At 39.7% G+C, this 72,089-nt stretch overlaps 1 protein-coding gene across 3 annotated transcripts; it reads left to right on the top strand.

Annotated features, from left to right (window-relative positions):
* Positions 1-2,580: 2,580 nt before the first annotated feature.
* ajap1 (adherens junctions associated protein 1) lies at positions 2,581-47,841 on the top strand. 3 transcript variants are annotated; one of them, XM_047608924.1, is made up of 7 exons: positions 2,581-3,581; positions 25,382-26,121; positions 38,510-38,597; positions 38,737-38,979; positions 39,512-39,589; positions 40,476-40,608; positions 41,502-47,841. In XM_047608924.1, the coding sequence occupies exons 1-6, from the start codon at positions 3,553-3,555 to the stop codon at positions 40,546-40,548; spliced, it is 1,251 nt and encodes a 416-aa protein (XP_047464880.1). In that variant the 5' UTR covers positions 2,581-3,552; the 3' UTR covers positions 40,549-40,608; positions 41,502-47,841. The 3 variants fall into 3 exon arrangements, with proteins under 3 accessions (XP_047464880.1, XP_047464869.1, XP_047464890.1); XM_047608913.1 differs by having other exon boundaries at positions 2,584-3,581; positions 25,379-26,121; XM_047608934.1 differs by lacking the exon at positions 39,512-39,589 and having other exon boundaries at positions 2,588-3,581; positions 25,379-26,121.
* Positions 47,842-72,089: the final 24,248 nt, after the last annotated feature.

The raw sequence follows: 72,089 nt of genomic DNA on the forward strand, positions 1-72,089 counted from the left end.
AGAGCTGTTCTTGTCATAGAGAATATTTTCACCCATCTCGCTGTGCGGTCACATCAACGCAATGATTCTAATGTAACAGGATTTTTGCCTACCACTGACATCTTGTAGTACAGGTGTGCAAAAAGCCTCCAGGATGACAGTTTAATGCTGCAGTCATGTCATACTCACTAGACAGAGCCTTTCACTTCAGCATTCAGCTGGAAAATATTGTATTAAAGAAAAACATATTTAACATCGCCTCAGCAAGGTGACGCAATCGATTGTGATGTGCTAAAGACTTTCTGAATTCTGACATCATATCCATCTAGTATATACTCATACGTATTGCACAGTAGCACCTTTTTTTTTAAATGAGGCTCATACATTTTAAAGGGGGGAACAAAATTGGTACTTAAAGAGTTCTACAGTCACAGACACATCCACCCATTCACTCACACAAGTACACACACATTCACACGCGTCAAACACTGGAAGCCGCTAGGGGGTTCAGTGACTTGCTCAAGGACACCTTGGCACATTGCATTCTTTGGGCATTAAACGACTAACCTTCATGGACAACCTGCTCTACCTGCTCTACCTACTGAGCCAGAACATTATAACTTGTGGCAGAAAAATCATTCTATATTCAGTTCTCCGTTCTACTTCTACTTCCTTGAACAAAACAGTTAAATGAAGGCTTACATTGTTTGGCAGAGGGCAGTACAGTGGCTCTGTGGTTAGCACTGATCCCAGTGAGAAGGTCCAGGTTGGTTCCAGGGTCCAGGTTGTACCCCGCCTCTCTGACAGCTGGGATAGGCTCCAGCAACCCCTGTGACCCTAGTGAGGATTAAGTGGTAGAAGATGAGATGAGAAGACATTCTTCGGCGGTACTGTTGTGTTTTCTCATTGCATTATTACAGGTAATTCTCTTACTATAATAACATGTCATAAAGTATCAGGCTTATAAGAAATAATTAAGTTTGCTTTTGGGGGGGTTTAAAGACTTAGTGTTTAAGTGTGTCCAGGAGCTCAGACATAAGAACAGAGAGAACAACATTTATTTAACATTTCACCACTTTGGAACTGTGAGGCATAATTCCCGCCCAAGTTCTGACTTAGCCAAACACATTTGGCAGCACTTTCTGGGCTGGTGAGGGTTCATGTCTTGGTTGCAGAACTGGAAGTGTCTGCTATTGGGACCTACAGATAGTACCAATCATCCTTTACTGGAAAAGAAGTAGTGTAATACTCATTGCAATAAGATGTTACATTAACAATAATAATAAAAGCTTAATTCAGCAAGTAATTACACTTCTTGGTTAGTTAGACAAGGGTCAAATCATTGGCATGCATCAAGCAGTGAAACCATTCAAGGAGATTGAAGCAGAAAGACCTCAAATTGTGTTAAGAACTGTCCAACACATTATAAAAAAACCGGAAGGATAGTGAGGAACCATCATCCTCCAGGAAGAAATGTGGTCAGAAAACAATCCTGATTGCTGGTGATCGCCACTCAATTAAGCGTTTGGTGAAATAAAATCGAAGAAAAACAACAGTAGAACTCAGGACTCTGATTAAGAGGTTAGTGGATGAAAAATAACAACATCAGTACATTCACAGTGACATATTCCAAGATGACAATGGATGGGGATCAAATAGTGAAAGAGTGGTTCAGGGAGCATGAGACATCATTTTCACCACCAGAGTCCAGACCTGAACCCCACTAAGAATGTTTGGGATGTGCTGGAGAAGGCTTTGAGCAGTGGTCAGACTCTCCCATCATCAATATGAGATCTTGGTGAAGAATTAATGGAACGCTGGATTGAAATAAATCTTGTGACGTTGCAGAAGCTTATTATTGAAACAATGCCACAGAGAATCACTAGGAATTGATATGAGATTTTTCTCAGTATCTCCAATAAGCTAACATATTTGCTGTTCCATAAAAAAAATGAACACACCATATGATAAACAGTTTTTTTATTACACTATATTTTGTTATATTATAACATAAAATAATATAATCTCTGTGTTAATCCTGTGACAGACTGGCGACCTGGTGAGGGTGCACCTCTCATCTAATGTCAGCTGGGATAAGGGGTTATCACATGGCATCGCATCATATCATATCCTGTGTGTAATGCAGTATGTTTTTCAAATATATTTCCACATTTATTTTACTATTTTTAGGTAGAGCTCGACACGTGCCTGATTAGTATGAGTGCGATTCTTTTCTTATTTAAAGCCAATAGGCAGACATTTCTGCAACAACAGACACCCTTAAATACATATAAATATATAATTATAAACGAATTATTATGTTATTTGTACGAAGCAAATTGTGCATTTTGATATATTATATTATATTATATTATATTATATTATATTATATTATATTATATTATATATGGTGTATGCCGTTCAAATACATAGTATTTCCAAATGTCTTTTCACTCATTTGGTCATGCAGCCCGTAGCTACAGAGTCTTTTACAGTTCCTGCTGTCCCTTGTCACACTCGGTCTGACAGTCATGAGTGTGTGCACCCACATGACGTGAGACTCCAGCACATGACATATTTGGCTTTAAAATGACGTCACGGCAGCGTGGGACTCAGCGGGCAGGTCGTTCGTCAGTCTGAGAGAAGAGGAGCAGCAGGAGGAGACGGACCAGTCTCCTCTCCTCTCTGATGACAAGCTCTCATCCCCCCCACCCTCCTCTCTCTCTCTAACTCCTCCGAAACAACCCTCAGCCTCCAGGATTTCTCCTCCGCCGCTTCCCCCCTCTTCCTTTTTCAGTTGCACCTATTTATTTCTTTTTTCTTTTTTTTTGTTTTTATTTTTGTTTTGTTTTTACTTTGTATACAACCACTCCGCTACCCCCAGCACCTCCACAGATGTAAGCAGATGAAGAGGACCCCCTTGGCAGTGGCGACTTGAATCCTCCGTGCTTCAGAGTGTCGAACATCCTCATCTTCCGCCCACATTTTCTTTTCTTTCTTTTTCTTTTCTTTTTTTTTTTTCCTGGTCGTTCATCTGCCTTTCAACAATGTAGGAGACGGTGCGCTGTCATTTCAGCGATCAGGATGCCAAGTACATGCCCTGTTTTTGCCCATCTTACCATCTTTGTCTCTCCAGCAGGGTGGGGGGTGGAAATAAGAGATTTGCGTGAAGGCAAAGTTTGAGGGTATCTCCTCTGGTTTCGCTCACCTGTCCGCCTGCAAGCGCCTACCCCCTCCTTTTAACTGATAACGAGGACGGCTTCGGCAACAGAACATCAGACAACAACTTCAAACAGACCTCATATTGTTCTGGTGGTTTTTTTTTGTTTTGTTATTTTGTGGGATTTGGCAGCGTTGTTGGAGGAATTTGATGTGCGCAACGTTGAAGGATATGGCTTAAATAATGTTTGCGTTGACAGCTGGAGGAAGGTCCGTAACTTGAGTGTTTATTTTCTATTATATTTTTAAAAAGAAAAAAGAAAAAAAAAACATCAGCAGTTGTCGACTTTGGTGGAAACCCATCTAAATGGGAGGATACCTGGAGGACTGAGTCGGATTCGGCAGTCGAGAAAAATGTGGATAAAACGGAGTGTTGCGCGCAGGTAAGCCACGAAGAATTTTATTTCGTGCCATACTCATTTGCGATATAATTAGGAAACGCTTGCGGTGGGCGACGTGAAATACTTGTGACGTTTTATGTAGTTTCACATTTGACGCTGCATTTCGACAACATGTCTCAGTTTTTAAATCTACGCCACTGCAAGTTATGAGAGGAGTCTGCTGGAATTGATGAGCGGATTCCATGTATCGATAGGTCTGCAAAAAGACAAATACAGCAGCCGTTGTGCCAAAGTTCTTTACGCACGTCGGCTGATGTCTGCTGTGGTGTTGACAGTATGAAACGATAAAGCGCAGCCTTTGTGGAGATTTTAGTTTTTGTTTTGGGTTTTTTAAATTTTTTATTTTTTTATTTTTTTAGGAAATGATATGATGGAAAATTTCTCACCCTGTACGCTGGGGGTCGCCAACAGAACGGCGCACGCCACACACATACACTCGCAGACACGCGCGCGTGCCTATAACGCGCGTGCACAGACACGTGCGCGCACAGTCTCAAGGTTAGGTCTGTCAGCTCCTCCTCACGCGCGAGGGGAAAATATCACGCACGCGCGCTCCACACGCAGTTAATAAGGAAATTATGGGGGGAAGTGAGAGCTGAAAATAAGATATCAAGACGTCTGAGCGTGGGTTGTAATTGCATTATATTTCCAGAGTGCTTTTAGCTTCAACCGCCTAAAATGTGGATAATGTTAAGTGTTATCACAGATGGAGATGGATGACTATCTGGGTGGAAAGAAAAGCTTGACCTCATCTGTTATTATGTTAAGAACGAAAACTCAATAAATAGCAAGAATTTATATTATTCTATAGCTCTAAATTGATGGAGTGTAGCGAACCATCCACTCACTACAACTTAGTTTCCAAGTCTCCAAACAAAAGCTAAAATTGAGCTCATTCATTTGGCGTGAAATAGGTTTAGAGGTAATGACACGCTGCGAAATGAGACCGAAACCTGCCAGCGGTGAGAATCTCTTGCCACCTGCTGGATCTCATTCCCACCGGTAAGCTCTAATTCCTGCCCATTTGCAGCCGTGCGTTTATTATGCATGACACCCACTGTACATCTTAGGGCTGACCTCGCGGGGTAATGGCAGTGCACACCATAGACAGAGCAGCAAGATGATGAAATGAAATGCTTTTAGGTCCCATGTCTCCAGATTGATCAGTCAGAGGCACTGAAACCAATTTTCATCTTCAGGAATTTCCTTGTCACTTGCTGGTGAGATGTGGAATGTCAAAATTGGAAGCTGGATGTTATCAGTTGTTGTGGCTGAACCTGCTTCTTCTTAGTCACGTGTTTCTCTCGGGAGGTTGTGAGTGTGTACTTTGCTGTCACAAACTAAAAGTTTGTGTTTGTTTTTTGTCACTTATCATCGGACACTGAATATGGATGTCTTAACTGGGATACATTACTTCTTCAGTGTGACTGATTAGTTTTATTTCCATGTTTAGAATAAAAAGAAGGAGAAATGAGCTGCGCGTGTGTGCAGAGAAAGCCACTGCACCTGTTGGAACAGACAAAGAACAAACCACCTACAGGAACTAGAGATGTGGGCGTAAATTCAGCAACACTGACTCCAGCAAACCAGGAGAGAAGGACAGCTGGATAGCATTTATAACATTATAAAGCTTGTGGACTGGGGCTGAGTGATAATTCCTTATTATCATCATTTATGGACTTTAGACTGCAAGCGATGTGATGCTAACAAGCTGTGATCTTGTTATTCACAAAATGTTCCCATCGAAACTAATAATTCTAAGCAAATTCCGCTAAAAAGACTTAATTAGGAATGATCTTTAACAATAAAACATAGTTGATAAGAAAAATATTAATATTTTATGTGTTTATGAAATATGGAAATACTGTATAATTTTTAACTTTCGACCATACTGCCCTACAAGAGAATAAATGTAGGAAATGTGTCTGGTGCTTTGCACATATTTCAGTATTTCTGGATAAATCCAAAATGGTGATGTATTGATTCACTGACACAATTATATTTTCAGCCTTGTGGTACTGACATAAATGTGAAATATGGTGACATGGAACACAGTTGCTTGGTGAAAACTGAAAACTTTGCGTTGAATAGTCCTCATTCAATATTAAAAATAATTTATTATTCAGTATGCAGACAGGTTCAAATCTAGTTAGACGACGATGAGTACCATCAAATAAATAGCCCACGCTGCATTTCCTCTTGTGAAAATTTTCAAAGAAATGAGCTCTTCAAATTCCATTCGCATGTATTTCAAAGGGGATACATTTAGTTGCGATTCCATATGCGAGTGCCTGTAATGGTAGAGAATTCTAACAAGCTCGAACCAGAGAGGGTTAAACAGCAGGGATTCATCTCTCCCTAGCTCGACATCTCTGAGCTCAATCTTTTATGGACGTCACACAGTTTTAGATTCCCCACGGTGAGCTCTCGTACTGCCTCGGCACTGGAGATGCTATCAGGCCTCGGCACACTGCACCTGTAAAATATGACTGGCAGAGGCACCAGTTGCCTTTCACGAGAGCTTCGTTTTTCAGCTTCCTCTTGCCTACATTAGGACTGTTGAGCGCAGGTGACTGTTCCTTCACGTGTCTAGCTTTCTAGGCCTGAATTTTATTCTTGTGAAATTAGGGATGGTGTGTGACATGACACGAGTGAACGAAGTGTTAGTTCAAAGATGACAGTTAGAAAACACAGTGGCGGTTTTAATGAAATGTAAGCCGCAAGAGCACAGGAGTTATGTTCTCGTATTGATATTCTTGGAGCTCATGTGCTTAGTATTCTGTGTATTATCCCTGCCCAAGGAGCTGCTTTGTATCTGACTGGTTGTTTAATTCTGATTAATATCGTTGCTTTAATGAACAAGGGTTCCCTATATATTATACTCTGTGCTGAGGTGTTTTTTTTTTCAGTGAGAAACAATTGCACATCATCAGTCAAGAGCTGCTTAAGGTGTATATGACCAGCCATCGTCCTCACTGATAACTCTACCAAAAACTCCAGGTCTGAATGTGACATTACTGTGTTAGGGCCATCAGATATCCCAATATTCCTATGATTTAGTTGCCATCTTAATAGCCTCTATGAGGGTTATTAACTGGGCCTCTCTGGAGCGTGATTAACCTAATTTGCAGTGAAATAGGCTGTGTTGCTTCTCTGAGATCCTATCCTCGGGAGGTGTGTGTACGTGTGTGTGTTTGTGAGTGTGTCTGTGTGTGTGTCGTTAACACCCTGTCCTCAGCAGTCTGTTAAGTCCAGGAGGACCAGAACAGGTTGTCCCTGTGTAGTAACGTGAGACACAGACAGGCATGGATGCTCGGTCATCTGTCCATTTTTGAAATACCACAAAGAGAGAAACGAGTTGTTGTTCCGGGCAGCGGTGAACTATAAATGACCCACCACTGACTGGTGTAGTAATTAACAGAGGAGAGACAGGCAGTTTCCAGAACTGGATCGTAATTGCCATTGTGGTTTACATTCCTGCTCACACATAACTGCATGGAGAACAAGAGTTTTGCTGAGGTTGATTTTGGAAAAGTAAAATCAGGAAATAAATATTCATTACAATGAATTATAAGTATAAAGTATAACATTGTGGCTTTACACCATTATGAGACAGTAAACTTTCCTAAATTTAAATCCCCATATTTGAATGTCATGAATATTAAGTGGAACGTTCCCACTGAAGTGATCACAGTCTTCAGCTTGATTGGGTTTAATGACCGGACCATCTAATTTGGGTTACACGAGGAAGGAATGGGAGTACATCCATCCCATAGAGTAAAGGAACTAACAGCACAGAGCTCATACTTGATTCATGTAGTGAGCTTTTGCTGGATCAATACTGCCTCTACAAAGGATCAGATTTATCCGCCATGGCTGTTCCCACTAACTGACCCTCTGCAGACACAGGGGTGTATCTCAGTGGGCTACTTTCCTCTAAAATACATGATAAATGAACAAAAGAATGCGTGTCTCCACCCCCCTCAAACCACCAACCGCTTTATCTTCCTCCATGCTACTCAGAGTTAATTGATGTGGATTTTGGCACAATAAAAACTTTGACAACAAGGACTGATATGATTGGAGCATTGTCCAGATTCTCTTTTCACCCTGTTTCTTTGCACGGCTGCTTAACTTTATGAACACGTGGGTCAAGCACACTATACTAGAAGGGTTTGTGCAGAGGGCATAATTAATGGGATGATGCATCACCCCCCCACCCCCCACCACAAACCTATATACAGTATACCGCTTTCCTGTTTGTTTTCCTCGATGAATTATGTTCCGACCTCAGCAACACAGCAATGTTTCTTACACTACAGCCACTGTAGCAGCTGCTGCAGCGTGGCCTTACAGCCATAACTGTGTGTGTGTGTGTGTGTTGCGCTCTACCAAAACATTTGGAAGATTTCATCCAATATTTGCCTCCCAGAGGCCTGCTGCACAGAGGCGATCCATAAATCTCTGGAACTCTTTGGAAAGCCAACTGTGGTATTTATCTCCCTAATACTGGAAATCTACCGAGGAGAGCTTAACTCCTACACCTCAGAGCCTGAGTTTTTTCAGAGCAGCACAACCACATGCTGCTGATATTCTTAAGAAACACACACACACACACTCAACCAACGAGACGAGATAAGTCCAAATGGTGCATTTTGATTTATGATGAGAAGATGATACTGTAACTTCAACATGGCAGCATCCTCCCAAGTTAAAGGTCAAAACATGTTCAAAATTTTGTTAATAGACAACTACGACACTCAGCCTTTGAATGTGATCATGTGCCGCTGTCCACGAGACATATTTTAAGAGTTAGACCACTGAAAATGGGTAATTGTGTAAGGGGAATTCTTTATTGAGAAATTCACATGATTTGTCTGTTGTGTTTTGTTGATAATCAGTGGGAGATGTCAAGAGGAACTGTGAACACTTGGTTAGTCTCAGTGCTTACCACACTCATTTGATATCAGGGGCATGCCACTTAGCTGGAGCAGTATCCAGGAGGATTTAGTCACCATAATCAACAAATCAGAAACACAACATAGTGGGAATAAGAGATTTGGTTCCTGTGTATCTTGGCAATTGGGCTTGCCAACTCCGAGTCATTTGCATGTGTGTGCGTGTGTATGTGTGTACATGCTGGGTTATATTTGCCCTGTCACTTAGTCTGAGAGCTTGAGCACACAGCCCTCTGCAGCTACGACAAAGGAATGATTACATATTCAACAGGTTGCAGATGGAGACTCAGAGGTATTACAGTTCTTCCTTTTAGGGGGCGGAGGATGAACCCTCCTCAACTGTACTGCAAGGAACGCAAATACTTATGCAATGCAAACACAGCTGACAACTGCACAGAACTCTCATTAGCTTGAGCATGATTTGATACATGCATGTGCAAGGCTGAACTGATCATATTCAGCACTTAAATACTGACCATAAAGCAATAAATCATCATAATAACAGGATAATATACTATTAGAATTACAATGGAAAATGGAGTTAGAGTGACACTAGTGAAATTTATTTGCTTTGGGTCCCTCCTCATATGATGTTTAAATGTATTATGAGCTCATACATGCTCTGTATTAAGTGTCCTATAAAACCTGTGTTGTATCAGGAATATAATATATTAAGATAAAATGTTACATTTGTAGTCCTCTTAACTAAATAACAACTGTACTGCGTTTCAACTGTAAGGCATTGTAAAGTAAAAGATATTTTTTCTTACTCTCAACACATGTAAAAGCAACCACTAACATTTGTACTGCGTGAATCCAAAGCCCAATAGATTTTTCTACACAGCATTTCAGTAATATTGAGGTTGGACCATTTGGGATTTGATTCCCTGTTGGCAGAATACTTGGATTTATTTTCCTTTAACCTGTACTTAACAAAAATATCTCCCCATTCTACCTACATATCTATTTTTTTTTTTTTTTTCATTTATAAAGTAATAACAGAGAATTGAACGTCTTTGTGTGGTTCAATTGTTATTTTAGCCCTAAGCTACTAGCAAATGTTGAAATAAGATTGAATGTATCAGTACAGTACCCTGTACCCTGGACATCTCACATACAGTTTAACTCACTGTATTAATCTGCAGCTGAAAATAGCCCCGTAACTACAACTCCCAGCTAATCATGGTGTCATTTTAAAAGAATATATATTCTTAATTAGATTTATGGTAAATACCGTACATGATGAAGATGTTGTGAAGTCAGTGGATTGTGTAGAGTAATAGTCATGTAAAACATTTTGGCCTATTTTCAAAGTGGTGCCATCTGCTTCTGAAAATTAGAAACAAAAATATATCAAGATGCTTCCATAATGTGCCTGAAATATATATGAACACAGCTCGTGCTGTCCCTGAACAGCGTTCCACGCAATTGGAGAGAGCGGGAAAGAGATGCAACGCAAAGGAAAAAATGAACAGAAGTGGATTAAAACAACAATCGAACATTTTGTTCATGGGCCATTTTGAGCTGCTGCAATATGATACCGTCTGTGCTGATGCTTTGCGTGTTTTACTATGTTAGTTTCTATCGTTCTTATTCTCAGATGTATTTCTTTGTCTGCATGTATCAAGGCCAACACACCACTGTGGTGAATTAAACTTAAGGAGTTACTTCCTCATAAAAAGTGAAGCTCCACTGCAACAATGTGCTATAATTTGTTTTTTAGTGTCAAAGCAGATTCTGTTGTTGTGACTGTGCTTGACATGTGCCATTTAAAATGACTTTTAAATGGAAGAATGGAACAAACATTGTCACCTCATAATTCATAAATATCCAATGTGCTGCACCATTCATCAAGAGAATTCCTTTCAGCGTTTTGTTTACCTACTGACATTTTCAATTTGCTTCATCATTAACAGTATTGAGCTTATTGACCTGGGAAGGCAGACCTGCCATATTTTTCACATGAATAACACATTTCTCTGAGAAGTTCAGTCTTTTCAATGGACATATAGTTTGCTAAATGACAGTTGGGTGTTTTTTTTTTGTTTGTTTGTTTTGTTTTGTTTTATTTTTTTCACACTGGACACATAATTGCTCTCCTTGGTGTAAATTTCTGTTGCTGTGTAAAAGAGGAGATGATTCCAGTCAGTTTAGGGGAATAATCAAGATTCAAGGTCACTTTTCTTTATTGATCCCCACAGGGAAATTAGTCTGTCTAAGGAGTCATGATATAAACAAAACAAATATGAACTAGGCATTTATATAAGAATAAAAACAAAAATAACAATAGTGATTAGGTAGAAGTAAAATTTACAAAAAAATTATGGTATAATTTACATTATATATATGTATATATATATATTTATATATACACACACAGTAAATAAAACATTTAGCTAAAGTGCGACAGACAGTGTCTTCCAGGCCACCGGTTTAACCAGTTAAGAGTTGTGTAGTTGTGAGATGACGCTAGATTGTAGCTCTGATCTCCCTGCCAGGTTAAAATAATCAATGAATTCCATCATGAAAGGGTGATGAGGTAAAATTAATAGGTCAAGTTAATAGGATTCATTCTATGGGAATGTCCAGATGTAACAAATGATAATCCGTCAAATAATTATCAAGGGACAACAGATCGCGATTCAGACTTAGCGACTAGTTTGAGTCTGTGTGATGGAATATTGAAAATGTTTTCATACAGTAGAAGGATTAGAGATTGTGCAAATTAACCTATAATTGTCTGGTTATTTGAAATGTAAATAAAGACCTTCAACATTTTTTTTTCTTTAAACCGACACAAAATTGATATTTTCCATCATTCAGTAAGCGACCGAGTAACAGCTTACTATGGCTGCTCCAACAGAGATGTATTTAATTGAAAGATCTTAAGATTGCTGCTTTAAATCATGCAAGGACACTTTGGTTCCGCTTAGCGTTTAATTTGTTTGTTGTCGTCAGCATGTGTAGAAAACAAGTGTAAAAGGGGACAAACACCTGAGAGAAAGGGGAAAGTTATGTGCAGCAGAATAGTTGGAGAACGTATTTGAGTCGGTAGGTTTCTGGAGCTTGTTGAACTGAAGCTTCCACGTACTCCCTCACTACCCTAGAGAGCTTTGCACTGTGCAAGCACTGCGCAAAATAAGAACCTCATTTTTGTTTTATAATCTGAATGTCCCAAAGGTCTGCAGCCCTATCATCAGCCTTACCCCACACATATACACAGAAGATGGAGCTGCAGGGAAAAGAAGGGCAAGGCGAGGAAGTCTTTTTCCCTATGAGTCGTAGTCAAGGACACTACAGCTTTAGTCTGTTTAAATTGAACATTTTCTAACCGTTTGATATTTACTGAGCCTCCCAAACAGGGCGTCATTCCATATTTATAACCACAACATTGATTTGTTGTTAGATATTTCCATGCCAAGTACATTTTATTTATATAGCTGTAGGTAGTGACAGCTACAAGCTGGCAAGTGTGTTAAAATACTGTTGATTCTAAGTTGGTTCTAACAGGTGATCTTTTTCTCTGCTCTTTGAGTCAGACCCACAAACAGCAGAGAAGGTTTTGCCCCATATGTTGAGTAAAAAAAAAGAAAATCTGCCAAGGATGGACAGACACCTGTTGAACCAGCAGAACAACAACTTCTGGATCTTTTCTTCTTTCCATCCTTTACTTTGCTCCTACTGAATTATTGTGATTAAACTAAAATCAGACTTTAATGTGTGCAAGAATAGGTTTAATTACATCTACAGTATGCACCGTAAGATTTCTCAAGAATTTTCATGGAATTTTAAAGCGGACACTGCCACAGTCCCTCTATGCTATAGACTAATGAAACGCAATGATAATCATATTTAAATGTTTCTGGAAAACAAGAAGAAACTCAGTTTTCAGCAGCACGTTAGTATTTTTTTTTTATTCATATTGTAACAAGTCATGTTGTGTCATATTGTGTCATATTGTGCCTAAGCCAAAAATGACTTGGGCAATTACGTTTTCAGGCTAACAATTTGTAAAGCAGATTCTTTTGGCCTTACATTTCATATTTATACTTACTTACCTTACTTATCGTGGCTTAGTGCCATGAAAATAACAAATAAAATGCAACCTCTGTTCTGCTGTCCAGATGTGTGTTTACTCATGTTGTGATGTGTGTGACAGAGAGAGATCTCAGCAAACAGGTGAAAAAGCACCACTGAATGGTTTTAAGTGGCATTTTAGTCATTTAGTGCATTATACTGCACCGCTCTGTTTCACAATCTTATCTCATCACCTTCTCTGTGTTTGTTTTTAATTTTTCTGCAGAGGATGTTATAACTATGTGACAGTGTTATCCCATTAAGGCTAGTAGCAGGGGTTCACCTTGTACAGGCCTAGTATTAACATTCATCCTGAGTGATCTGATGGCAGCTGCAGAGCTTTAAGTACATGCTCACGCCTATTATTAAAATGCATCTCCATATTTGTGTCAAGGCACCACGCGATGTATGCAAATAAACACTGACATCATTTAGGGTGCAGCAGACTTATGTGCATACAGTGGTGCTTTCACCTTTCCAGACCACCCTTGATAATAGCAGTTCCCTGCTTTCTTTTCTGAATGAATGAGGCAAAACATTCATGTGTGTCCACGTGACTGATGGAACATGGTCACCAGTGATGTTTTTACACCTGTACTTCAAGTTGTCTGTTTGTGATCGGATCACTCAGGTTGCTGAGGATGCAGAAAGCACAGAAAATAATATAATAATCTAAATAATAGTAAAATGACCCTGTCTGACAACCACTGGTCAAACGTGTAATTCCTGACCAATACATTTGTCAGCAACTGTTTGCAATCTCAAAAAAGTGAGGTGTTTGTAAGAAAAAGAGAATTCTCCTATGGACATAACAGACATAATTTGATATTTTGCATGTCGTATTACTTCTCTTCTTTACTCTCCCTTATTTTTCATTGTGACATTTTCGGCTCTCCATAAAATGTGAAATTTAAACGAGCAAGAAATGTCTAGTAAAATTCAGTGTAAAACATCTTTACTGGTTTCACAGAATCAGTTCTTGACTGAATGACCTGCTTTATTTCTTTAAACTAAAGACACTTTAATGTGATAATACATAAGTCATAAATAATGTAGCGTGTTGTACCTTTGTTTACGAAGAGTGCAGCAGTTAAGTTTTATTGTTTAGTGCTTCCATTCTTGAGGTTGTTTCATCTTCACAGACTGCTGACCTCCTCTTGAAGCCTTGATTATTCTGGGTCAGACTCTCTTAAAGATACATGCTGGAAGAAATGGAATAAGGAAGGGCAAAGAAGGACTGTTATCACGCCCTCATTTTCTCAGTGTGCTGCAGCAAAAAAAAAAAAAAAAGAAGTTTTCCTCACTTATCCCAGAGGGGTCAGTGTAATTGTTATATGGTGTGACTGTTACTTTTATAACAAAGCAAGCTATTACTAGTATTAGTAAGTGTTAGAAAGAAGTAATGAATTATTGACTGTGCATCAGCAAGGTCAGAGTTCAGTCTATGGGGAGATTACGCCACACTCTAGCTCCCTAAGGCTTCATGTCCTTGTGATTTTACTGTAATGCTTATATGGCTTTAACCCTCCATCTATTTTACAAAGCTTAGTTCTGTCCTCATGGTTTGACAGTGCGTGATGTAAATTTAGTACCTGAAACTGGTGACCGACCAGTTTTAGCCGACCAAGCAGTGATCTGTGCGTAAGATTTACCGATACTGCAGAGATGGAGAGTTAACTTTGACACTGATATTATTTTCTGAGCTCAGCAATAACATCCTGTCAAGTTGGGTAACTGAACTGTTCATGCACCGTCCCATTATCAGAATCACATAGAGGATGTAGGTGGACTGTGTGAGACTAAAATGTTATTGTGGCACAAATATAAGTATACAGGCATATAATTGCTGCATTGTCGTTTTTTAAAGGTTTTAGGTTTGAAAGAATAAAGCATTTGTGTCCAGTGCAGTGGACGACAACTCATTGCACTGGACATTACAATTACCTTTACAAAAGGGATAATGCCCCACAAGGTATCCATTATCAGGAATTCATGTCCGCCATCAAGGACAGAACTATTGGACACACAGCAGAGCAGAGGCAATCAAACATTTTTCATTAGTTAGTGCAGAGCATTAGTCCCACAAGGTCCTAATGCACTGGAAACACTGTTAAATACTCCAGTCAAAGGGAATAATCTTAGATATAACTGGCAACAGGAGATTTGTCTTTTTGTACTCAGTGGAATTATATAATGTTTAACAGCAAAACTACCTAGCTTTAGAATTATGTTAATATCCCGAAAGAAATATCAAGACTTTCATGAACAAATGGTAGCTAGGCACTTGAACGGGCTGTTTCTCTCAAACTACTAGATAGATAGATAGATAGATAGATAGATAGATAGATAGATAGATAGATAGATAGATAGATAGATAGATAGATAGATAGATAGATTAGTCAAATGTTTCTTGTTTTACGAGTAGGGTCTGTACTCCTGCGTGCGCTGCCCTCAGAGTGAGTCATGTGAGAGGAGAAGTGTCCTTGTTCAGTGCTATCAGAAAGATTTTACACCCCAGAGGGGTAAGACTGCCACACAGCTCCTTCGCTGTTCTTTCTCCATCTCTGTCACTCTCTTAGGGTAATGCAAATGCATATTCCATATACTCCAGTCTCTATTTTAAGAATCTTCTCCCCAGTGTGGATGGGATGCGCTTGGGGCTGGCAGAGTCGGGGAAAGTGGAATGAATTGAAACACATTGTTTGAGCTCCCACCAGCGTTCCCCTGTCTTCGGTGTATTCTCTATACATAATCCTTTTAAGTTGTTCAATCTAGCAACATAGCTCCGGGAGCTCCTTAACAGTTTCCACAAAGTGTATGATTTTAAAAGGACACATAACAAATCCACAAATCCCCTGGAGGATTTTGAAGAAAGCCATGACAATACTATGCCTTTCAGACAATAAATAACATCTATAAATAACATCAATTACAGTGAAGCACTGAATACCAGACTGAATGTTTCCAACTGGAATGATATCTGTGATTGAGCAAACACACAAAAAAAGACATCATAGTCTTACAGATCTTCACTCAGAATTTTTATATGTTTATATGTTCTATGATGCTCAGAAAAGATGATGGATAAACATAAAATATTAATACATTCACTGATACTAGGCAGATAACAAGTGGGAAAACGATGTAATTAACATATTACTTCTGTAATTAGCCATAAATCATTAATGCAAGATCAAGAATCTTCTTTTAATTTGTTATATTAATGTTAAAAAAGTAGGAACTATTTATTGTGCTGAAACCTTTTGACACAATTCAACACAACCAACTGTGAATCACGGGTGGAGAGGATCGTGTTAAAAAAGTGTAGACAAGAAAAGCTTACGTTTTACCTTTTACAAAGAAAAAGTTGAGCAAAGCCACTGGCAAAATGTGTATCTTAATATTTGTTTAACATGTCTGGAATGACAGTTACAACTAAATGGTAAAGTAGAATTGTACAACAGCACTCGTTAAACAGATATCAAAATGCCCGGGGAATGCTGGTCATGGACATGACGAGGGGCACAGCAGCCACTGTAACAGAGTGGAGTCACTGTTTAGAAGTCCTCTGCAGAGATGGGACAAACGACTGAAAGCCATACGGAATAAGTCACGTGACAGCCAGCTGTATTAAAAGGACTGTGAGAGCATGAGAGAAGAAATCTCTTGTTTGATGAATGTTTGATGGGTTGATGGGAAACTGAATTTTCTGGGCAAGACTCATGGGACTATATTTGGCAAACTCCAGCCACTGCTTATAATCCGGTAATATCATTCCTAAAGTCAAACATGATGGTGGGAGCCTTGTGCCACCATCCAGCTAGTGGAGACTCTTCTAATCTGCAACCAAAAGCATCATAAGACAATGCCCAAGCGTCTTCTGGATAAATGTCAGACTAAAGCCCAAACTCTCAGAATGTGTAAAAAGGCCTAAAAATAACAGTTCACTGGTGCTTACCATAGTATCTGACGAAACTTGGCAGGATCTGACTGAAGACTGGCCAAATTTATTGATTTACTCAAATAGACTTGAGGCTGCATTAGTTGCCAAAGGTGCTTCTCCAACTTATTGAATGAAGGGTTTGAATAATTTCATTTCATTTCATTTCCATTTTCCTTTTTCAGTTATTCAGTCTAGATTGGTATGAAAAATGGCAATATTCAAAAGTCAATCCAGGCATCTCTAAAATGAAGTTAGTCAGACAGCAATTTTTAAAATGTGCAATGTGATTGTTCAGTAAGGTGGTAGTTGTAATTGTCATTCAGTACTACTTGATTCACGCAGGAGCCACAGTACAAACTCTCCTCGCTACATTAGCTTCATTGGGCTGATTCACTGTACTTAATACAGTCGCAGTGGGGAATAAGAAAGATAAGAAAAGCCTTTATGAATCTCCTGGGCAGGACATTTTGTTTATTTATGAACTTATTAGGACTCAGATGAGGCTGAACATTAAAAGAGCGATATCTGATTGGGGCAACAAAACTTGGGACATACTTATTTGAAGTTCTTGGCGAAAAGTGAGGGGTCTGAACACTTTCAGAAGCAACTGTTTCAATGGATCAATTGAAATAGTGGATTATATTTAATGTACTTGTATTTGTCACTTCCTGTACTTAATTCAATCCAAAAAATGTGAGCTGTGCTGAGGCAGTGCCTTTAGTACGTTTGGAACAAGTGTACTTACAAATACATTGTTGGGATACAGTCCAGCATATTCTCACAAAGTGTCATTTTAACCTCTTGTTGTGCTGGTTTGGACCCACCAGAGAAAACCTCCCACTTCAGCTTGAAACTTGGTGAACTGTAGCTGGTAAAGCTTTTCCCCAGTGGATCTATCTTTTTTTCCTTCTGTTTTTAGAAGTGTGTGGGTAGAGACATGGATACCACAGTTCAGCGAGTAAATACTGTGTCAATTGCAAGTGCTACCCTGAATAAAAACACTGGTTATATTTGGTACATTGAAATTATTAACATGAGGCTGAGTAAGTGCACCTTACCCAGAGAAGGAAAATCCGCACTGACAATTAAAGAACAACAAAAAAAAAAAGAAAATCACTGATTCAGTTTTAATCCTGCCTGGCAGTAGTGTATCTGCCATCGCACACAGTTTTGGATGGACACACCTTCAACAAATCACCTTTCAATGGTTGTTTTAGCTGGAACATGATGTGACTCAGTGGCTGGGCTGCTGAGACCCCACTGATAAAATACAGTATCTGTTGATGGCAGCCTGGGGACACAGGTTGAAAATGTCATCTCCCTCAGGTGGGGAGCCCATCTGCTGAGGCCTCACTTCTGCAAACTCACAACAAGTTCTAATTAAGACCTACTTCGCACAAGTGATCACAGTGTGATGATGATGTGAGAAGTGGGCCAGAGATACAATGCAGAGACAATAATTAGGCACAAAATCTGATTAGCTGCAGAGATAATTGTTTTGTTCTACAGAATCTGACATGGAGCAAAGGATGAGTTCAAAGGGTCATGTAAACCTTCATCAGGCCCTTGTACTCACTGACATGAGTTTGCACACCTGTGTAATGTTGCTTTAGTGTATTCTTAACAGTTGTGTCAAATACTGCTATGCTTAACTTTTTATGGTTACTAAAATATTGAGGTGCTGTGAATCATTTTAAAAAGGCTTCAGAAGAGCCTTTAAAGTTGACCTCATTCACAGAGACACTATCATGCCCTCTGTTTCTTTGCTTATCATGGGACACTGATAAGCAAAGCCTGCAGAGCCCTCAGCTACTTTTATCTTTTCTGGGGAAAGAGTTGAATCATTAGGCACTGGGTATTGCTTGCCTTTGTCAAGATGCTTGACACGTTACAAGCTTTAATGATATGACAAATTTGTTCTTTACTGAGATAAATAGTGGCAACTGGCTGTGAAAGCTCCTGTTTAATTACACATTTGATTATATAATTGGATTTTATTTTAAAGTTCTCTCTTAGAAGTGCACCCTCTCTAAATTTGTTTGTGCTGGGGAGTCCTCTTGGCATCTCCTGACCCTCCTGGTACATTACAGTGCTATCAGCGAACACCCATTGGCTTCCATGAATTACTGAAGCAGTTTCATTTATTTCTCTCGCATCTCTCTCAAGTCACTTTTGAGCAGTCAGCTTCCTTCCTGATGTAGCTGAAAACAAAGCAAAAGAATGAATACCAAAATGGATGCAAATAGATCATTATCTGAACCAATAACCGGTAATGAAAGAATAAAGTTACAGTATGGTAACTGCCTTGAACCCTGACATCTTGACAGTTCAAAAATGGGGTGGAGCATGAGTAGAGCTGAGGTGGGTAGGGGACATGTTGGCAGAAAACTACCAAACTACCACTCAAAGCAGCAACTCCTTTAATTATGCATATTTAAGCAGGTGAATTGTGTAAACAATTATATGATGAACCTGTTTAAATATGCATAATAAGTTAGTTAATCAATCTGTACCAAACTTTGTCATGTTGGAGCTCATTCGACTCCGAAAACAGACTGACGGCTGTCCATATCATTTACAACATAAAACAAGGTCACATAACACATGACATTCCAGATACTTCACGCAGCTTCACGGATACTACTTGTCTTCTGTGTAGTTCTTGCACTTTGTGAATTGATTCCGCGGGCTACATTAGACCATCTGGCCGCATGTTTGACATCCGTGGCCAATGGGGATCGACTCACTTTTATGAGCCTCAAGTGGCCAATGAAGGAACTGCAGTTTTTGGCACCTCTGTCCTGGCTTTATGTTCCTGACTTTGCAGAGTGATTTGGAGGCTGTCTTCCAAAAAGATCTGCAGGCTTGCCTTTTTTGGCTTCTGCTGACAGACCACTACCACCAACGCTTGCTATTTGAGCCCACAGGAGACAGCTAAACAGCCCAAAGTACTGAACGACGTGACTCAGGATGGTAAAACTGAGATCCCATTTGGACTATCTTCAAACAATGCAGTTGATAATTTTCTGTGTGTGGTTGTGTTGATAATGATTAATAGTTAAATAACTATTTAAATACAAGTGTCATCAATGTAGATTTGCGTAGTGAAGTCAACAGTGATGTCTGTGCATGTGTGACTGCTTGAATTACCATTTGTGCATTTAGCCCACTCTGCATCCTATCTTGGCTGACTTCATACATATGACTGTACAAACTAGTCATGCTAGAGTAAATGCAGCTATGCTAGTACAAAATGATATACAGAAAGCAGTGTTGACTGTAAACTATTAGTAGGGATATGAATTAGGTTTAGGTCAATAAAAGATTTTCATAGCATCCAGGTTTGAGGGGAACGTCTTGATTTCTTGTAAGCAATTATTATTAGCATTTGTTCTGCAGAGTATCAGTGTTGGGAGTGCATAAGAGTGTGATTACACCATGACTAATCTAACATTCACATACGTTCAATTTGCACACCCACACAATTTTGCTGTCAAACTAAAGTCTGCCTCATCATGTCCATATGAAACGCTTCAGCTAAGTATGCAAAAGAGGGAAGAAAATGCAATTATTTCATGCCTTAGTCATCGTGCTGCTGAGAGCAAAAAAAGAAAAAGAAAATCAAATGCTGCTCCGGCTGAATTCACAGATTATGAAAGAATGGAAAACAATAAGATGAAAACCCAGCCTTCATACAACTGTGCAAACCACAGTAGACCACTTCACAAATGAACAGCCTGGCATGTTGGATATAGACAACAACCTCTTATGCAAAGCTACCTGTATCTTCAAGGCATAACAGTCTGTATGAATGGCCTTTTTTATTAACCGCTCTCACAGTTTGCTCAAGCATTTGATTCAGGATTACGCCATGAATCTTTTTCACAGACTTCAAAGGCCACTCTTCATTCATTTTGGTCTTTTGATGGGATTATATTGGTTACGTGAAGCTTCCAGTTTCAAGGCCAGGTAAATGGTTTTAAGTACTGTATTCAGTGGATTATACAGTGTAATGTTTTCCTGTTTGCACAGCAGTATAGCATGGGTTTTAAAAAGGATAATGCCAAGAAATACGAAAAACGTCCATTAGTGAAACAGACACTCTGTATGCTTTAACTTTGCTACCTTCAGTTTGACTGTCAAAGATTTTTCATGTACTTTTTCATCTGTTCATTTTATAGGATATTTGACCATCGACAAAATAAGTTACTAAATGTTCTGTATTTTAATTAATAACCATGAGATTTAGCTGTATGAATCGAAGCTTAAATCACATGCCAATGATATTTTGATAAAATAGGAATCCCTGATTATTTGCTGTGGACTGTAGTTCTCGGGCGTGAAGATCGTGTTTAATTCAGAGTGCCTGTCAAGGACTAATCCTAACCCCCCTGACAGTGGCATTTTGTAAGAAGCTGCAGAATAAGTTGGAAGTAGATTTACTGAATATAGTACAGCTTAAACTGGCACAGAGGAGAGAGAGGAGTCATGCTTGGTGAACCCTCCACCAGTACTTTATCGTGTTTGGACTGAGAAGCATAATCCAAATGTAGTGCTCTGAAATATCACATCTTACATATACAGTTACATCACTGCGTCCGTCGTAATCCTACATAGCTTGGATTGACAGCAGAGCTTGGATTGACAGCACTTACACATGTGTGTACCATATATGCAATCTGTTCTGGCTATGTGACATTACTGAGCAGTTGGCAGGCAGTATGGAAAAATAAGAGCAAGACAGAATGTAAGAGAACAGGAAACATGTCATGTACATGACATACACTTTATAGCTGTCTGTCATTTGATTTAGTCTCCAGGTGTGTATGTGTACGTGTTATATGGATGTTAGGTTTGGCTCTGCGAGAAGAAGCCCAAAGTGCCGTCTTTCATCAGCTGTCTGTCAAGTCTTGCTTAAAATCATCATTCCAGCCAGTCTTTAGCTGACCTTCAAACCCGAGTCCTCCAGGCCAATGGGCACGCTAATTAATGGCTCAGTCCACAACTTCACAGAATCATTTCATTCTCTGTATGTCTGACTGTGGGATGGTCTCGGCTCACTGACATCCAGGAAGTGAAAGCAGCCTCTGGGGCTACTGAAAACTTGCCAAATATTACATAGAGAGTTATTTACAGTCAGCTTTAACTTTTTCCCAGCACACCAGTAAACATGCGCATAAGGTTGTCATACACCAACGTACCATTTATTTGTATTTTTCAGCTAAAATGATTTAACAACTGCATGTAGAATATTTTGGGATAATAAAAATGTGAGGCTGGGTCTAAGTACAAGCTAAGAATCAGCAGACGTCAAGAGCTCCACTAAAGGGATTTCCTGTCATATTGTTAAGGCTTACCTATATTCCGAAGTTAATAATGACAGTATGATGGAGCATGTGCTCATAAAATAGGACACCAGACACAATCTCTCACCAGAAACCAAGCTGGTATGTTCAGACTGTGAATACTGCAATTATTGCACCATCTGTGCAGTATTCCTCCAAATACTTTTTTTATTATGGGAGATGTCAAAGTGTATTAGTTCTTCTTAAATCATAAACCAGTAGTTCTTAGTAAGTCTTACTTGCAGTTGTGTTGCTGTCCTATTCTCTCTGCTGTTGTAACACAGCAAATTTCCTCATTACAGGATCAGTAAAGGATTATCTTGTATTAATTTGTTGTATCTGTATGTTGAGCAATGTGCTGTTGTGACTGGAATTCTGTGTAATCAAAGCACCAAGATTCTTAAACAAATTAAGAATCATATATTTTGTGTTTAATATTTAAACACTGATCAGACAGTAAAACCTTTAGACATGAACAGGCTGTTTCGTTTTCAGTTTGGCCCAACAGAATCATGATTTAGTGTGTGATCTCTTGGTCCTCCTTTAAAGAGATTAAGAGTGATGTATAAATCTGATGTACTTTTTATTAGGAGGGTAACTGTAATGAGCCAGTGATGAACACTTAACAAGTGAACTGTGAGAGTAACTCTGACGCTGTCTGTAGACATCAGATAACAGATAACATGCCAGTGCAGTGATAGGTTAGTAAATACACTTATGAGCCACAACGTTAAGAAGAAGTAAATTGACCATCTTTAACAATTCAATGTTCGACTGGGATCTTTTGGACCTGGCATGTGGATTTTACTCAGACCAGATCAGACACCCCATGGCAATGACCAGCAGGATACAGCCTGACACAGGTGTTGACCTGGCCTCCAAATTCACTAGATCCCAAACTAATCAAGTATCTGTGGGATGATCCACAGAGACCCCTCCTCTCAACCCATAACACCCAAAGACCCCACTAACAGCATTGTGTTGCCAGACACCACAGGACACCCTCAGATGGACCATGTCCATTCTCTGATGAGTCACAACTGTTTTGGAGGCACAATGGAAACCAACACAATATTAGGAAGGTGGTCATAATGTATAATATTGACATATCTGTGTAGAAATTCATAAAGATATACTGTTTGTCACTCAAAGTCCCCATCGAATGACTAGTGCAGTGCTGTTTGTTCTGTATATTTACACATTAGTAAGTTAATTAGGCCGTTGCCCTTCAGAAAACCTTTGGTCAGGAAAACACATACTTCTGCTCGGAGGGATCTGATGTATGGGGAGGGATTAGTATAACACGAGTTGGGAAAGCATTTAACCGGATGCAAGATGCAGGATGAGTCATCAGCACTGTTGAATTATTTTTTTTCATTAAGAAAATGACTTTTTCTGTCGCTGTTGACTCAGCTGCTACAGAATAGGTGATATATAGTGCAGCAACACAGATCATATGGAAACATCTAAACATTATTTGACTCCACTGGGACTCGAAAGACAATGGAATGGAGAACAGCTTGATGGTTTAAACTTTGTAAGACGATGATGTTTGGTATTAAGAAGGAGCAGCTGTTGTTCGTTCCATCCATTCAGTCAGTCACCAGTGAGCGTGTCGTGGCATTAAGGGCTGTCACTTCACTGCTCACTGCTAGGAACATTTCTGGGTGTTTTGTTTGAAAAAGTTCTGTTGAGAATGAGAGAAATACTGAATTCAGCTGTGTGGTTACCTCTTTGTTCTCAAAAAAATGTCAGTGAACTCCTTTTTATTCACTTACCTAACACTGATAATAATGAATAAGTCAAACATCATGAACCATCTGAGCTCATAGTAGTCACCTCTGTTGCCTTTTGATGCCATGTGCCCTCAGGCTGCTCTTCCAGGCTCCTCTGAACAGTGTCACACTGTTGTGGCTGTGTTAGCAGGGTTAAAAGCAAGGTGTTTCACATGGCCATAAAACATTTATAGCTCCACTGATACTGCTCTAAAACAGTATTATTGAGACGAGCAACAACCTATTTCCTCATCAGAAGCTGCATTCATTTGGCCTGGAGATGTTGAAATTTGAGTCACCTCCAGTTCGCTGTTCCTGGAGGTTACAAGACAAAGTATTTCCCATATTTCCAACTGTCAATACTGCACTGACCTTGTCACAGCCCTTTCACGACCACATCAGTCATCATTTATTGCTCAATTAAAATGCCATTCTAAATTATTTATCAGTGGTGTGCTGGTCCTTCACACCTCAAAATGAAAGGTGGAGGGTAATGAAACCATGTTTCCTCTTGATAGTCACTTAAGGTGTTTTGAAAAACAAAACAAAAATAAACTAAACTACATCTTTGCCAACAGCCAATATGTTGTAACACCCACATATTTAGTTGAAAAGCAAACCCTGAAAACAATCTTACCTTTGGAATTGTTAATATTTCAAATCCCAAATCACACTTCTTTCTGTTTTTCATTAGCAAAACTACTGTGGTTGCTAATTGGAATACACAGCATACAGGGATTCAGACAGATGTTTTAGGAAGCGCCACAGAAATCTGTGTCATGTTGTCTCAGTCGTACATCCCTACGATGTAACTAGGTGGTAGTAAGAAACTTGTAAAAACATAACTTTGTGATTATATGATGTCTTTCTGTTGTCTCGGAGGGTCGATGAACCCATTCACACTTTTCCATCTATCATCACCTCTGTGATGCTTCCAAAATGAGTCCTCTGTGTGGAATTAAATTGGCCAAGGACAGTCGAGATGAAAGATAGCCCATAATGAGGTTCTCCCTAAAGAATCAATGTGTAGCTTTGTCCCAGAGGCCACCGAAGGTTCTCTGTAAAATCTGTCCACAGCATGGTCCCAGCGTCAAAGACCAGCCTATCCGTCACCTTGCCATCTTGTTGATGAGCAAAATTAAGGTTTATTTCTGAACATTTTAGAACAATTAGAGGCACTGAACATGTTCATGAAATAACCATAATGGGGAAGGAGGAATGTACTTGTCATGCCGTGTCCCCTCCTGGTGTCACATGTTACCTCCCTGGTCATTGCTCTGCATAATCAAATTGCCCTTTGGGAATCAGATGACTTTGTGTCTGCGGGAGATAATGCAGAATATGATGATCAGCTAAACCAGGCCTGACCTTGTGTCTTGCTGTAATCATCCCTGGATTGATATGAATCTGTAACATCAAGGATACATTTTTACTGCTTTCGACAGTTGAGAGCAAATAAGGCAAACCTGTAATCTTTCTTGTGTCCATGTGAAACATTCACTTTGTGTCTGACCTGTATACTGTAAATCAAGAGGTGCTACACAAAGCTAATTAGTATCACATCTTCACTGAATGGGTATTTATCAAGTTGTTGTGTAATACTTTGCTTATTGTTCAAAACTTACTGTTATTTAGTGTTTGATCTAAAGCAGTGTCTCTCATTTACTCTCTCTCATTTCAGCAGTCTGTCTGCATGGAGGCCAGGCAGCTGTGTGGGGCACAGAGTGTGGATCCTGCTGGCCATGACTCACCTCACCCTGGACTTTTCAGTGTGCAGTCCCCTCAGTCAGAGTCTGGGTATAAAACTCACGCCTAAATCGGTGCCTCGCTCTCGGCCTCGCTTGCAGCCCCTCTGGGAAACACCCAATAAGCTTCAGTGGAGAACAGTGAGCCCGTTGGCTCGCCGCCTCCTCAACCCTGTCCCTCCACCCCAAGACAACAGGGCAGGGCTAGGGCCAAAAGTCAAAGGTCAAAAGCACCGAAAGCCAGCACATAAAGGACAAGCACCGTGTAAGGAGTGCCAGTTGAGATACTCTCATATAGAGACAGGCGATCCTTTGGCCGTAATAGCGGAAGCTCCAGCAGCTTTATCAAGCAGGAGGTTGTTTATTAGAGCCAAGAGGCAGCTCAAATGGGACAGCTATGACAAGTCTCAGGAGGGCCGGACTACAACGGTGGCTGGATTTATTGACTGGGGACCCACAGGGACAGATAGTACAGATGAGGATGGCAAACTGGAACCCAATGTTACACTGTCCACCAGGGCCTCAACTACCACAGTGGCCACAACCACTAGCACTACAACCAGGCTCTCCCAAAGGACGTTTACTGTGGTGACCACTACAGAGTCCAAGAGCACCACCAAATCCACATTCAGCAACACAGAGACTGTCAAACCACCAAAGCCATATGGGGACACACCAGGTAAGACATGCAAAACAGTTAAACAACAAGTTATTTAGTGTAAATTTCTTGGCATGTGTGGGTTTATTATTATTATTTTTATTGCATTCTATTCTATTAGTCCCTGGACTCATAACTTCATTTCAAAACAAATAGAGCACAGAGAAGATGTTTCCACAGGATGTTTGAGTGCCTTTACTTTGTGGTGTGTTGAGGTGATGAGGTGTGGACTTGTGTACCTGACACATTTTTTAAAATGTCTTAAATTTGAAAGAAATTAGGCTTTCTCTGTGTATGCCTATGTCCTGTATAGATCTACAATGCATTTACCAACAGTATGACGCAAAGAAATATCCAGTTTTTCTATTTTAAGCAAAAGAATAATTAAGTGGCACAGTGCCATTCATGGAGGCTGGACAATGTCTAGAAGGAATAGGAAGCTTGAATGCTAAATACTGGTGACTCAGAGGCAGAGTTGTCACCCACCACCTTCAGAGAGACTCAGTTTTGTCAGTAGTGACAAAACTAACTTCGTTTTTCTTCTAACAACTGAAATGGTGTGAGTTCACATGTGGGAAGCTGACTTAGAATCACATACTTGATTTCTGCTGGATGGTTGGGGAACCTATGTGTGAATGTGGGATAGCGTGAAAAATGACAGCACATACTGCCGGTAGTCAACCGGGTGCACATTACTTGACAAATTATTTAAAGTTATTTAAAGGTCATCAGGCTCAGTAACCATGAATCAGAAATTACAAGAAAAAAAAAGATAAAAATGAGTTTCTGTAATTTGAAATGATATGGAAGATAAATGTTTGTGTAATTTGTAATGAAAATAATATTGCAGCTCTGAGAAACAAGCTCTTATTCATACACCATGTAGACATAGCAGCCCTTGTGCATGAAATACCGCACATATGATTTTTATGAGCCGTTCCTCCGTGCTGTGGACACAGGCCTCTCAGTCATACCTGTTTTATTTACCATTTCATTACTGTATAGGAGGAAGATGGCCATTTAAATTGTCCATAGAAGTAGTCGTAAAACATCAGTCATGTTTAACAACTTGTGCACAAGACTTACGTTAACTGAAGTTTCCCATTTAGTGCAGTGATAAAAATGTCTTAAATTAGGTACAGACCAGTGATCAAAAGTCCTTGTCCTACAATCCTACAGTGACTGTTTTTTAAAAATACCAAATAATGTAAAATGCTGTTTTTCTTAATAAATAATTAATATGTTATTTATTAATTATTAAATTAAGATTGTATTAAATTATTAATACAAACATCACCAGGTCTTGGGGAGAGGCTCAGCTCTGATGCTGGAACAAAATGACTATTGAACCAGGTCGTAACGTTGGTGCCATAAATACATGTTGTCCTATTGTGACTACAAAGCGAATGTCAAATGAAATGGCAGCGCGTAATTGTCTTGTCAGAGTTGTTGGGACCCCTTCATTTTCTCTTGATTGGGAGGATAGTGTGAGGCCACCTGTGTTACAAATGATGGTTTGACATTGTATCCTGGAGGAAATCAGTCACCACTGCTAACTGAAAGTCGATAGGAAGAGAACGTCAGACTTCTTCTGATTGGGTGCACATTGTTGTATGGATAAGTGGACTTTGTCTCATCACAGCAGATGAATAGAAACCATTTTCAAAGCAAAGCCTAGGTGTGTAACTACTGTGGAAAACTTTTCTTTGCCTTCACAACACATTAACCCATGTCTGCCTCATATTAGCCCCAAGGCAAGATATAATTACCACACTGACAGCAGAGCAGAGCCGATGAAATTAAACTACTATAAAAGGAGAGGTGTTTCACTTTATCTTTGCCTCTTATGTTTGCTGGTTTGTCTTTGTGTAAGATGTTTACCGATATATTACAACAGATTATCTATGAGAGTAAGATAAACATCTCATTTAACAATTTAACTCATCTAGATTTCTGCCTCTGTAGTTTGATTGTTACAACCTGTGTTCAGTTAAGCCAAAACGATCTATTCCTTCTATTCCTGTTCCTTTTCTGTTCCTTCTTATTTCTTACAACGAAAATATTTCACATTGGTGAACCTGAAGCCTTGAAGATTTTCTGATATTTACGATTGATTACATTGTCGTGAACATTTCTTGGCTGCATTATTTTCTTTGATAATAGTTAGCTACTGAATGTGATCCATCTATACAGAAAAATGGCAAATAGTAGATGGTGTCAGGTGAAATGTTATTTTATATATTAGAATTTCAAATCTTTCATTTTTATTTGTGCTTGAACAAGGTTTGTGTCCAAACATATTTCATCTGATCAACTTTCATTTGCAGTTCATTATCAGAATAGAAATAAGGCTGGTGCACACAATGTCTTGATACTTAAGATGCATTACTCTGAAATATGCATGACCAGTGCAATAGACTGCGCATGCATTATGCATGTTTGATTTCATGCATGCAAGACTCCAGTCGCAGATGTCGAGGTATCAGTTGTCTGGATCTGGTATACAGCTGATGTCTATGGCTTTCTATGCATTGCTGTGTCTTGTCATCCTCCAAACATACATTCACTGGTCAGTTAACTCTAACAGCTATTTGAGGTGAGGCAAGATTTGCAAGTATTCTGTCAAATCTGACACAAATGTCTAATGGACTCGAGGATAAACTGATTGGATTCTGTTCATCAGATGTCACCGTTTGTTTTTTTTGTGAAGCTGTCACTCCTCGGCCTTGCTGTAAAGCCCCTAACCCCTAAAGATAGCATTTTTCACACTGGACAGTAAGGTTGCAACTATGTATGATGTACGATGTAATCAGTCAGTAGTTTATGTACGGTGATCTTCAGTTATGCTGCTGATCCCAATTGTCTGAAGAGTGGCAGTTCTTTATACAGAGACCTAATGAAAATTATACCTTGAAAAAACAGTAATGGCCTATTACAGCTTTGTGCGTGCATCTCATCAGAGAAGATTGGAAAGCAACAGAGCAGTAAAATTACAGCGAGCTTTGTGTGATTGTTGGTTTGTGGTGAATGCCCAGAAGTTGTCATGGCAGCACATTGTGGTGTCGTCATATTTTTTAGACAAGAACTCAACACTCTGTAGAGACTAATAACTAGTATTGCAACACTGCTTTCCAATGTATGTGTGGCTTGTGTCTGTGCACACAGACCTATAATAATAAAGGCTAGATTTCTGTTAACATTGTGTTCTAAGTTGGTGTAAGCAGCTGTTAGTAGATAAATAATACAGGTGCATTTCCAGGAAAGGAAACCCCGGCCTCTCTTTCCTCTCCTTGTCTTGACATTGAACTTGGTCAGGGGACAGTCTCCATCAGTCCTTTGTATAAAAAGTGTCCTAGTAAAGACCGAAAATGAGTCATTGGAATCTTCCCAGCCAATATATAGTGAAACTTTCACTTCAAGAAAAAATAAACTTGATTGAATTCTGTCAGTACCTTCCTTACATATATTATATATGGAGTCTTGAGGAGACATGGACGTAGTGCAACTCGACATCTTGTTGGAGGCACACCATTACAAGGCATTAAGTCTAATTGATCACTGTAGTAATTCCACTTTATTAGATTATTCCTAGTTATCGGAGTATCAGTATCCCTGTAAGCTGCTCTGTCTCTCTCATCCAGTTTCTGACACAGAGACACCTCAGCTCAAACTAAACCTCTGGGAGAAGCAGACCCAGTCATCCTGACATTCACAGCACTCAGAACTAAGTGCAACTGAAAAGGACAACTGTAGAATGACAGGTGACTCATGAGATGCCCAGTGTTTCTTTAATGTCTGTATATTTATTGAAGTAATTTAAAACATATGTTACACAAATGTAGGTTACAATTACATATCCAGCTGGTTTGTTGATGAATTCATTCATCTGTTTTGTGTACCTGCTTCCATCTTAGTATTGAGATGGTGGAGTAAAGATGGGTCTGTTTTTTTTTTCATTCATTGGATATGTCCTTTGTTTTTCATTGTATGATGTACGCATGAAAAGGAAAATAATGTAAAATGATTTAGCTCTGCAGCTTAAAGAAAACAGTTTCATTGCCACTTTTCATTACAGTAACTGTCAGATTTAAGCAGATGTGTGCATCTGTGCCAGAAATACCCCTCACAGACTAATCTCCACGCATGGGGGGCCAGCATACATGCAAGCGGGTAGAAAATAGACTTAGAAATGGAATGGTCTCTTAAAATGAAATGCCTCCGTATAAAACCAGATGATCCCACTTCACAATAAACAGTTTTCCACAGTCAGGAAAAAAAAAGGTGAGTGAGTGAGAGACTTTATCATGGCCAGACACTAACTTACTGGTAGTCAGGTTAAATGGTATTGTTGACAAAAAAATAATTTGAAAGTCCTATATAATCGTATTACAGATTGAAAATGCACCTGGTGTCTTGGTGGTCGAGTGTCAGCTGGCATGTAATGAAGTTTTGTATTTTTCACTAGTTTTGGTCATAGAGTTACAATACAAGCAAAATATTTTGTAAATGCGACTCATGTCATGCAGACATCCCATGTTCACAACAATTCTTCCTTGTTGTGTATACACATTTGAGTCAATAAACTTAAATCGCCATGCCTACCATTAGATCTGATGAATTCCGTGCACGTTTCAACGGTTTTAGCTTTACTGTGACATTTTGCCTTTGGTTTGGTTGGAAACCATCTAAGTAATTACACAGAGAAAGTACATGACAGCTTGCTAGAGTTGCAGTCATTGGCTGTTGACTGTGTGTCTTAACTCCCACTCACATTTGGCATTGATAGTGCCAGAACCAAACAGACAACTATGTGTCACATTTTGAAGATGTTGTATGTCGAGGTAGGACCCACCACAAGACACAACAGGAGGCAGGAGTGGGAAACAAAACAACTTTAAGAAAAACTTAGGAAATCATGAACAAAAGGCATTCAGGGAAGGCAGGTTAATCCACAAACCAAGAACAATGCAAAACTCAGGAATCACAAGGGGTACTACAAAAAGTCGAGGATACAACAACAAGCGGGTAACAAAACAGAGAGCACTTCAGCGCCGGCAACTTCTAACAGATGACTTGACAGGGGTAACAGAACAGATGACTTGACAATGAAGAAAGGATAGGCACGACTATAAATATGCATGGGCGGAGGGGTTGCCGAGAGACAGGTAAAACTAAAGAGGGAAGAAACACAAAATGAGAAACCAATCATAATCAGAGGGTGGAAACACATGAGGTAAAGCAAGACAAGAACCACCAAGGAAGAGAAGAAGCCTAAAAAATAAGAATAAGAAACTCAAGAAAGTGATTTCTCTTAATCAGAAAAAGGCCTTTAGTAGGGAACATGTAGATGTTTTTTTCCCCTAATTTAGCTACATTTAACTATTCTCATGTGTTTAGCCTCTACATCCATTAGTCGGTACTGTCTCATAGCAGGCTGCTGGTAATAGTGTTAAAAAGCCGCACACAATATATAGAAATATAATGGATAGTTCCTAGTACATCTACCAGTGCGCCTACTTAACATCGTGTGTATCTTAGTTTAGATTGGACTGCTGCAGCTTTAGGTGGATGGCTCCTGTTGATCGTGCTCTCATGGCGCTGGACATCGTACAAGAGGTGAGGGAGTTGGAAGAGGAGAAGGAGGTGGGTGAGCGTGTTATAGCTGTGGTGCCTCCAGCTGCTCACTGATTGTTCCTGGTGTTTGTGCTGCTGGTAACTTCGACCCCCCTCTGCTCCACGCAGATGGAGCTGTCAGCTCCATTATGGATATGAGATGATTCAAACTCCAGTCAGTGAAGCCACTAGTAATAACTAGGGCCCTGACAGACACTCCTAGGGATTGTGAGGTTAAATATTGTAGGTTATTGAACTGTATGCAAAAGGTACAATGTGAATGTACAAATCACAGCCAAAATCTACAGATCTGTGGCTTCTTGTAACAAATGTAGTTGATGTTTAAATTAAACACAGAATTCAGTGCACAAATACGTATTTATTTAAATAAACTGATGTATTTGCCAACAATTCATATCTTCTAATTCATATCAGCTAAGAGGGGAAGGCCAAATATTCGTTATGGGCATGACGTACAGTGTTGTCGATAATCGTTTCAAATCCATGTAGGCCATAATAATAGATTTCTATTTACTAAATCCAGCCATCATGTTAGTCCACCACATTTACTACTTTTTATTGTGCTCCAAACATTATTCCTCAATTAAAACATTGATTGTTAAAAAAAAAAAAAAAAGCGGGGTTACGAAAGGATAACTAGTCCTTTCGATCTCAGTATGAACCTGTTGATTTTATGAAGTAGAAAGTACGTAGATGACAGAGGTGGGAACGAGATGAAACGAAAACCAGATTCTCCTTAAGGCCTAAAATACGCAGAGTACATAACTAAATTTACCGCCAGTGTAGAGCAAAGTGAGCCCATGTAAAATGTATGTTAAGTGTCTATGAAATTTTTAAAGATGATCTCTAAGTGAACATTGAAATGCAGCAGTTTGACCTCTGATACAGCTGTAGAGGCATGTAATACAGCCTCTTCAACAATGAGACACACAGAGAGACAGAGAGAAACCTCTTTTTCCAAGAGTTACCATGGCAATCCAATAAAATTGCCATTACTCTCTGTATTGGCTCTCAATAAAGTGGGTAAAAGTGAATCTCCTTTTCTGCAGCGTTAAATCTGGACTTAAATGCTGATGCTTGGTGACATGCGTGCAGAGTCAAACCACCCTGTCCCTGATTCACCGAAAAGTCAGCCAAGAGGAGATGAAGGGGCGAGACGGAGCAGATGCTGTTTCGCTTTCTGTTTCTGCTGCTCTTGCTTCATGGCTTAACACGCCTGCCTTTAGAAGCACAGATACAGATGTTGAGTGAAACACTGTTTTGGAGATTGTTCATTGAATCTGCAGAACTAAGAGAGGATTTTATGACATTCTCTGAATATTATTCGCTCAAGTTCCATTGGAACATAACAGTGTTTCCTGACTCATCGACTCAGTTGGACTCACTGCAGCTTTTGTTTGGTAAAAAAACGAAAAACTCCTGTCACCAGCGTGACATTACACAGATTTCAGGGTGGTTGTCTGTAGCTGCCATGCTGGTGAAGCAATGTCTCTTTACACCCACCTGAAAATCGCACTCATTTTCATTTGTCTGTAACATGACCTCTTGCGTGTTCCCCTGCTGTTTCTGACACTGACAGACTCACCAGCCGAGTGTGTCTTCTTGTAACAGAGGCCATCATTTAAGCGATATACTCTGGCAGGTCTGCTCGTTTTTGGACCATTTTAGCATTTTAGCTATCCAACCTGACTAAATCATGCAGCGATGCCTTTGATGCTGAGAGAGAAGGCATGTTGTGCAATTGTTTCTGATCTCCCCTCTTCTGTTTCTCCGTCCTGCTCCTCTCTCGGCCTGTCAAGTGTTTCAGATCGCTCTGTGACTCAGTGGACATCAGCCTAGATTGACACTTTGACACCAGTGTTAATTGGTAATTCCTAACTATCAGCAGTCAACCTTTGATAGAAGTCTTCTCCCAACCTGTCCTGTTTAGGTGTCTGGGTGTGGGAAAGACAATTTCAGAAAGATCAAGCAGCGTATTAGCATGTATTGAATATACCTGCATAAATACTCTCTGGTTTGTGGGAGTGAGATGACTTAAACATAGTTTTATAAATGAGGGGCCTTTTCCACATTTTTCAGAAGCTTCTTAGCAAACGCTGTGTGGTATCATTATCTCTAAATGGGGCTTTGCAAACAAATACTGATAGCAAAACACACTGTAACTCATGTCCACAAATTCTTACATATTTTCTGTTTCATTATTTTTATGAAACTATTTTAAATTGGAACATACCATCTTGATGATTTTGTAAGTATATATCACAGACTCTTTATTCTTAGCACGTTGAAGGTACGTCGTAGAAAAAGACCAAGAAAATGAATGCTGGCTAACTTTAATTTAGCTGTTTCGTGACATTGTCCCTGCTGGCTCACTGTCACATTGTCATGTTTTACTGGGACACTGGGACACTGAATGGAATATAGTCATTGTAATGTAATATCTGAGCTTAAGCTGTTATGAGAATTCAAAATGGCTTTGAAGTAGAAAAAAGACAGTCTTTACACTTCCTGGACACAACTTTGTGCAACTAATTATTGATCAATATTTAATGTCAAAGAAAATCCATACTCAAGGTTGAAAGTGATCCGTGCAACTGATATTTTAGTTGCAATAGGAATTACTGAAATTTGACTTTGACTCAGAAAGGTGTATAAAGGTGGCAGCAGGAACCCTATGATGCATTTTAAAACTGCATTAAGAATCAAGCCCAAATGCAGTTATATTAATGTTGTTTTAATTTAACTTGAATAAGAGCTGCTGAGGTGTGGTAGATAGAGGCTCTGTGTTACTTTCAGAGTCAGTTCTGGATTAGCTCACTTGTTCACGGTTACTTGCCTGTTAACATGGCAAGTGTAGAGGACTTAGATGAAGTGTTGCCATTTGTTGGATCTTACCCTCTAATTCTGACTGCACCACGGATGACATCGAGATAAGGTTACATCCACATTACCTGTTTTGCATAAACCATATTAGATTAATGTTAACTCACATTTTTGTAAAGGTTGGCTGCTGCCAGCATATTGGTTCTCTGTTTCTAAAGTTTTGCTGCTTTTCTAATCCTTGCTGTAATTTGTAAATGAGTTTAGTTCAAACATCAGTTTCGTGTAAGAACAAGCGGAGGAAACGTAAACTGATCAGGAGTGGGAGCATGTGATTCCACAGATGCTGCAGGTCAATGATTGTGACATTATGTCTGAAATACATCCAGACATCTAGGCTTGATAGCACCTTAAAACTTCATGCAGCATCACAAACAGACATATTTTATAGCTTAATCTTGCATTTTATGAATCAGTACATTCAAATGAATGTGGATTTATGTCACAAAATCGATTTTATAAAGCCTGCCTTATGCAAGTATTCCAGGTGAAAATAACAGCTACAGCTAATGATGACTTTTAGGTCGCGAGTAGTAAGAGTTACTGTCTCAGACAGACATGTGTGCTCCTCGTAAATGCTTATTCAGGATAAATAGTGGCCATGTCATAGCTAAAGAAATGTGTTGAGATGTATAATTTAAATCCTGTTCTAAACTATGATGCTTCCTCTTGAAACAATGGTGATGGTTTCCTTGCTACTTTGGGGTGGCAGAACAAGCATTTTTACTTGACTGAGTGCAACTGACTGCATCATTGCTAACTTTGTCTGCTGACGCTGCTACTGAACAATTAATATGCGCGGCTATATATAAGCTTTTTCACTAAAAACAACTGCTCTCTAAGTCTGGATAAATATATGAGACGAGAGCAATATACACACACACACACACACACACACACACACAAAGGAAGGCTGGGTGTCTCAAATCAGAACAATTACATAGTAATATATAGAATGGTGACATTATAATTATTTGGTTCTGTCACTTTTGACACCTCAGATTACCCATTTCATTGAGAAGCTTTACTCTAAAACAAAACATATTACATATTTTATAATGTGCTCAGTATTAGATGAGCTTTATTTGCCTTTTTTTTTTTATACCAGATAAATGACATGTGTCTTCAGTGCACAGAGATCATGTAATGGAAAATGGTAACATCCAAAAGGAGGATGTGTTGCTCTGGGCATTAGCTGCTATGCATACTGACTCACACTCCACTGAGTTTTTCCATTTAATCTGAGGACCTTTTATTAAAAGTGGGTGGCGAGGCATAATTTCATTTAATTGCAGTGCTTTTTCTTGACATCTTTATAAAATTGTCATGTCCAAGAATGTAAGAAAATGGTAGCTTTGATGGCAGTTCAAATCCTGCGGCTGCAGTGTTCACAAGCTCGCTGTCCTTTCCTCTCTGCATCACTTTATGTCCATTCCTTTTTTCTTTGCATTTCTCCCTCTGTTCATTGCCCTCTCTGTCTATTTTTGTTTGGCAGTGATTTGACCAAACAAAATCTAACTGGGTATCTCTAAAGCAAGGTGACTGCCAAAGGTGATTTTTCAGCCTGACTGCCAGGACACAAAGAGTTTTAGATAGCCAGGCCAAACTTTCCTCCCTCCAACTGGCAGCTCCGGATGAAAATAGAACTGGCCTCTGCACTCAGATTTGTCACCCATGTCATTATCTGCTCTATTATCCCCACTCCCTTAAACATACTGCCCTGAAAATTAGATTATAATGGACCTAATGCTGTGTTTGTGTCGCTGGACTTCACATTCTTGGGTAAATTTGTTTTATTAAAGAGATGTTCGAGGCAAATATGCATATATTGGCCCCAAATTGCATCCTGAAGAAGATCCTAATGAGCTACTTTGACTTAAAAGAGTACACTACAGACAGCACGCCCATGTTTACCAAGTGAGCCATTCAGATCCCTCTCATGTAAAATTACAGACTCCATCAATAGCAGTTTGTCACTGACTAATTTAGGTTTCTCTGGTTTCCCTTGGCTGGAAGGAGTCCATGGCATGCTTGGATAGATTTAGTCTTTTTATCTGTTTTGGTTTTCCAGACAAACTTTACCAACCTTAGAATTTTGCTGACTGGAAAGTCTCCCTTTCAATCTGACATCAATATAACATGCAGCAACTGTCAGTAGACCCCTCAGGTATTGATCAAGGTCAGAGGCCTGAATTTAGACTGATGTCAAGTCATAACTGAATACCTTCAGTTGAACAGTTTCAAATTGGGTCGGATCAGCAGTTAAGCAGCAGCCTGATGGAGAGGTGAGATGTATAAGGCCCATGTGGGCATTTTCGTCATGACAGCTTTTTTATTTTTTATTTTTTGTCCTCCTGCAGCATGTCACCAGCTGCAGTATGTCATTGTGTCCTAGTCGCTCTCATGCTCTGTCCCTCACCCACGCACTAACACACACACTAACCGTAGAGTACAGTGCAAGTAGGCTTGCACTAATCCTCCCTTTAGACATGTACTGTGCAGGTTTGTTTGTAGATTACTGTCCTCTGGCAAAAGTGAGAGATCAGCACACACGGGAGTCATAATTTTTAAAACAGAACAATGCTTTTGTACTTTAGTGGCACAGAACATACGGAGAAATTTAGGGTATATTTATGTCTGCAAACTCATTAAGAGTTACTTAATGAGCAAAGGTGTGTAATTTGTTCTTTGCCAAAACCAAACTTATAGACCTGTAAGATGACAGTGTCAGAAATGATGAATGCATCTTTTTTTTTTGGTTTTACTTCTTAAATTAAATTCTCATTTTCTGAGCCAGTTGCCTGCAGTTTTTTTTTTTTTTTTGATAGCACTAAAATTGGGTTTTAATTTTAATCCCAATAAAAGCAAGTAGACAAGTACACAACTTAGTGTACCATGAAAATAACAGTCAGTGGACATGATCTTATGCCCTGTGAAGAAGTACTGTCTAGATTTGCACTCTATTTGCTTGTTTACTGTCACGTGTTTGCTGTGGTTCAGATATCCATCATTCCTCAAATCAGTACATTTCAATATTTTTTCATTTACAATGGACTAGATAAATATATTAATGTGAAAACAAACTTCAAAATTTGTATTTTCAGATATACAGTAGCTCTCAGGCATTTACAACAATAGAGCTCCAGTGAAACCGCTACCATCCCTGCAGGAGACAGTCATGGTCTGCAGCTAGCTTGAGAAGTTATTGGAGCATGTAACAGTAAATGAACCAGACGTTACCCTCATGGGTTAGAGGAGCTTAAAGGAAAGTGAATGCTAAACTGCATTTCGTCGATTGATCACAAATACAGACAGTTCTGATCGTTTGGCAACAAAACTGCCATCACCAGTTTGCTGCTTTTCAAGAGATAATATGTGTTAAATGAAGTTTCAGGGTCTGGTTCTCTATCTGATAATGCTTGTTGGATGTGTACCCCTGTTAGTGTGTTGTGCATTCACAAGTGCTCACTCTGCCTCTGGAGATCACCATTTTGATCAGGCCTTTTGTTTCATATGTGTCATTGGTGTGCAGAGCCCCCGACTGCAAAACTGATTTGGTTTGATTTATTTTCTTTTGATGGTCTAAGAATAAATAAAACCCCTAGCAGAGATTATTTTAGACTTTTACTTGATCTTCCTCATACATTAAAGCTGGCTGTCCTGTAATGGATGTGATGTAATCGCCATCAGATTAGATATAGTTGTGAATGACAGTGTCATTAATACATAGTTAGGAGCAAATATTTTTGTTGTTAGCCTCTACTTCTTAAGTGAGCTGCTCTCAAGTGAGGTGTATTTGTGCAGAGAAAATGCACAGCTTTGTGCTGTGAATGAGAACAGTGAATCCTCTTAAAGTGACCTAACCTGCTATCATGTTTGTTTCTGTCTTTCACAGGTTTGGCAGTTCACCAGATAATCACAATCACTGTGTCTCTCATTATGGTCATCGCAGCCTTGATCACAACACTCGTCCTTAAAAACTGGTAGGAAAGATTCCTTTACTTTGGACTCACTACACAGTAGCAGCAGAACAGCACTCTGGTTCGCAAATCGTAATAGATAACCAAAGGTACAAGGTATGATTTTATGTTTGTTTCTTGTCTTTGGTGCGTGTTTTTGTAGCTGTGCGCAGTCTGGAAATGGTCGCCACAATAGCCATCAGCGCAAGATCCACCAGCAAGAAGAAAGCTGCCAAAACCTGACAGACTTCACCCCGGCCAGGGTGCCCAGCAAGGTGGACATATTCACTGCCTACAATGACAGTCTGCAGTGCTCACATGAGTGCGTTCGGACTGCCGTTCCTATCTACACCGATGAGATGATCCAGCAGACGCCTGTCTATAAGACTTCTTACAATGGAAACAGGTATGCTTCTATGTAAAATTGGTGCACACTGAAATTCTTCTTCCGAAAATCAGTGTTGTATCTTTTTATAATGTCCATATTCACTATAGATATTATCATTATCAGCTTAAACATGACAGAGCTCCAGCTGAGCTAGGGCAATTCAAATTGGGTAGAAAAAATCAGTTGTTATGAAGAGATAAATTCCACATAAAAAAGGTGAAAAGCGCACAGATGAAAAATTGTACACTGAGCTGGCATTCATAAGTCTCAACTTTCTTCTCCTCGATCTGAGCCACGATCAGCTTCAGTCGAATGTTTGTATGAGCAAATCTACACATAAATGGGTTGTTTTAATACTGTTGTCTATCGCCTCATTCCTCATCCATCTGCCTCATGCCTGGCTGAGCACTGTGCCTCAGTGCGCTCAAGCTGCACGTAAAAATCTAAAATGTCCCACTGATTTTCAAAAGCTGTGTAATGTGTCAGTTTATAGATGCAGAGCAAAAGGATGTCTTTCTAACAGTATTTCAAATGTCACACATGAAAACAGGACTTCAATACCCAGAAGGGATGTATGTGACGCGTTATCAATAGACTGTGCTGAAAACATCCATATTTGCCAACCCAGGTAATCTGTTCTGATTTCTTACCAGAAAAAAAAAAGCCAAAAGATGTAATATTGGTGAATTTGCTTTGAAATCAATCTTCTCTGTGGGTGATGATGAAGTCACCTAACACAGCTGTGTTCGACATAGAAATCCTATACCTGTTTTATGAGTAGATTAACAATAAGTATTGTGTTTATGGTATAATAAAACTAACAGCCATCTAAGATGCAGGGCCAGCAAAGATGATCACACTTACTCATTGTTCCCAAACCCAGTAAGGGTTTCATTATGGTATGTAACAATTCATGCAGTGTAAATACGAATGCTTGCAAGTTAAAGAATGATGGCTTCATTTTTAATAGTTTAATAGTTATGTTTTTCATGTTGGCGAAAAGGAGAATATAAGGTTTTCATTCTGCAGAAACAAGTAGAGGCCTCTGTCTACATGCTTGTGTTAGTCAGTGAGAATGGCTACATTTATTTGGACAATGTCTCTTCAACTAATTCTGTCAAGTGTCAGAGTCAAGTTACTTAAACACGTTTCCAGCCAGAAAAATAATGGGATCTGTCATTTATATAGTTATTTGGTGCTATAGTTTACCTACTGGACAAACTGTCAAAGGACATCCCTGTCAATCGGAGAATTCTCTCTGATCAGGCCAGTCTGTTGCAATATGAGATGGATCCATGAGGCATTTTTGTTCTGATTGGATTATCATTCAGATTATTAGTGGAATACTGGTACCAGTGTTGGCCCTAAGAGCTAACTAAGGGCATAGTTAATCCTAGGATGATCAGAATCACTGCAGGCGTAATACTATAACATGTATTGTTGTTGTATATGCATTAAAAATCTAATCAATGTGAGTAAAGTTAATGATAACAGCTTCTTATTGTACCCAACAGGCCCTCCCCCACTGAAAGACAGCTGATTCCTGTGGCCTTTGTGTCAGAGAAGTGGTTTGAGATCTCTTGTTGACGAGCTGAAGGCCTTGTTCATGTTCTGTGGGTGGAAGATACTTCTTGAATTCACGCTCTGGTGGGTACTGTGCAACTTGGTTCTCCTGAAAATGATTGCCTGAGCCCTAGCCACCTCCATCCCCGTGATGATGCTGCCCCACTTTGGGAATAAGAGTGAACGTGGCATATGTTTCTTACTTGTAACATGAATGTGTTCCTTTCTATCTGCTGCACATTGATGAAGACAGTATAGAATCCAGCATCACAGGTCTTTAGTTCAAGGCAACAGGCTCATTATGGATGTATCAGTATTAATACATTGTAAGGCCACAGTTAATTATTTCTCTGTTCATATCTGAAGCATTTTCATTAATATTTATGGCACTGCTCTTGTTCTTACGCCCAAAGCATGTTGTTTTGAACATTTCTAGGTGTAAAGGGACACTTTCACTTGACTTGTGACACTTTTATATGCATGGCTAATATATGCCAGAATAGCCCGGCATTTGAAATTCAAAGCGTGAACATTAAACACATGCTCTGGGCTCACAGTGTTGCTGAAAGCCCGGGGGGAGGTGTAACGTTTGCTATTGACCCAGATTTTAAAAGGAATAGATCGCCTGCAGGTAATGTAGTGAGAGGACAGTGCCTCGCCGTTGTCTGGACACACATTAGTCTCAGTCAGCTTGGCTTTCCACAGCACTCCTATGCTGCAGTCTTAAAGACACAAAACCCATTATAATCTCTGAAAAAGTCTTATATATAGGCTTAAATATATTACCATAGCCCTTAACTGTACCAATTTTATATACAGCATTGCCCTTTCATCTGTTTTATGAAAATTAGATTGCATGTTTTTCAGACCTGACCTCAAATAATTGGAAACTAGGCTACTGTTGGAAATCCTGTTTGTGGTGTTTTATTTACTCTTAATGAGGGGTAATTGGGCTTTTGTTCTCTGCATCTTCACAGGATCCAGTTGGAAACAAGCAACACACAACACAGCTTCTTTTGTAAAATAGTGTGATCACTCTTTGGACACTGGTGAAGATATTTATTTTTCTAGAGATGACAAGCAGCACAGCCATTGCGCTGCCACACCATATTTCCAGGAACCTACAGTCATTTAGATATAGATTCTATATAGATATATTTAGGGGATGTATGGAACAAGACAGTGGACGTCTCAAGGAAAACATTTGACACTGGACAAGAACCCAAGGAGCTGCTTTGGGTAGAAGATGAACTGTATTTCTGAACAATGTGCCAATAATGCCACTATGTGCCACAACCTGGATCAATGGAAGTTTCAACAACAACTGATGGACTACACACAGAGCGCTATATTAACCCAGTATTACATTGTTTTTCTGTTTTGTTTTTTTAAAGAAATGTGAAAGTAAAAAAAAAAAGAAAAACACTACAAATGTATTTCAATATGTTTTCTGAATAGTTTTAAGAAATGTGTTGCAAAAGAGTAAATGATATTTATGAGATGCACTATTCTATTAGTTGTGGGGAGGAGAGACAATGGGAACACAGAAAGGGTATATTCTTCAAAGAATGGTTGATTTTAATTGTTTCTACCGGCCCCATTTAAAAAACAGAGTAGTTACGTCTATTTTTTTACATACTAGAGTCGACAACAGCCCTAACAGTGTAGGTCTGCAGCACCTGGGATCACTGTTAATTAAATCCTCCCACCCGAGCTCAGATTATAACAAAGAAAACCATCTGAATGCACCCAATGCAAGCCAATCCAATGCCCACCTCAACTGCTTATTATTTAAGATTTGTAACTGACGTAGGTTAATGGAAAAATACACAAAAGGCTTCTGTGGAGCAGCCTTGCGGCTTCAGCAAATCCCACAGCCAAGAATTCATGTATAGACTATAAATACCGGCAGCCACAACAGACTGCATTGAGCTGGACAGGACATTCATACTGTCTCAGGTCTGTCTTGCTCTCTCGCACACTTCATATTGGCCTCCATCTCAGCTCCTTTTTGGGCTAAATACTAAGGACTGGTTATGATTTAGATGCAGACTGCAGCGATAAATAGTGGAACAGATTTAATTTGGGCCCCGCATTCAAATAATTCATGTGGTAATTTGCATAAATAGCAAAGAGGAAAATGAATCTTTCCACAGATAGTAATTGAATATCCATCCCCAAATCCCAGATTGGGTCTAATATATTTGTTTTGACAAATTCTTTTTTAATTGTAAAACTCTGAATTGAAGTCTAAAACCCATCGTCAATGTGAATTTGTTGGAGGTGGATCATGAAATTAGCTGGATTTCTTCAGCTAAGACTGAAGGAGAAGTTGTGAAGAGGCTACCAAGGGTGTTCCTCAGGATCCAAATGATCTGTTTCTAATGCAAGACGTGAGCAGGAACGGGTTCTCCTACCGAATGTGTTGTATTTGCTTTCTCCAAAATCAGATCCACTCGTTAGTTTTAGCATATCAGGATTTCAGCTGTCACGGTTAGGAGTTGCACACAAATGGAACAGTTTTAAATTGTGCTGAAGAAAGCTGAGCAAAAACACAAGAATTATGAGAAAGGGGAGTTATAATGTGTTCTCTGGGAAGCCTAAGTTGAAGTAAGGGGATTAAGAGAAGCCAATCAGCTGCTTCAGCCCTGTGGTGAGGAAGGACAGTGGAAACTCTTGAGGGCTTCCTAGCACCAACAATTGTATTATCAAACTCTGAAAGACACATTACCATTCTCTATGAAGCTTTTAAACAAGTTGTCTATTAATCTACCATTTATTGTGCTGTGGGTTTGTACAAAGCACAAATACAACTCTGTAATTGTAAACATTTTTGGCTGCAGACAGCAATATGTACAGATTTAAATGATGGGGGCTGGATAGGATATCAACAGTAATTCATGTGGGTGGATCAAAGACATGTTCTCACTTCCTCAAACGGTTGAAGAAAACAGGTTGTCCCAGTGCGATCTGTAAATGCGAGCCATTCAGGAGGCGTTGAGACGGCTTGGGATAAACACTGTGGTGCAAAACTCCTGCTTGGGCCCATTCGCAACATGAAAACCACTCTCATGACAGTTCAGCTTCAGGCTGCTTCTTTCAAACATAACATATATTTTTTTGAATGAAGAGTGTTATCTTACTAGTCAGAAGGATATGAAACTTACTGTATATTATACACGTGTAAATGTATTTTCTATATATTTGCTCCTATTTGTGTACAGGTGTGTACTATTTTTCAAGGCCTCTCCCATTTTTGGGAAGGTTTCAGCTAGGTCGGGGATAGTGTCTTTGTTTACATGTGTGACTACAGTATTTCTTTCAAAACACAAAACTAACCTTGTGCCAAGCTTCTTACCTGCACTTTCAAGCAGTACTTGTATTATATCTTTAGCTAACCAGTATAATACTTCAGTAGATGCTCCAATAGTTCAGAGACTGCAGACTGATTTCTAGGTGGAATACCTGAAAGTAATAGTGCTGAGTGGTATCAAAAGGTGTTGTGATCATATCTTGGGTTCTGCTGTATTCATGGTTGGCTGGGAAAACCAATGACTTCCTCTTCTTGAACATAATTTCTAAATGAATTTTAATAGATAGTGTTACATCAAGTAAAAAAAAAAAAGACCATCCAACAGTAGCTGCCAAGAAACCAACTAAACTTGACCTAGACTGGGTTGCATTCATTTGTCATTTTTCTCAGTTTGTATTTGTATATACATATTGCTATGCCCCAGAAAATATGTACTATTTGTCATGTACTTCACTGTAAAGATTGAAAAAAGAAACTAACATTAGCATTTCTCAGCATCAGGGAAAGACATATAAAGAGATAATTATGAAAGAGAGGTGGTTTGTAAAGTACAAACTGTTTTCAAATTGTATTTGATGGTTCAGGTTTTAAGATCAAAGCTGATGAATAATGTTTTTCATTTTCCAAAGTTTTATAGGGCAGGTTTGTTTCAGTTTCAGCCTTATTTTCAGCATATTGCCGGCACTGCTGTTGTGATAGGTGTGTTGGTGTCAGTTGATGTGTTACAGCCAGATCCTCCTGACTTAGCATGCTCACACACAGCACTATAACAGTGGTAATGGTAAACGATATACAGTACCTGCTGAACCCCAGCATGTTAGCACTGTCTGGATCTTGTAGCTTTGGCCAAAATTTCCACTAGTTATAATGGCATTGTACTGGCTAAATAATCTGCTGAGACCAGGTAATAGAACAGCCACATTTACATAGACATAATTCCTTCAACCTAATTTAAACATAAATGATTAGAGATTTCAGCCATTTACATGGACACTAAATAAGTACAAGTCAAATCTACCAAAAAATATAACAGAAGAAAATTACTCTTTTTACCTGAGCTTTACTGACAACTTTCATTCAGTGAGAGAATATGTCCAAGCTAGGACTGTGTTTTCAACTGCCTACTCGAGTCATCACTTAAATGCTTGTTTCAACAACTCAATGTTTCAGACCTTTCAACCTTCAAGGTTAACTACCTTTAACTCTAATCAGCTACAGTTATTTTTTGCTTCCCTCCCAGAAGCTCCCTGTGTATGATGTTCACCACACACACACACACACACAAACATGCCATAAAGAACCTTATTATTCTGGTAAAAGATCTGATAAAACTTTTATTTGGTTATAGACGATTGTATTTTCATATGGAAAGGATTGCAAAGGATTGAAAAGTCGTTTTGATTGGTTAAGTCAGTCCTCTTGGGCTGTTATTCTGGTTATCAGTGGAATACTTGTGCCATGTAAAAGCGATGAAGCCAGACAAAACGAAAGTGAGAAACGTGTTTGACAACTACAACAAGCACAGTAGTCACCTCTGGAGCATGCAAACTGTGATTGATGTTTACAACAACCTGTTTCTATAGTAATATTAGAGTTAGCCTCACTTTTCCCTCTCAAAGTTTGGCTCTCTGGAGATTTGTTTATGGCCTGTCTGATAGTCTGACATGCTCTGTCAGACTCATTTCCGGCATTGGCGGCGTGTTGAATGCACTGTTATTATTACTGATTGCAACGATGGCCAAAGCTCTGAAAATAGGTTTTATTTCTCAGCATTTTAGTCTTAATTTCAGGTTGTGCTAGACTCAAATTTTCCTTTAAGATTACATACCAGAGATTGGGAGAGATCCATGCTTTAATATTAAGCAGGTCACCGTTCCATCTGCAGTTTGTGATCCCCTTTGAATTCCTTCGAAATGAGAACTGTTTCATCATAGGGGATACTTATAACTGGCAGGTTTCTGTGCGACTAAGAATATCTGACAATTGTGAAATATCAGCGTGACCCTTTTAAAAATTGATACTTCCTAACAAGCGCAGTTGGAAACGTTGACATTTTTGTTTTGGGGGAACGACTTTCAATGGTTTTGTGTGAATTAGCCTAGATCTTGTTTGTGTTGTTAGCATTCTTAGTTAAATCCACACGGAACTATTAGCTAAAACAAACTCACTTTGAATTCCTGAAGAATATTTAGACAAATAAAAATGTAACTGGTAGCTGTGGTATATATTTTAAAAAGGGACGAATGTTTACAGACATTCGTGCATCAGCCAACATGCATCAGTCTCCTTTTACCTCTATCTGAAATCAAACTGATACTTAAGGAATTGTCTTACTGCTTTCTTGCCTTTTCAGTTTATATTTCCAGATGAGTGTGGTTTAGTATAGCTAAGAGGGATGGGGGGTTGGGGGTGGGAGTGATTCCACTTGGCTGGTCACATTTGATTCAGGAAACATTATCTGAGATCAGTGCACGCAATGACGGGGAGGGCGGAGGCGGACGTTTTCCAGAACAAACGAATATTTTGCAGCTCCCATTTCTGTCTCTTCAGCAACCCATGAAACCTACGCTCCCTTCTGCACAAACAAGCTATCACTCAGCAAAGCTTTTCCTGTCAAGATGAAGGATGTGGCGCATTTACTGGGACTGTGATTCTTGTTTGCATGTCACACATACACAGTGGAACTCATTGACATGTGTTGTTTGAATTAGATGCCGGCTAAATATCTCCAAGACTAAGATTTGATAGTTTTTTGGAGCCTGTTTGGACTGAAATGAATCAGTATTGACTTAGTCATGGTCTTCTGGTGTCTGATTAGCCTGGGAAACAGGACACGGCTGGTGTTGATTTTTATTAAAAAGAGAAAATAAAAAAATCGATAAGACAATGTGATGAGACACAGCAGGAAGGAGGGCACTCAAAGGAAAGGACAGATCTTCATATACTGATATGTATCAATTTTTCACCATCAGAAAACTGCTCCTCCTCATGGTTTCAGAAAAATCACGTACTGTGCGCTTACTGTATCTAAAGTGGAGGGCTCCGACTCTCCTCTTGGGTCATGTTTTTACTTTTCTATTCAGAAGAGCTAAGGCACTGTCACTGTCAGTGCTCATCAAAGACTTGAAAAACAACAAAAAAAAAGGCAAAACACTTTGTTTGCAACATCTCAATTCTCCCATAATCCCCCTGGTAGACAGAGACTAGTGACCCAAATCTGCCGTTGTATCAAGTTATTTACATCGAAGGCCTCTAGCACTGTTTAATGCCTTCCAAACAAAGACATGACATGAGTGATACATAGAGGAAAATATGGACCCATGGTTGCCCATCCCCTGAAACTTCAAAATCAAATATAAAAAAGCCCACCAAACATCATAGGTAGAATCAAGATTTCAAGGGATGTTGTATAGAGTATTTTTGGGGGGGAGGGGGGTCACATGGGGCTACACTAGTTTGTTCATTGGAGCTGACTTACAATCACAATCCATACCTACCATAAAGGACTCGAATTGTGTTGTCGCCATAAAAATGAAGAGTTTGTACTTTGTGACTCTTAAACTTTTTATATTTGTGTTTAATATATCAATGAGTACCTCTGTTAACTTTTGTATAAGACCTATGACTATAGTATATACAAACACGCATACACACACACAACACACCTCCACAAAAAGGGACTCCAGTCTGTCTCTGTGACGGCTAAATGTTGTATAACTTTTATTTTGTGTCTTATGAGCCACATCTCTTCCTTTTGTAGTTATTGGTAAACGTTTCAATTTCCAGGTGACTTTGATTTGGTTACTCTTGTACTACTAAGCTCTGTATTTGCAAGCACTGTAAATGCGATTCTCATTGGATTCGTCCTATGTACATTTAGTACTCTGATGTTGCTATTTAATAAAATGTAAAACAACACAGGACTGTGCTATAGGGAGTTTTTGGGGAATGGTGGACGGCAGTGTTCAGGGGAAATGGCACAAAATAAAAGATTGGAATATAAATCCAAGCTTGGGTCTGATGTGTCTGTCAAACCAAATGACATGCTAGATTTTAAACTCATGTGCATAGGTACATTTGTTTAATGAATAATTGCTTTTGTTTATACTCCAATCACCTCATTCCAAAACCTTTTTATGTGACATTATGTTAAAAAAGTATTATTAGTATATATAATTACACACATATGATGAAATAATAATCAACTAAAAGTCTGTGAAAATCTTCGTGCATGACTTGTCAAAAAAATATCAACCCAAATTTGGCTTAGGGTTATTTGTCGAGACCATCCAAAGAGCCTGTGAAAGCATTTTCTTGGTTACCTTAAACATGGATAAATTAAAAATAAAATAAAATAAAAAAAAAAAAAGTGTAAAATAACTCCTATATATCATGATGTGGCACCATGGACCATCTTGATAAAAAGCTTGCACAAACACGCAGTGGCTTATTTGCAAGGAAAGCCGTAAGTACTGCAAAAGCTATTTTCTACCCGATTAAGGTGTGAAATGTCCTCTCAGCTGGCTTTTCTTCCTATCCAAAGCAGTCAACCATTAATAATAGCATTGATTAAAGCCTTGCGAGCACAGCTCCTGTTTGTTTATAATTCACTGCACAAAGGTTTTGGAAGGCTGGTTGGAGAAGCCAGTTTAACATTCACCCAGGTTACCAGCAGCTCTTATGGAAAAGTCACTGACGAAAAAGCAGCTATAGGCAATTGTATCCATTCATTAGCTGTGTGGCTGAGGATTTCTTGTAGAAAAGTTTTAAATTCAAGGTCTCTAAATGTTAAATCACAACTACTTCTGTGACCCATTGGCATCTCATTCAGTGCTTTGGCTTTTAAATGGTTTTAATTGCAATAAAAAGCCTTTTGTCGTGATAATTGGGAAATGTTAGCTTGCTAAAAACTACAGTGAAAACCTGATAAATATTTTAGCAAGATGTTAGACAAACCTAGGAAAACAAGCTCTAAGTTGTAACAAACAATTCATTATGGATAGTTGCTCTAACACTGCATCCTATTGTGCTTCCTTTCCTAAGACACATTCAAATACTAAGGGTGAGGGAATCTGTTAAGAGAGATGTTAAAGCAAATATGACAAGAGTGGGCCTCGTGGTTGCAAGTGGCATTTTCAAGATGAACAGGAACTCCACACAGTACCAGCAGCTTGTGCTTCATATAAAAGTGTCATTTAAAGAAGCAGTTTTGAGGTAGGCAGTCATAGTGTGTTACAAGATTTTTCATCAAAGACATTCAGGTCAACAAAAGGAATGTTGAATGGTACTTGTTTTGACCTTGAATAGCGGCACATTTTATTGGCATAATTTTGATATCTTTCCAGTTCATGTAACGTGTGGGATCAATTAAAACGGATGGAAACAGTGCTTAACTCCTTACACACATACTCAGACGATTCCATTGATAAATAATAAATGTTAATTTCCCCAAGCAGCAACTTAGTATTCTTCCTTTTAATGGCGCATCTCCTGATCACAGGCCTCTCTCTGCCACTGGGTTGTCGTATTCTTTCTCTTCAGCCTTTCTCTCTCGTGTCATCTGGGTGTTTTTGGGATCACCTGGAGAAACAGTTCTTCTCTCCCATTTGACGGATCGACCTGGGCAGAATGAGTCCTCCTCCTGTGCTCCCTAAAGCCAGAGCCTGTCCTCAGGGAGGCCTGCCAGGTCGCATTAGGTTGAGGCCTGTTGGATCAGTCTGCACTGACTGTGACAGGCTTGGAACCCCTTTGCTCCTCATACATTAAATAGAATTATGCGGCCCTGCCTGCACAGACGGACACGATCAATGGGGTGGACGGCACATGCCAACAGCTGCCAAGGAGATGCTTCAGAGCGGCGAGATTAATCCCTGCTTCAAACCTACAGCCGTCAAAGAGTCTGCTGCCACCAAGTCCAGGCAGGGCAGTCAAAGTAGATTAGCTCTTTGGTTGTCCAGTTGAGTGGAGCACACAGGCCACCTCTGCCTGAGATAGGTGAGGGCAAGTCTGATAAGATTTCTACACTATCCAACTACAGTGGTTCTCTAATGACATTATACAGCCATAAAAAAGATGATGGGTAGTCTCTCATCAGGTCTTGGTATTGTCAACAGTAGTGCATTTCCAAATACAGATTTGATTTTCCATAAATCCTGGTAATTGTTTAATGAGTCATTCGTTCCATTTATGCTCCGTGACAGAGGAACATCAACTATCTTGCCAGGTGCTTGGGACTTGACAGATTCCTAACGCACCGCATGCTCATGTCTCCTGGTTAGGGCTCCCCTGAGAGCATGCGCCTGACAGTTCAGCAAAACAGTTCAGAAATTAGAAATGACTCGCCCCAGGCAACTTGATAAGTCGTAGCTGCGGGTGATGTTAGTCTGCCATGTCTTATGGTTATACCTAAAACAAAGGCTGCAGTGCTAAAGAGTCAAATAAAATGAAAGAGAAAATAAAACAAGTCAATCCTGCACCATACGGTGTGATTCTCTTTTAACAAAAAAATACATGTCTTCCTGATCAGCGAATGCCATAAGCACTTGATATATGTGACTGGCCCTAGACTATTAGATTCAAGGCCACTCTCCAGAAAGAGTGGCTGTGCCTCTATCTGCAGTCGCACAGGGTGCTACATGGTGTGTTATACATTGCATTCTATTCTAACAAGGCTGAACCTCAAGTGTCCAGTTCCAGAAAGTAGCTCTGCAGCTCGGCAGGTTGTGTTCTCCAACAGGAAGTGATGTTGCAGGAAGAATCATCTCTTCTCTTCTTCTACACTAGTCTTGTTTGCCATGTAAACTCAACCACAGTGCCAATCTGTATTAAGACCAAAATCCAGTTGCAGCTCTCTACTTCTTACCACCCCAGACCCCTTTCTCAAACATGCTTTTACACTAGACCTAGTTTCACATGTAAATTATAGAAGCGTGAATGTAGCACTAGTGGAGTAATAGCTTTACTAATGCAGAGCAGAGCATCTGTGAGACATTTTGCCTCTGTGTGCCAAAGTTCCTTCCGTGTGCTCTGGATGTAAGCTCAATTGAGCACTTAAAAATTGTATGTGATGTTACCCTACCATTCAAACTTCATTTCTAAGGCAAGAGCATAACAATGTTGTGTCAGCATTCCAAAGCAGTCTAAACAGATGTTGCAGTGGTGCTGAAGGTCACTGAGAATGAACTGTGTACACTGATTAAGACCTTAAAAGATGGAAATTACCAACAAAGTGCCTCAGTGAAGTACTTCACAATAAACCCGGTACATAACTAATTTGAGCTGTCATATTTAATCTGGAGTACACTGAGATAATTCATATGCCAAAGAGAGATTGTCTATAAAAGGAAAAACGAGAGCATCAATCAGTTGAGCAAATGACATCAAATTACATTTGTTTGCAATCAAGCCTTGTAGGAGTCACAGTAATAATTGTTCTGATCTTGATCTCCTGTTGTCCTCAAAGGGAGAACACCGGGGTGAATGGGATAGGAAAACTTTAAGCTTCAACACAACGGACGACTGTTTGATTCCTGTTTATTAAAACAGGTTACAAACAAACATGGTTTCTTTAATCTTGGATATAGTCATTCTACAACCTTAACCAGTTCTTTACTATTCTAACTATACCATCAGATGCAACTTAAATTAAAACCACACTTTCTGCCAACCAATTCAAAAAACTAAGCAGAAACAAAGGGAACAGGATTTCTTTGTTTCTTGATGATGTTTCATCACTGAATGAACTTCAGAACTGATTACATTCTTTGTCTTCCCCGATAGGTAGAGTATAAATGCGGCATCCAATGAAGTTACATTTTTATATCCTTTTCTAACCCTGCCACTCAAAGAAGACTTTAAATACTTGGAAACACATAGCACTCAAACAGCAACTATTATACACTGAACTATCTAAAAAAATTCTAATCAGTTGTTCATTCACTATTTCATAAAATAGACACATGTTGCTAAATAAATAAAGTGATTCTGAAATTATTTATTTGTGACAAATTGTCTTTATTGACAGATTTCGTCTCAACTTTTAAGGGTCCGTGGACTGAATGCTGCCCTTACATCACTCCATTCAGGCTTCTCTGTCAGACCAGTCTGGGATTTTCTGGCTTCAAGAAATCCCAACTAAACAGCTAGGCTTCGAACAGCCCTTGAAAATCCTAGGCAGTCTCGACAGATGCCAACTTAATCTTTCTTCAAAATCTATGATTAAAACAAGATCCAGTAACTGAGACCTAAAAGATATTTTACAGCCGCCGTAACGAGCAAACAAGGACAGGAACACCAGAATATTACACATCACTTATGGTCAAATGCCATGCTGTAAAAACACACTCATTCTTCCTGCCTCCAGTCACACGTTCTTTAATCTGCAAATGGCAAAACATTTTCGGGTGACAGACTAACTTAATGCCTGTCACTTAGAGGAGCTGTGAGATGCCAAAGGGTGAGAAAACCAAAGAGAGAGACAGAGAGCCTAGTTAAGACCTATTCTATTCCTTCAACCAACTTCAGAAGTCAGGGGAGGCCCCAGGAAAGCGTAAAAATAACATTTTAATTCCTTTTGCAACAGGAAGAAATGCTCCAAAACAGGTTGAAACCTGGAGCTAGAGTTGCCAGAGGTGATTGGTGGTGATGTCACCCTGCTAAAATAGCTCCTCATTAGCACCTCAGAAGCAGGTCGTATGATTAATCGTCAGCAAAGATTTACAATCCAATTAGAGAGTGTCTGGGTGTGGGACAAATGACTCACCTTTGAGGGAAACACATCAATGAATGGACCCAAATGGACCTTCTCTGGGCAATTTCTGTGCCTCCAGCTGATTGATGCTCTAGTGAATGGAGAATGTCTCTGGGACGGTAGGTGTTTTGTCACAGATGCCATCACTTACCACACTGGGAGGACTGTCATCAGAAGATAGCATGACAGTAGACTTGCAGTTTATTGTAGACATTAGACACTTTGCTGAACTTTTATGCTCCCTTCTATCAGAGACCAGAAACAAAACACTGGGTTCTAGTTTGAGCATTCGTGTGTGTGTGTGAACACACGTGCCTGCAAATGCATTTCTCAGAGAAATACTCATTTAGCAGTGAGCACTTCCCCGCTCTCTAGCCTAGCCTCAAGTTTTAATCCCCACATTTGCATGGCTAAACATAGATCAGCCTCCACACATTTGTGCTAGGTATCAACTCGAGGAATATAAATGCTTGTTTTGACTGCATGTTGAATATGTTGATTAAACATTCATGAGCTCGCTCCGGCTCTGTCTTTGCAGCAGCCTCTCAAACACTACCTGGATATGATATGCCAAGACTGTAAATGTAGAAATACCCAACTATACTGGAACAACTTTGCTTTTTTTAATCCTTGTTGGGGCTGGGCCACTCTGTGTTCCAAAGAGTGATTCAATTCCTTGCAAAAGGGCTTCTTCGAGAGATTTTTTTTTGCTGAGTTTTGAGGAGATAGCGCACAGATGTGGAACGGATGCAATAACTAGCAACTCTGTGGCTGATAGAATAGCTTTATCACACACTACTTGCACTGTTAAGCCAGGGTATTCTGTCTTGCTGCGATTTGCTTTCACTGAGAAAGATAAACATGCAGAAAGATACAGTGACATATTCTAAAAAAAGGAAAATTTGTTTTGTAGCAACCTTATTACACGCGTACACATTCTCATTTTCAATCTTCCCATTTAATTACACATGAATAAAGCTGTGTGTATGCGTATGTGAGTATTGCAATGTGATGGGTAATAGTAGCGGACACTGAACAGTTCTCAGCAGCTGTCCAGTCCTCCTGTTTGGCAGAGCTCCTCATCTGAAGGTACCTCAGCTCTTGGCAGAGATATTGTGGCCGACGCTGCCTCAGAAAATAATCAGAGTAACTTGATGGTGTACACAAATGGATCCATACATTCATTACACATAAAAAAAAACTGGTGCATTCTCTATTTTTTAACATCAGGCAAAAAGCCTGTGCTTGAACATACAAGGTAAGATTAGACAAAACAAGAGAAAGGGCAACCAACTCAAGTGAATCCAAAACAATAGCCATACCATACTTTCTACGCATGACAAGCTACTAATGTTCAATTTGTTTTTACACCAACTGAACTCAAATGTACATTTTTATTGTTTAAGGGTGGTAGAGTATTCTGGTAATATTCAGACAGAAAGCTAGATACTGTGGCAGGAAAAGATCTAGGTTCATGAAATGGACTTGTCATCCCACAGATACTTGATCAGTTTGGGATCTAGTGAATTTGGAGGTCAGGTCAACACTGCTGCCATGTCAGTGTGTCAGAGTGTCATTGCTATGGTGTGGGGGTGTCTGGTCTGGTCTAGGTGGGTCTAAGTAACATCTGCATGAATGCCAAAAGTTTCCTAGTAGAACACTGAATTGTCACAAAATGGTCAATATTATTACGTACGTACACTTGACTGTCCAGATTGTTGAGTTTCCTCTGATATTTTGATATACTCTTAAGTGTTTGGTAATCTCTAATATGAATGAGGGAGAAATGTCTGCCTCCCTAATACTGTTTCAACTTTATACGCTTTCAAAAATCTCTTTCAACTTTGTCTTCTTTCCATCCTTTCACCATAATCAAGAAGAAAGAAGTTGATGAAAATGTTGCTACATGCACTGAAGCAACCTTCAGTTATTAAAAGTAAAGTGCTGAACAAAACAGAATCTCTTTCTCTTTCTCAGAAATCAGAATCAGATTATTAATCCTGGGGAAACTGGGTTCATCACAGCTACTCCATTGCCCTATACTTACAGTATTTCCCATTGAGGGAGGAAAAGTCTGAGAGCCATAGGCAGGAAAACTTTCTTGTGGCTGTGGAGCACCTTGGTTGGAGATGTTATCCGAGATGGCGTGCAGCTTGACAACGTCCTACATTCTGACACTACAGTCAGAGAGTCCAGCTCCAGCCGTACAACATCCCCAGCCTTACCCCGAGTATGTTCAGTCAGCTGGCATCAGCTACCTTCAACCTGCTGCCCCATCACGCAATTGCAAAAAAGACTCTACAGACTCATAGAACATCCTCAGCATCTTCCTGCAGATGTTGAAGGACCTTAACCTCTTCAGAAAATAGAAGCAGCTTTGGCCCTCCCTTATAGTCTGATTCAGAGTTCTTTGTCCAGTCTAGCTTATTGTTCATTTTCAATTTATCTGTGATTTGTAAACTGCTCTCTTAGTGGTTTACAAAAAAAAATCTTATGGATGCCTATGAGTCTAGTAAGGAATTTAAAAAGTATATCTTGCACATTTGAATTAAATACGCCAAGAAAATCATCTGCAAGTGCCACTGAATTAAAGAATCATTGTAGGACAAGCAGGTAAATGTTGGTGTTAAATGCATGTTTCTACCACCACAAAGAGAGATTTAACTGATCTGCCCTGCATGGGAGGCATGCCAGGAAAAAAAGGCCAAAAAGAGCATTAAAACTCTCAAACAGTTTGTCAATGAACAAACAGCCTAAAACCAGACACTTGGGAATAATGCATTCTAGACAGACAAATCAAAGTTAGTTGTTTTCTTTTTTTCTGGCAACAGAAACAGTAGACATGTTTGACAGCTCTTCTAGGAGGAAAACTTCATTTCAACTGTGAAGTATAACAGTGGAAATCATCTGCTTTGGGGCTGCTTCGCTGCTTTAGAGGCTGGGCAGCTGACAGTCATTGATTTATCTGTGAATTCTGAATATCTTTAAAGAGTGCTTGGAGGTAAATATAGCGCTCTGTCTAAAAAATGAAGTTTAATGTGAAATGAAACTTTAAACTGGTCCTAAGCGTCTATGATTTGAAGCTCACCAACAAATCCATCAGGGAACGACTCAAACAGATGTAATTGATGGTTGTAGAACATTCTTATAGAACCTTATAGAACCCTTGATTTGAATCCTGTTGAAATGTTGTAGGGGTGTAAAAACAAGCAGTACATGCAAAAAAATTCTGAAAAAAATCATGTAAGCTGATGCCACAGACCGACAATTATACAGAACACCTGCAGTTATAATATGCAACATAACATTTCCCTTGTAATGTTATTGAGCTGTTCCACTGCCATATGAAGTGGCTGGAGTCAAGAGTTTTTTTTACAGTAATGTTCCTGCTCTGACCAGTCTGGAAAGAATCAACGACCAAGTGAGTCCATTGGGTACAAAACAACAATTTAACAATCTCCTTGTTTTTTACTTTGCCAAATTTGACCGAATTAAAATCTGTAGCCACATGTAACAAAATAATCCCATGGTAGACTAAATGTGGACCCAGTTCTTAACACCTGTAGAAAGCAGTACAAGCGGTACCAGTCATACATCCAAACTTCACATCTACTGCGCTTGTAGCCCCTCCTCAGTCAGATTCAGTTACGTCGATGGTGAGTCACCAAAAGGGAATGGGCACATAAAAAGGGAGATTTTGTCAGAGTGTGCTTGATAAAAATGCCACATTTTCTTCCCACCTCACACTGCACAGATGCGAATGACATACACAAGAATAGACCCCTGTGCGTAAACATGTGTGGGCATGCTATTATTACACAGACTCAGTCAGATGTGTTAATGTAAAAAGCATCTGTCTTTAATGAGCAAGACTGAAAGCCTGATATCCCAGTTAGTGTCCCCCTGCAGCCTGTAAGGATCACTAATAATATGAGCATATGACCAAAATTTGAAACTTGATTTAACAGAAGGAAGTCAAACTGAGTTCACTTTAGACATCAAGTCACTTTGTAACAAGGATTCATGTGGTGGATAGAAATTCTTTACTTAAAAAGCAGGCAAAGACAAAGTCAAAAAAGCACAAAGCACACTAAGAAAAGATTAGAATGTTTCTGACATGGATACAAAGACAAACTGGCAAAGTGGGAAGGAAACACGAAAGTTAAATACAAGAGAAACAATGAGGCACAGGTGAGACACAACAGGGAGGGACTAAAAATAAGGGACAGCAATGACATGGGGGAAGGGAGTTAGTAACTGACTAAATAAAACAGGAAATGCCAAACAAAGACAGACAGTTAATCATGGCCAGGTACCACAGAGCTGGATGTGACACAGTTGCCTGTCTTAAATGTTTTTGAATATACCTGTACAAAAGAGAACCTTCGCAGACAAGAGAAAGATCTTGTATCTAAAGACTAAAACTGAAAGTATGCTGGAGCAACAAATATACTCTTGATAGGCCAACTGCTAACATGTCAACTGAGCCTACAGCCTCTAGAACTCCAGGAAAACGTCTGCCCACATGTCTAAGTACAGCAAACAAGGTCTGCAATCCCATACTGAAAGACCTGGGGCACAGGTTCAGCTGGAGACTATGTTTTTACAGCAGGACCCAGTTGTGGACACAGTCATCATCCAACCTTTCACTGCTCACATCAAAGGGCTTTCTGCTAGGCTGGGAAAGAAGTATTCCTCACACTGTTCATGGACAGATGTGCTCCATGCCGTGACTTTCACTGCAGGAATACTGGTAGCCATCTGTTTAATGTTTTCTAAATCATGAATCAGTCTCTTAATTTATATTACATATGTTTTGACCCATTTTAATTAGCGTGGTACTAATTTCATTTAGTTTCTGTGGCACTTGTGTGGATACTTGTGTGTATGTGTGTGACATATTTTTAAGTTATTCTTTATGTTTAAATTATTCAGTTAACAGCTATATTATGTTTTGGTAGCCTTTGGTGCTGGAATCCTGCAGCAACAGAAACAAGTTGACAAGCAGAACTGTCACATTTTACCATGACGCATATAACACTTGCTGTGCGACCAGCACATCACTATCAATCAGTTTGCTGCTTGTGTTTCAAGTCACCAGATTGCGCAACCACGGCAAACGATGCCTTTAACATGAACTCTAGGACCCAGAGTTTTGAAGCCCCTGCAGCTGCTTCATTTCAATTTCAGTCCCAAACCACTACTTGCACCCAGCGCATCTGCCCCCTTCGCCTGAGTCCATCACTACAGACCGATGACGTTGTCAGGCTGTTTCACTGCAGCCGAGCTGTTCTTCGCCATGGAGGAGGAGAACCCATATCTAGAGCTTGGCTTGCAGCCCACCTCAACCTAATTCCACAGAATGCCATTCTTCACACAAATTTTGATTACGAGTGGCAACAATGGCAGCCTCGACAACTCCTGTATCCACCCTCATACCAATGGACTGCGCCCTGAGGTTCTAGCTATGTTACAGCTTAAAAAGCTATGCATACCACATAATCTATTTGCATTACTTTTGTCAAGACTCTTTACTCACCTCGCCCTGCTTACTATATTGGCTTTAATTCTACTGTACTCAACCTCTTTGTAGTTGAATAGCCAGAGACTTTGCCTGGTATGGTAGTTTTGGGGGTGTTCTTGCTGCGTTGGACCCTGCTCTAGCCTTTCATGATGGCTGGAGGTAGGTGTCCTCTTCCTGCCTCAGGCCTATAATGAAAGCATTTGGAGAGCAGGGTCCCAGAACAGAACCTTGCACTCCTGCCCCCTGCTGTCACCCTTCACAATAACTTGTGAAGTCCAGGAAGGTGTACTCTTCCTGGGTTTCCACGCAAGTGTGTGGAAGAGCAGGGGGTCCCAGAAAAGAACCATACTGACAAAGACACCTTGTGCAAGTACAGTTTCATTTTGACAATGTGATCCTGACTGAAATGGGCTTCATGAGAGTGTGATGACTCATCTCATCTCATCTCATCTCATCTTCCATACCGCTTAATCCTCATGGTCATGAGAGTTGCTGGAGCCTATCCTAAAATGGCATCGGGCGAGAGGCGAGGGACACCCTGGACAGGTCACCAGTCTATCGCACAGCTAACACAGAGACAAACAACAACTCACACTCACACCTTGGGTCAATTTAGGGTCACCAATTAGCCTAACAAGCATGTCTTTGGAGGTGGGAGGAAACCGTAGTAGTGTGATGACTCCTACAAATTAAATAATTTAAATAAAATTGTTACTTTTGTGCAAACTACACCAATCATGCATAATATGATCTCCTAATATTGTGATGGTCTTTGTGTTGCCTTCAAAACAGATGTGACTCATCAGAGAATGGACATGGGTCTTCTGAGGGTGTCCTGTGGGTTGAGGTGATATCATCACACAGATACTTGATCAGTTTGGTATCCAGTTAATTTGGAGGCCAGGTCAACACCTTGTGCTGTTCTGCATTTTTAGTTGACCCTAAAGTGTTTTCATGTCTGTCAGTTAAGAGTCAGTTAACACCCCAATGGTCAAAGGTGTTAATTGTTTGATTGCAAATGACAATTGTTTAATTTTTGTTTTACTGACAAATTAATGTAAGTTAAGTTTGACATATACAGCAAAGCAGACGTGTGAAGGTGTCCTGGTCCCCAGATGTAGCTTTGAATTGATTTATTTATTTTTTCATATTCAAACAGTGAGGCAACATTACTTTATTTCTACACAGGCAGACCGACATACTGGGTTTAAACCCCCACCTCCACTATTTGGGCAGGCAGCATTTAGAAAGCTCAGTCTGCTGCCAATATAACATTCACAGAGGAATTCATTACTTCAGTTATCTATAATTAACATGAACACTGATTAAATATCCACATAAAGAGGTTTTCTCCAATGTTGCCATTCTGCAACCTGTTCACACAAACTCTCAAAATCGTTCCTAGCAGTGAGCAGCAACTCAGGGGGACGCAGGGAAGTCACCTCCTGGGTCTATTGATTTATCTTCCGGTGAATGTTAAATGTTTATTAAAAGGGTTCAGCGGTGGCAGGATAGGTGGGGTGGCCTGAGGTGATGTCCTCATATCTCACAGAGAATACCCCCCTCCCCTCCCTTCCCTCCTACCTTTGCTAACCATCACTTTATCTTCTTCATTTGGGAGAACACAGATTAACTTCAGGGCAGCCAAGATCCGCCTTCTCCTGTATTGCCCTGATGTCTCTCCTGTCTCGTCCATACAGAACTTTGATTACCTCCTCTCAGCCCAGCAGCTCAGAATGGCAGGACCGCAGGTCAGGAGTCCAACTAACAACACAGGCAGCAGGGAAGAATTGAGCCAACCGAGAGAGCTCCTGTTACATTCATTGTCTGCCATCTGTGGCTTGTTTTCTCTCAGCTGATAGAAGATGACTTCTTCCTCTCCGACTGAGTTCTTTTTTTCAAAGACACGGGGGAAGATCAAAGAGCCACGAGTGAAAGTGGCATGAAGCTAATTTTTTAAACTGACTTGAAAGATTGGAAACTTACTCTCATTTACATTTTTTAAGCAGAATGGTTGGTGCTATCTATACGTTAAAATCAACAAAACTTAATCTCTCACTAATTAACCCAAAAGGACATTTATTTAAAACAAAACTTCACATTTGACCCGAGTTTCAACTCAGAGGGGTTAAACGAGATCAAAGCTGGTTCGGATGTTAATATTTCAGAGACAGAGCGAGGGAAAATGCACTTTGCTATGAGCCGAAAGCCTTCCTGTCGGTTCTGTTCATTGTAACATTTGAGAAGCTCAGCTACAGGGGGGATGATAGAATCTAGCAAACAGAACTTATGCACTTTGATGCAAGAAATCCTCAGCACTGCGCATGTGTGAAAGCATTTTAAGACTATGGCAGGATATGAGTGCAGTGAACGGAGAGTCATGTAAAAATGTAATACTGTAAGTGTCTTTGGGAGGTCGGATCCAATTAAAAATTACAAGTCACTTAAGAAGCATTGTTAGCCTAAATACTGATGATGTATTATGTAGCCTTAGAGGGAGGACTATGACAGGCAGTAAAAACACAAAACAATTTTCTCTGTCAGCCTACTGCATGTATGAGTAGTACCATTTCCATGCATCATGTTCGATTACAAAATTAATTTGCTCCATGTGCCACATTGCCATCCAGATGCTAATTGCCTGCAGGCGACAGATGAGGTGGCACGCCGTGATTGTAATCACAGATAAGATAGAGATTTTCATATTTCGCAGACAGAGTCCCGCCAGCTTGACCTTTCGGCTGTTTTCATGGGACTTCCCTGTTTATGATCAATATAGCAGCGGCCCTGCTGAGGATTGGGCCCAGTGCTCAGAATCCTTTATTTCTTTCATAGCCTCCTATTTCTGCTGCATTTACAGCAGCGTCACAGTAACAGGAGACTGAGCCTTACAGCCTGGTTCAGTGTCTGTGAGAATGATTTTTTATTTTTATGTTGCATTGTTTCAACTATACAAGCCCACAAATTCTGAATCATGACTGCTCTGATTTACTGTGTTGAGTTGGTCATGGCTGGATATGAATGACCAGGGGCAGTTTGTATTACCAGCTGATGTGGCAGAATCAAATTTTCATAGCTGAATTATTAGGGTTAAATATGTCAGTGAGTAGTGTCACCATGATATCCAGTCCAACCTTCTCCTGAAATATTATTAGTAGTGAAATATTAGCATTAAGGCTCCAAATCTTTTCACATTATGCCACGTATTGTAGCGTTAATTTACCCTGAAATGTGTCAAATTTGAATATTCTCCAAAAATATAGGCATGTGGTAGTTGCTGCACACAGTCTCTTTAATTTTATTTATTTTTATGGTTTGCAGGTTATACACTATGTTTTCTTCCATTTTCTGCAGCATTATCTGTCTCAGCTTGCTGGTAGTTAAAAGCAACTCAGTTGATGGAAGTGGCAAGGAAATGAAACCATTGACTGTATGTGATATCCCCCATAGGATTACTGAAGAGTGGTTTTGAAGCTCAGTGTGGTGTCTCCAGATGACAGCGTCTCTGCAATGGCTGCTTCCTCCCTCATGGATAATTCAACAATGGTCAAAGAGGGGGCACGTCGTGAGAGCAGTTCGGGTGGATGGTTGAATTCCGGGCAGACAGCTGTGATGGCATCTACTGAACATACAGCGACTGTGGCTCAGTTGGTAGGTAGGTAGAGCGGGTTATCCACGAAACAAAGGGCGTCAAGTGTCCTTGAGCAAGACACTGAACCCTAAGTCACCATTTTATGTACCCATGTATCTTAACATAGATGTCTGTGGGGATCGCCTGCCTTAAGCCTCAACTGGCTTTGTGACGACAAGACTGTCCTTCTCTGAATAACAGTAACATCAAGTGACATTTTTACAACAAAGGCCTTGTAGGGAGGAAGTCGCAATGCTTGGATGGATCAGTACAATTCTAATGTTCAACACAGAACACTGTTCATTTCCTGTTTTAAATCATCAGTTCTATAAAGTATGAGCACAACCATCACCTAAACATGTCTTTCTTATTTGTCATGATGAAAGCTACTGTAAAGTAACAAACCTACCCAAACTACAACCATTGCACACTGTCATGTCATAAAACAGATTTACCTTTGAATGATTGTAATGGCTGAAGGGAGATTGTTTTGGAAGGCACAGCCAAAGTGCGTGGTCCTGCTGGCACATCGAATGAGAAAATGATTTAATGTGTTGATACACAAGTAATTTGTTCGTTCCATTTGAAGGTGGTGTTCAATTATTTTTAGATTCACAATAACCGGTCTGAAAATGTTCATGACAGCCAACTCTCATGTTGTTGTTGTTGGAAATTTGGGCAATGAATTTCCAATTCTTTGAGAATTTTCAGTATTTTCTTTTTGTGTCCAGTCACAGCAGTTTGTGTAGAAGTAGACTGATGTAAAACAGCAACATCAAAATGGTCACAGAGATAGTGTCAACTATGACTCACAATGAGGCAGAAGTAGATATGAGCATCAATTCAGCTCCAGCTGTGAAAAGCTTGAACAGCTCCTACCATCTGCTCCTTCCCTCACTGATAATGATCTGAATGGATAGCTCACTTTCTTCCCTCTGGTTGTATTCTCCTGGGTAAACAAAACAATGTTTACTTTTTGTTGTTTGTTGTTGTGCTGTGGATTTTGCATTTTATTTTTTTTATTTATTTATTTTTATTGTTTTAAATAAAAAAAATGATGATGGATGGAGGAATTTGAGGAGGAGCTTTCAGGAAACTGGAAAATACATATAGATCAAATCCAACATTAAAGTCCTGCCCATTACAAACTATATACTATATAATGTAGGTCCCATTCTTGCAACCCAGACAGGTTATACATAAACTCCACCAGACCTCTGAAGGTGTTACAGGCACACTATGCTTAGTGCTCCACATCAGTGGTTTTCAACTGGTCTGACTTCAGAATCCATCAATCACCCCTTAATGACAAGCTGCCACTGAAATCAAAGATTGAGCAGTTTGAACTTGATAGTAGAATATAATATCACAATACGAAAACACAAAAATTCAAACCAGAACTCTTCAACTTCAGTAATTTCAGTCTTTTTTAAGAGACTGAAATTTTCATGCACGAACACAAAATGAAAAAGTCCAGCTACTGAAAAATAGTTTCAGAAAGACTCCAAATATGTAGCTTTAGCTGAGTACCCACACGTTATATTAAGTGTTGTTCTTTTCAGTCACTTCTTCAAGCATTATTTATAAGGATGACACGACAATCACAACATTTAACAAACAGACATTTTTAACAGTTCAGGTCAGTTGGTGTTTTCATTGAAATTATGAAAAATAAAAAGTTAAATTTCTGGGAAATATGAAAAAAATGTTTGTAGCTTTAGATGAGAATCTTTACTGACTGAAACTATGACAACCAACATGGCACTATGGAAAAAAGTCAAGTCCTAAATGTAAGGCTGCTCTTAGGACGTGTTATGACCAGGATTTGAAATCCAAAGTCCTATGTGGTAGTCAGGAGCACTAACCAATGCACTATCCGACCACAGGGCTCACAATGCTGAATCGGCATTTTTGTAACCCACAATTCCTTGTGGGTCCATGGAACATCTCCTCCAAAAAGCAGGTATGGAAAACAGAAAAGTGAATTCTTGGCTACACTTAGCCAGTCATTTCTTTCAAACCAAGAAACACAAAACTTACGATTTTGTAGTTTGTCACTTTGAGTTATAATTATCTTAGTCTCTTAACTTTCAACTGCTGTAAAAATCTGCCCATTTAGAGATATTCTGTGTTTTTCTTTAGATTTTTTGGTGCTGCTACTGGCTTTGGTTTCACCAAAACTTAAAACAATGTGTAGTAAGTAACTTAAAAAATTATTTTCTCATCTTTTTTGTGTTAGTTTATCAGCCCATTTATACCAGCCATTCCTAGATATCTGTAAAATAATCCCTCAACAAATATCACAGTTTTGCACTGAGCGTTATTCAGCCGAAAGAAGACACCTCAATGGCAGAATATTGCCGCCATGAAGGGGTCCAGATGTAGTCTGCAGCAATGTCTAGATAAGTTGTTCATGTCAATATAATATGGAGGAACACATAGTTTCCTAGCAGAACACCGAGCATAGCACTTAGTTACTAAGATCAATAAAGTACATGCAGCTTGGCATCTACATGATACATAACAAGACTGATCAGACCAGACCACCATCATCCAGCTGCTTACATGTCATGCCTCATTGTTTCAGTGGTGGACATGGGTCATTACGGACTGTCTGACTGGTTAGCATAAACTGTCACAGACTGTTCTGAGACCTTTCTAACTTAAAGAGCATTAAAGTTATGTGCTGAGGCCTTCTGTAAGACCAGAATACTATGACGAGCCTTTGCTTCCCACGATCAATAAGCCTTGGATGTCCAGCAGTTGTCGTTCCTTGATAGTTTAGTAGTCACTACTACTTGGAACACCTCTTGCATAATATGTTATTTGAATGGAGGTGCTCTGACCCATGAAGCCATCCCAATTTGGCCTTTGTCAGAGTTAATCAGTTCCTCACATGGGCCTGTTTTCTCACCTCCATCACATCAAGTTCAAGAAATGATGGCTTTCTGCCTAATGTATCCCAATCCATGACAGCTGCCACTCTAACAATATAATCACGGTTATGCACTTTACCTGTCAGTGCTCTTAATCCTGTAGATAATCACGGCATGAAAATGCAATGATTCACTGCTCTCAAACAAAAGAGGAGTTAAAAAGGAATAAATTGGAGGCTTAAATCTGTGAATAACACTTAGATATGATGGATGTGAGACATACAGAACAGTACCATCCCTGCATTAGAAATACTGGAAACTATTGTTGGAAAGTTTGAGCTTTCAAAGTCATTTCAGGAGGTTTCATCAGTGGCAGCTGGTGGGAACATTAATTGCCAATCAGTTGATCCTAGCAGTTTGCAGAGGTTAAGACCATCTCATCTACTTAATGTCATCCGCTGCCTCTCCCTCCTCACATTGATCGAATGTTGTTTAATTACCAGCCAACTGTAGAGACTCAATGAACTATTAAATAACTTAATGATTTGGCACTTTCCCCCCAATAGCTTGGATCCAGTGAAGCGACTCCCTGCACATATTATACAAATGACTACTGGCGAAGGTGTATCAGCCTTGTGCTCCTTTGTACCACCAAACACTTTGCAATTTAGTCGCTATGAACCACTGAGGCCATGTAAGCACCCCAGAGATCATAAAAGCTACAGAGAAAATTGTTATTCTTGATTTGCTCTTTAAGAGGCTCTAAAAAGCACATACAAGTCATTTATTTCTTCAGTGGTGACTCCCCTGAGCTTGTAACGTTGAGCCATTTAAATTAACCTGTGTTGCACCGCCATCCCCCAAGGGGTGCTGTATCACCCAAACCAAACAGGAACATTGCAGGCTTTATGGACTGGTGATACGATGACTGCCACCAAGCCCACTGTGCCTTACAGTGGATTCACAGCTACTGTTTCATGCTGCAACTACCTGTTTCTTCTAGCAGCTTAAGTGGAAAATTGAAAGTGGTGGATTATTAAAGGCAGCTAAGAGGCAGCTGGGATAAGTCTGTGCCACAGGAGAGATGTCAACCCAATCTATACGGTGGCCAAAGGCAGCTTTCATTTTACTAAAGATACTAAAGATTTAGTGCTTATCTGGCTGTAACCTGGAAAGTTCACACTATACAGTACATAGTGCAGCTCATCAGCTCACCCTGCCTGCCTGCATCACTGCTTACTGTCTCTTGATCTAAATTCAAGAAAATCACTCCATAAATCATTCAACTTCTCTCTGATCTTATCATGGACTGAAAGGGAATGCACAATGTACACACTTGACCATAGTGAGAGTTTTCAGCCAAATTAATCCAAAATGTGCAAAGCATTAATTTTACTGTTGACCACAAATAGCAGCTTTTGTAAAAATATAAAGTTTCTTTTTGGCTAGAGTTACATTCATGCTTCACGCAAAACCTCTTGGTGACACAGGACTGTTTCAAATTTACTGAAATAAGCTGAGCATCACTTGCTCATGGATTCTAGATTCTCTAAGGGCACTGGACAGGCAGTAAAAGCCATAATGTGACTTTAAAAATCGGAAGTGAGTGTCTCTAAATGCACCAATAAAGACAGTTTCCCAAATAGTTCTGTGCAGTATGCTCTCATGAGCACTTGAATTATCAGCGGCTGTTTCAAAACACACAATTGAAACTTGGCCTGTCCTCTCTAGCATGACAAGCAAAATATTTACAGGAACTAGCCGTAGACAGGCAAGCAAGAAAGTCAATGAAGAGAGGGAGTGACATTAGCAAAATTAAAAACAATGCAACTGCCCAAAGGTTGCAGCCTTTAAGCTTCCCCCACACAGTGAATGCAAGTGATGACTGAGATGCATTACTAGTTTATGAGACTAAACATTGTCTTTTAGCAAGATACGAGCAGAGGGCTTTCTCTCTTAGCCGTGAGCTTGATCTGAGGTTAATTCAGTTCACAGTAAACGAAAAGAAAATAGTTCTTCAGAATCAGAAAAGACCCTATTACCATGTAAAGTACATACAAGGAATGTCTCTTGGTGTTTGTTGCATAAAAAATATGAAAATAAAGTATAAAATAAAATAAAGTGGAACATTTACAGTGGTATGGTGCTGGTTTGATGTGTTCATGGAGGGGGCATGGCTTTGTTCGGCAGGCACACTTGTTGAGAGAAGCTGCACTTGTCATTCAAAAGACCTGCTTCCAAGTCTATTCTGCTCATTTCTCCTGCTTGCTCTCTGCCTCTGCTTCTTTAGGGATTGGGCATATCACTTTCCTCCTCCTCAGCATAAGAAGAAAGCCAAACAAAGCAACACAACACAAGCAACAATCGGTGAAACTTGTGGCTATAGGTCTCAAGCAGTTAACTTCACATGTCATTGTGTCCAAAGTCAATTGCTGCTAATTTTGGAAGCTGTCCAGATACAAAGACGGAGAAGGTGAGTCATCCATCCTCTGCCCTGTCCTTGAGTCTGGCCATTCATCCCCTCTCTGTGCACTGAAAAACTCTCTATTCATCCTCACTGTGTTTCACTATGCATAACTATCCATCAACCTTCAACAGCGTGCAACAAAGCATTATCATCAAGACACAATACACCTTTGATGGATTTAGAAAGCAAAGCAGTTTACACTTTCCAGGTTTGGTTGGTATTATATTATCTCACTTATTTTACAGCGCTATCTATAGTAGAGACTGATGATTAGGGTGATTTTCTGGAGAAAATCGAAGAGTGGAAAATAACCTCTGGCCACAGTTTGTAAATTTGGCACAAACCAGTGTTTCCGGGGAGTTCACTTTAACCCTTCCATAGGAGACATTGGGATCTAACGTTCGATTTGTTACTTCCAGTGTCTCAAGATTATTTGTGGCCTTACTGTGCAATATATGCACACATGGGAAATGCCGATATTTCAGATGTGCAGAAGTTCCTGACTGGAAAGCAATTACTCAAAAATGCTTAGTGCACAGTATAGCCTGTAAATGTGCCTGCATCAAGCATATTCAGGTATGTGTAAATGTTTGTGTTCGTCTATATATTTAGTCAAGTCTACTTGTTTATGAAGCTAGCACCGAGTAGCCTATCCTCTTGTAACTACCCCCAAGCTGCAGCTGTGTTGTCTTATACTCAGCTCTGTAATAAACTACTTTGCATCTTCAGGCAAAAAAGAGTGGTGCAGATGAAATTATAACAGACAACACCAGAATGCTGGCACTAAAAGAGATAGTGTTAGGAGAAAAATGTCCCATTTACCTGATCTCTGATTTAATATTATATTATATCCATACTAGCACTGAAAATAACACTTCCATGACCAGCGAAATAGAATTATTTTATTGTCAAGATAACTGCTAAGAAACTTTCATTGAGAAAAATCCAGTGAATAACAATATATATAAACGGAAAAGGAGACAGGTAGAGTACTGCCTACTGCCATTCCCTGTGATACTGTAAACAGTGGCACATCTGAGTGGTAGCAACCGTGGTAGCTGTTGAGTAGTTTGGTTAATTTTTCCACTGCAGCGTCATCATGAGTTTTGTTCTGTTACCAGCTTGGAGAACTGTAGATGTTTTATTTAGCATGGTTAAATGTCTGTCTGTTTTCCCATAAACTGCAGCTTTTCACATTAGCATTTGGCTCAAATGTAAAGCTCACACAAATAGTTTTCTTTCCAAACTTGTGGCACATCATTATCTCTAATGCACAGTAGATTTCAGTTTTCCGAATATTCCTAAACTACAAATCTGAGTCCTGTGAGATGGTCATCCTGTCACCGTTATGGGATGGACACAATCAAAAATACTCTAAAATGAAAAACAAATAATCAAAAAGACTTGAGGATGTTTTCCAATTTTGTCCTTTGTTGTTGTGGAAACAACCTTTTTTATTATTATTCTTTTTTATTTCAATACATCAATAATCATAAACCTTGGAAAAGAAACCCTTCTTACTGTGATGAAGAGATCTGCAATAGAAAAAATCCCCATAAAATAAATATTTACATATCCAGCATATATATGACTTGTAGAAAATGTCAATGTTATAACTGGTAAAAGTTTGGTTCAAAGCCACTGTTAAATGACAAACCTTTTCCTTAAAGGAGTATTTGAACTAGGTCACTCATAGTGTGCAGAGCAGGCGCACAATGGTCATGCTGCTTGATGAAACACCTGAAATTAACCCCGAGGGCAGTCAGTTTGCTGTAAAGGAAGGAACCATCAGGTGCATTTACTGAAGATTTATCCCAGAATATTGTTTACTAGCCTGCAGAGAGAAAGGCAAAGAGCCAATAACATGCAGTTTTGTGCAAGTGAATGGACTGCTTGAAGGAATAAAAGTAACTCTGTCCCAAATTACTGACATGTGTCTCCTTAGAATAGCCTCCTTCTCAGTTTTTATGTCAACTTCACTTTGAGTGCTACTTTTGCAGCCAACGCTGCCGATTTGCTATACAAGACAAGGGCAGACTAGAACTTTTGCTTCTGACTGACACAAGCCCTCGTAGAAGTAATTTGAACTTTGCATCAGGTACCTGGGCACATAAAAATGTGGGATTACCAAAGCAGCATTTCCACCCCGACATCATTCCCTAAAGATGTCCTGGCTGCGTACCCTCCCTCATCATTCTCTGACTGCCAGCCTTTTGCTATTGTAATGCAGGGAAAGAGTAGAAACTATTGAAAGCCTTGTTTTCAGCAGCTGCTGCTGTGTGTGTGTCTCTGTTGAGTTTTTCCTAATTACCTCCCAAAGGAGCCTCACTGCTGTCAGACATAGAGAGGAGAGGGTGAGAGGAAGCAAGAGAGAAGAGGGGCGACGATGTAGGGGATGGGACGGGAAGAAAGACAGAATGTCAGAGGGAACAGGAAGACAGTGAAAACAGAGCGAGGGAAAGGAAATAAAGCAGAGGCAAAAGAAGGAGCTTGCATGCGATCTTCCATTTAGCCTCGCTCCGCCATGCTGACTGTCACTTCAGCTCTGGCAAACAGGTGGAAAGCCTGCATCTCAGAGCACGGTTTTAAAAAATGCATTCAGCCTGTTTCTCCAAGAACACTCCATGTGGTGAAGTCAGAACATACATGCATAGTGACTGTTGGAACACATCAATACTGTATGTACAGCAGTTGATTGTCTGGTACAATGTGTAGATATACAGTATATATACAACATATACATATAATAGAAAGCTGATAAAACAGAAAAGGTATAGGTCACTGGTATTCATTGATCTTTAGTAATGTAGTAGTGTCCAAACACCAAATATTTTCCATGGAAAGGATGACATGAACAGTCAAAATATGTAGAGTCCAAACTTATCTTGGAATTGTTGTTGTTGTTGTTCTTGTTGTTGACGATGATGATGATTATGATGATGATGATGATGATGATGATGATGATGATGATGATGATGATATTGTGTTGTAACCACCTTGATCCTGCTCCAAATAGTTTTCCAAAGCAAATTTGCTGGTCTTATAAAAGCTGATGGATTTCCTGTCTGTCCTTTTTAAATCTTGTGTCTCAGGTTTAAAGATACATCTGTGTGATGTGCTGGGATGCATCCTGATGTTCCTGGTTTCATCTGGGTTTTTTGAGTATTTCAACCTTCAGACCCCCTCGTCCAGGTGAACCAGCCGGGGTTGATCAGGTCACGGCTTGTAACCACACAGCAACAAGCATAGGTCTCCCCTCATGATCCAGAGCCGCTTTGTGCCACTTATGAAATTCATGGCTCGTCCCTTTCCTGCTCTGGTCTCTCCTAATAATGCCTCGGCAGCCCACCATGGTGGCAGCACAGAGAGCCCACCAGCCTGCACTCTTCCACAAATTCCTGGTTTTTGCCTATTTTCCTCTCATGGACCACATTACCTTCCCAAGTCACCGTGACTTCCCACATGATCACATGTTTGATGGCGTCCGAATAGGTGACCATATAAGGGCGGAGTGAGATCTGGGTGATGTGCTGTGGGACCTGAAGCTGTCTGCCAAGATCCACTCTTAGTCCCCGGGGCTGTAGAGAGCAGGCATGGTCTTGTCTGTAGATGAGGCAGCTTTGAGGAAGAGGATGGCATTCTTCCTGGAGTGTAATATACTACATTTAGCTACATATAATGTTAAATATATAATTGCCGGAGGATTTTAGGCCTAAGCATTCAATCGTTTGGTTAAAAGAAAATGTAAATGTTTTCTCCCAAAGAGCTGAGATACATATGAAATAAATCCTCAGTGAAAGAGGTATTCTGCCTTTATTGTTAAAACATTGGTAGTTGTGCAGATGAAATGTTTCTGATTCAAGGAGTAACTAATTGCCCCTCGGGGATAAATAAAGTTTCTTTTGATTCTGATACTGATGTAACATTAGCTGTGTGTCATGAAAACACTGCTACCAGGTAATTGTTGGTAGAATATGAGGCCAGCAGTTTAGAACTGACTAACGAGTGTCTAACTTCATGAAAGAAATGCAGAGGCAAAAAGAAAAGATGAGGCCATGGTCTTCAGAGATATTAGAAATGAACAAAAACTCAATTAGAGTTACAATGAATGTTCATAGCCTGTGTCATTTTTGAAAATTTTTGAATACCAGAAGAGATGTTCATTCAGATTCATATAAATACCATGAACATGATGAACACAGCCTCATTTGAAGGTCACAGGAATAGTCACAGCAGCAGCTAGAGGTGACGTCTTCAGCTTTCCAGGTGAGTCATTTGTAGTTAGAAAGAACCGCCGAAATAAAATGTGACATGTTAAATATAGCACACTGTATGTAGAGAGCAGTCCTGACAAAACTAAAGTTTGTTAACTTTGGCTACCATATCCTGCTTATACTGCTGCTTATACTGGCCACGTGAATCTGTAGCTGAAAACACCCCTGAGGGTGTTCAGTTTAGGTAGGGGGAGTGATGAATCAAACATTTCAGACAGACTTCAGGCAGACAGGTTTACCTCATAACATCTTTGGAAAATTAAGACAAAGAATGTGGAAACTGTTGTGTACCTTGTGCAGATCAGATTCAACATCATTTCACAGTTCTGATACTGAAAGCAACCTGCCTGTTCGTACACACTGACCCATTTGAACAGTTGTTAATGTGTCTGAAGCCAACATGGATGTTGTAGGTATAATAAAGCATAGATAGTCCAGGGGGTTGTTCCTTTTTGATCTGGTACTCTTCACAGTGTATGTGGGACACAATAAAATGCAACAGTGATGGCATATAAGGAAAGGGATCGTGTTTTTCATGCATTCACTCAAAACCAGGTTACTGGAGTAACCAGGTCAAGAATGTAGTTCTTGGAGACTAAAATTGGGGCCACTAAAGACAAGACTCCACTGACTGCAGACAAAGAGCTTTATTTTTGGGTTATGGTAATGTGGACATTTTTTCCATTCCAGTTTCATTAATTGTCATTGCCCCAGCTCCACATCTTAGATTT

The sequence above is a fragment of the Mugil cephalus genome, chromosome 1 (genome assembly GCF_022458985.1).
Source record: "Mugil cephalus isolate CIBA_MC_2020 chromosome 1, CIBA_Mcephalus_1.1, whole genome shotgun sequence".
NCBI classification, from domain to species: Eukaryota; Metazoa; Chordata; class Actinopteri; order Mugiliformes; family Mugilidae; genus Mugil; species Mugil cephalus.

What these genes read in the sequence shown, in the direction of transcription:
- ajap1 (XM_047608913.1), top strand. Translation starts at nt 3,553, where the DNA reads ATGTGGATAAAACGGAGTGTTGCGCGCAG. An exon ending in ACTTCTTACAATGGAAACAG is followed by an intron (nt 38,980 to 39,511) that starts GTATGCTTCTAT and finishes ACATGAAAACAG; the next exon opens with GACTTCAATACCCAGAAGGG. An exon ending in ATCCATATTTGCCAACCCAG is followed by an intron (nt 39,590 to 40,475) that starts GTAATCTGTTCT and finishes TGTACCCAACAG; the next exon opens with GCCCTCCCCCACTGAAAGAC.